The sequence below is a fragment of the Danio rerio genome, chromosome 1, assembly GCF_049306965.1.
Source record: "Danio rerio strain Tuebingen ecotype United States chromosome 1, GRCz12tu, whole genome shotgun sequence".
Lineage (NCBI taxonomy): Eukaryota > Metazoa > Chordata > Actinopteri > Cypriniformes > Danionidae > Danio > Danio rerio.
This window is the reverse complement of record NC_133176.1, coordinates 31,479,115-31,551,203: the sequence shown is the minus strand read 5'-3', so window position 1 is coordinate 31,551,203 and position 72,089 is coordinate 31,479,115. Positions and strand designations below refer to the sequence as shown.

Genomic DNA, 72,089 nt, shown 5'->3' with positions numbered 1-72,089 from the left:
TTGGACAATGAAAATGAGCTTTACTCAGCCAGCAGAGGTCAAAATAAGCAGTAATGCAAACTCAGTCAGAGACATAGATTTTTACTTGCAACTTGCTTTAACATGTTTAACAGTGCATGAAATGTTGTCTAAAACAAAAAGAATGATATATTTTAGTAGCTGGATCTGGTTTTTATCACATTCTGCATTGGACGTTGAAAATGAGCTTTACTCAGCCAGCAGAGGTCAAAATAAGCAGTTATGCAAACTCAGTCAGAGACATAGATTTTCACTTGCAACTTTCTTAAACATGTTTAACAGTGCATGAATTGTTGTCTAAAACAAAAAGAATGATGCATTTTTGTAGCTGGACCTGGTTTTATCACATTCTGAATAGAACGTTGAAAATGAGCTTTTCAGAGCCAGCAGAGGTCAAAATAAGCAGTAATGCAAACTCAGTCAGAGACATAGATTTTCACTTGCAACTTGCTTTAACATGTTTAACAGTGCATGAAATGTTGTCTAAAACAAAAAGAATAATGTACTTTAGTAGCTGGATCTGGTTTTATCACATTCTGTATTGGACGTTGAAAATGAGCTTTACTCAGCCAGCAGAGGTCAAAATAAGCAGTAATGCAAACTCAGTCAGAGACATAGATTTTTACTTGCAACTTGCTTTAACATGTTTAACAGTGCATGAAATGTTGTCTAAAACAAAAAGAATGATATATTTTAGTAGCTGGATCTGGTTTTTATCACATTCTGCATTGGACGTTGAAAATGAGCTTTACTCAGCCAGCAGAGGTCAAAATAAGCAGTTATGCAAACTCAGTCAGAGACATAGATTTTCACTTGCAACTTTCTTAAACATGTTTAACAGTGCATGAATTGTTGTCTAAAACAAAAAGAATGATGCATTTTTGTAGCTGGACCTGGTTTTATCACATTCTGAATAGAACGTTGAAAATGAGCTTTTCAGAGCCAGCAGAGGTCAAAATAAGCAGTAATGCAAACTCAGTCAGAGACATAGATTTTCACTTGCAACTTGCTTTAACTTGTTTAACAGTGCATGAAATGTTGTCTAAAACAAAAAGAATGATGCATTTTTGTGGCTGGATCTGGTTTTATCACATTCTGTCTTGAACGTTCAAAATGAGCTGTTCTCAGCCAGCAGAGGTCAAAATAAGCAGTAATGCAAACTCAGTCAGAGACATAGATTTTCACTTGTAACTTGCTTTAACATGTTTAACAGTGCATGAAATGTTGTCTAAAACAAAAAGAATGATGCATTTTTGTGGTTGGATCTGGTTTTATCACATTCTGAATTGAACGTTGAAAATGAGCTGTTCTCAGTCAAGAGGTCAAAATAAGCAGTAATGCAAACTCAGTCAGAGACATAGATTTTCACTTGCAACTTGCTTTAACATGTTTAACAGTGCATGAAATGTTGTCTAAAACAAAAAGAAAATGCTTTTTAGTGGCTGGATCTGGTTTTATCACATACTGAATTGAACGTTGAAAATGAGCTTTTCAGAGCCAGCAGAGGTCAAAATAAGCAGTAATGCAAACTCAGTCAAAGACATAGATTTTCACTTGCAACTTGCTTTAACATGTTTAACAGTGCATGAAATGTTGTCTAAAACAAAAAGAATTATGCATTTTTGTAGCTGGACCTGGTTTTATCACATTCTGAATTGAACGTTGAAAATGAGCTTTACTCAGCCAGCAGAGGTCAAAATAAGCAGTAATGCAAACTCAGTCAGAGACATAGATTTTCACTTGCAACTTTCTTTAACATAATTAACAGTGCATGAAATGTTGTCTAAAACAAAAAGAATGATGCATTTTAGTAGCTGGATCTGGTTTTATCACATTCTGCATTGGACGTTGAAAATGAGCTTTACTCAGCCAGCAGAGGTCAAAATAAGCAGTAATGCAAACTCAGTCAGAGACATAGATTTTCACTTGCAACTTTCTTAAACATATTTAACAGTGCATGAAATGTTGTCTAAAACAAAAAGAAAATGCTTTTTAGTGGCTGGATCTGGTTTTATCACATTCTGAATTGAACGTTGAAAATGAGCTTTTCAGAGCCAGCAGAGGTCAAAATAAGCAGTAATGCAAACTCAGTCATAGACATAGATTTTCACTTGCAACTTGCTTTAACATGTTTAACTGCATGAAATGTTGTCTAAAACAAAAAGAATGATGTATTTTAGTAGCTGGATCTGGTTTTATCACATTCTGTGTTGGACGTTGAAAATGAGCTTTACTCAGCCAGCAGAGGTCAAAATAAGCAGTAATGCAAACTCAGTCAGAGACATAGCTTTTCACTTGCAACTTGCTTTAACATGTTTAACAGTGCATGAAATGTTGTCTAAAACAAAAAGAATGATGCATTTTAGTAGCTGGATCTGAATTTATCACATTCTGCATTGGACGTTGAAAATGAGCTTTACTCAGCCATTAGAGCTCAAAATAAGAAGTAATGCAAACTCAGTCAGAGACATAGATTTTCACTTGCAACTTTCTTAAACATATTTAACAGTGCATGAAATGTTGTCTAAAACAAAAAGAAAATGCTTTTTAGTGGCTGGATCTGGTTTTATCACATTCTGAATTGAACGTTGAAAATGAGCTTTACTCAGCCAGCAGAGGTCAAAATAAGCAGTAATGCAAACTCAGTCATAGACATAGATTTTCACTTGCAACTTGCTTTAACATGTTTAACAGTGCATGAAATGTTGTCTAGAACAAAAAGAATGATGCATTTTAGTAGCTGGATCTGGTTTTATCACATTCTGCATTGGACGTTGAAAATGAGCTTTACTCAGCCAGCAGAGGTCAAAACAAGCAGTAATGCAAACTCAGTCAGAGACATAGATTTTCACTTGCAACTTTTTAAACATATTTAACAGTGCATGAAATGTTGTCTAAAACAAAAAGAAAATGCTTTTTAGTGGCTGGATCTGGTTTTATCACATTCTGAATTGAACGTTGAAAATGAGCTTTACTCAGCCAGCAGAGGTCAAAATAAGCAGTAATGCAAACTCAGTCAGAGACATAGATTTTCACTTGCAACTTGCTTTAACATGTTTAACAGTGCATGAAATGTTGTCTAAAACAAAAAGAAAATGCTTTTTAGTGGCTGGATCTGGTTTTATCACATTCTGAATTGAACGTTGAAAATGAGCTTTTCAGAGCCAGCAGAGGTCAAAATAAGCAGTAATGCAAACTCAGTCAGAGACATAGATTTTCACTTGCAACTTGCTTTAACATGTTTAGCAGTGCATGAAATGTTGTCTAAAACAAAAAGAAAATGCTTTTTAGTGGCTGGATCTGGTTTTATCACACTCTGAATTGAACGTTGAAAATGAGCTTTTCAGAGCCAGCAGAGGTCAAAATAAGCAGTAATGCAAACTCAGTCAGAGACATAGATTTTCACTTGCAACTTGCTTTAACTTGTTTAACAGTGCATGAAATGTTGTCTAAAACAAAAAGAATGATGCATTTTTGTGGCTGGATCTGGTTTTATCACATTCTGTCTTGAACGTTGAAAATGAGCTGTTCTCAGCCAGCAGAGGTCAAAATAAGCAGTAATGCAAACTCAGTCAGAGACATTGATTTTCACTTGTAACTTGCTTTAACATGTTTAACAGTGCATGAAATGTTGTCTAAAACAAAAAGAATGATGCATTTTTGTGGCTGGATCTGGTTTTATCACATTCTGAATTGAACGTTGAAAATGAGCTGTTCTCAGCCAGCAGAGGTCAAAATAAGCAGTCATGCAAACTCAGTCAGAGACATAGATTTTCACTTGCAACTTGCTTTAACATGTTTAACAGTGCATGAAATGTTGTCTAAAACAAAAAGAATGATGCATTTTTGTGGCTGGATCTGGTTTTATCACATTCTGAATTGAACGTTGAAAATGAGCTGTTCTCAGCCAGCAGAGGTCAAAATAAGCAATAATGCAAACTCAGTCAGAGACATAGATTTTCACTTGTAACTTGCTTTAACATGTTTAACAGTGCATGAAATGTTGTCTAAAACAAAAAGAATGATGCATTTTTGTGGCTGGATCTGGTTTTATCACATTCTGAATTGAACGTTGAAAATGAGCTTTTCAGAGCCAGCAGAGGTCAAAATAAGCAGTAATGCAAACTAGACATAGATTTTCACTTGCAACTTGCTTTAACATGTTTAACAGTGCATGAAATGTTGTCTAAAACAAAAACAATGATATATTTTAGTAGCTGGATCTGGTTTTATCACATTCTGCATTGGACGTTGAAAATGAGCTTTACTCAGCCAGCAGAGGTCAAAATAAGCAGTAATGCAAACTCAGTCAGAGACATAGATTTTCACTTGCAACTTTCTTAAACATATTTAACAGTGCATGAAATGTTGTCTAAAACAAAAAGAAAATGCTTTTTAGTGGCTGGATCTGGTTTTATCACATTCTGAATTGAACSTTGAAAATGAGCTTTTCAGAGCCAGCAGAGGTCAAAATAAGCAGTAATGCAAACTCAGTCAGAGACATAGATTTTCACTTGCAACTTGCTTTAACATGTTTAACAGTGCATGAAATGTTGTCTAAAACAAAAAGAAAATGCTTTTTAGTGGCTGGATCTGGTTTTATCACATWCTGAATTGAACGTTGAAAATGAGCTTTTCAGAGCCAGCAGAGGTCAAAATAAGCAGTAATGCAAACTCAGTCAGAGACATAGATTTTCACTTGCAACTTGCTTTAACATGTTTAACAGTGCATGAAATGTTGTCTAAAACAAAAAGAATGATGCATTTTTGTAGCTGGAYCTGGTTTTATCACATTCTGAATTGAACGTTGAAAATGAGCTTTACTCAGCCAGCAGAGGTCAAAATAAGCAGTAATGCAAACTCAGTCAGAGACATAGATTTTCACTTGCAACTTTCTTTAACATAATTAACAGTGCATGAAATGTTGTCTAAAACAAAAAGAATGATGCATTTTAGTAGCTGGATCTGGTTTTATCACATTCTGCATTGGATGTTGAAAATGAGCTTTTCAGAGCCAGCAGAGGTCAAAATAAGCAGTAATGCAAACTCAGTCAGAGACATAGATTTTCACTTGCAAMTTGCTTTAACTTGTTTAACAGTGCATGAAATGTTGTCTAAAACAAAAAGAATAATGTATTTTAGTAGCTGGATCTGGTTTTATCACATTCTGTATTGRACGTTGAAAATGAGCTTTACTCAGCCAGCAGAGGTCAAAATAAGCAGTAATGCAAACTCAGTCAGAGACATAGATTTTCACTTGCAACTTGCTTTAACATGTTTAACAGTGCATGAAATGTTGTCTAAAACAAAAMGAATGATGCATTTTAGTAGCTGGATCTGGTTTTATCACATTCTGAATAGAACGTTGAAAATGAGCTTTTCAGAGCCAGCAGAGGTCAAAATAAGCAGTAATGCAAACTCAGTCAGAGACATAGATTTTCACTTGCAACTTGCTTTAACATGTTTAACAGTGCATGAAATGTTGTCTAAAACAAAAAGAATAATTTACTTGTAGCTGGATCTGGTTTTATCACATTCTGWATTGGACGTTGAAAATGAGCTTTAGAGCCAGCAGAGGTCAAAATAAGCAGTAATGCAAACTCAGTCAGAGACATAGATTTTCACTTGCAACTTGCTTTAACATGTTTAACAGTGCATGAAATGTTGTCTAAAACAAAAAGAATGATGCATTTTTGTGGCTGGATCTGGTTTTWTCACATTCTGWMTTGAACGTTGAAAATGAGCTKTTCTCAGCCAGCAGAGGTCAAAATAAGCAGTAATGCAAACTCAGTCAGAGACATTGATTTTCACTTGTAACTTGCTTTAACATGTTTAACAGTGCATGAAATGTTGTCTAAAACAAAAAGAATGATGCATTTTTGTGGCTGGATCTGGTTTTATCACATTCTGAATTGAACGTTGAAAATGAGCTGTTCTCAGCCAGCAGAGGTCAAAATAAGCAGTCATGCAAACTCAGTCAGAGACATAGATTTTCACTTGCAACTTGCTTTAACRTGTTTAACAGTGCATGAAATGTTGTCTAAAACAAAAMGAATGATGCATTTTAGTGGCTGGATCTGGTTTTATCACATTCTGAATTGAACGTTGAAAATGAGCTTTTCAGAGCCAGCAGAGGTCAAAATAAGCAGTAATGCAAACTCAGTCATAGACATAGATTTTCACTTGCAACTTGCTTTAACATGTTTAACAGTGCATGAAATGTTGTCTAAAACAAAAAGAATRATGYAYTTTAGTAGCTGGATCTGGTTTTATCACATTCTGTATTGAACGTTGAAAATGAGCTGTTCTCAGCCAGCAGAGGTCAAAATAAGCAGTCATGCAAACTCAGTCAGAGACATAGATTTTCACTTGCAACTTGCTTTAACATGTTTAACAGTGCATGAAATGTTGTCTAAAACAAAAAGAATGATGCATTTTTGTGGCTGGATCTGGTTTTATCACATTCTGAATTGAACGTTGAAAATGAGCTTTTCAGAGCCAGCAGAGGTCAAAATAAGCAGTAATGCAAACTAGACATAGATTTTCACTTGCAACTTGCTTTAACATGTTTAACAGTGCATGAAATGTTGTCTAAAACAAAAACAATGATATATTTTAGTAGCTGGATCTGGTTTTATCACATTCTGCATTGGACGTTGAAAATGAGCTTTACTCAGCCAGCAGAGGTCAAAATAAGCAGTAATGCAAACTCAGTCAGAGACATAGATTTTCACTTGCAACTTTCTTAAACATRTTTAACAGTGCATGAAATGTTGTCTAAAACAAAAAGAAAATGCTTTTTAGTGGCTGGATCTGGTTTTATCACATTCTGAATTGAACGTTGAAAATGAGCTTTTCAGAGCCAGCAGAGGTCAAAATAAGCAGTAATGCAAACTCAGTCAGAGACATAGATTTTCACTTGCAACTTGCTTTAACATGTTTAACAGTGCATGAAATGTTGTCTAAAACAAAAAGAAAATGCATTTTAGTAGCTGGATCTGGTTTTATCACATTCTGWATTGGACGTTGAAAATGAGCTCTCAGCCAGCAGAGGTCAAAATAAGCAGTAATGCAAACTCAGTCAGAGACATAGATTTTCACTTGCAACTTGCTTTAACTTGTTTAACAGTGCATGAAATGTTGTCTAAAACAAAAAGAATGATGCATTTTTGTGGCTGGATCTGGTTTTATCACATTCTGYMTTGAACGTTGAAAATGAGCTGTTCTCAGCCAGCAGAGGTCAAAATAAGCAGTAATGCAAACTCAGTCAGAGACATAGATTTTCACTTGYAACTTGCTTTAACATGTTTAACAGTGCATGAAATGTTGTCTAAAACAAAAAGAATGATGCATTTTTGTGGCTGGATCTGGTTTTATCACATTCTGAATTGAACGTTGAAAATGAGCTGTTCTCAGCCAGCAGAGGTCAAAATAAGCAGTAATGCAAACTCAGTCAGAGACATAGATTTTCACTTGCAACTTGCTTTAACATGTTTAACAGTGCATGAAATGTTGTCTAAAACAAAAAGAATGATGCATTTTTGTGGCTGGATCTGGTTTTATCACATTCTGAATTGAACGTTGAAAATGAGCTGTTCTCAGCCAGCAGAGGTCAAAATAAGCAGTAATGCAAACTCAGTCAGAGACATAGATTTTCACTTGTAACTTGCTTTAACATGTTTAACAGTGCATGAAATGTTGTCTAAAACAAAAACAATGATRYATTTTAGTAGCTGGATCTGGTTTTATCACATTCTGCATTGGACGTTGAAAATGAGCTTTACTCAGCCAGCAGAGGTCAAAATAAGCAGTAATGCAAACTCAGTCAGAGACATAGATTTTCACTTGCAACTTTCTTAAACATATTTAACAGTGCATGAAATGTTGTCTAAAACAAAAAGAAAATGCTTTTTAGTGGCTGGATCTGGTTTTATCACATTCTGAATTGAACGTTGAAAATGAGCTTTTCAGAGCCAGCAGAGGTCAAAATAAGCAGTAATGCAAACTCAGTCAGAGACATAGATTTTCACTTGCAACTTGCTTTAACATGTTTAACAGTGCATGAAATGTTGTCTAAAACAAAAAGAAAATGCTTTTTAGTGGCTGGATCTGGTTTTATCACACTCTGAATTGAACGTTGAAAATGAGCTCTTCAGAGCCAGCAGAGGTCAAAATAAGCAGTAATGCAAACTCAGTCAGAGACATAGATTTTCACTTGCAACTTGCTTTAACTTGTTTAACAGTGCATGAAATGTTGTCTAAAACAAAAAGAATGATGCATTTTTGTGGCTGGATCTGGTTTTATCACATTCTGTCTTGAACGTTGAAAATGAGCTGTTCTCAGCCAGCAGAGGTCAAAATAAGCAGTAATGCAAACTCAGTCAGAGACATTGATTTTCACTTGYAACTTGCTTTAACATGTTTAACAGTGCATGAAATGTTGTCTAAAACAAAAAGAATGATGCATTTTTGTGGCTGGATCTGGTTTTATCACATTCTGAATTGAACGTTGAAAATGAGCTGTTCTCAGCCAGCAGAGGTCAAAATAAGCAGTCATGCAAACTCAGTCAGAGACATAGATTTTCACTTGCAACTTGCTTTAACATGTTTAACAGTGCATGAAATGTTGTCTAAAACAAAAAGAATGATGCATTTTTGTGGCTGGATCTGGTTTTATCACATTCTGAATTGAACGTTGAAAATGAGCTKTWCTCAGCCAGCAGAGGTCAAAATAAGCAGTAATGCAAACTCAGTCAGAGACATAGATTTTCACTTGCAACTTGCTTTAACATGTTTAAAAATGTTGTCTAAAACAAAAAGAATGATGCATTTTTGTGGCTGGATCTGGTTTTATCACATTCTGAATTGAACGTTGAAAATGAGCTGTTCTCAGCCAGCAGAGGTCAAAATAAGCAGTCATGCAAACTCAGTCAGAGACATAGATTTTCACTTGCAACTTGCTTTAACATGTTTAACAGTGCATGAAATGTTGTCTAAAACAAAAAGAATGATGCATTTTTGTGGCTGGATCTGGTTTTATCACATTCTGAATTGAACGTTGAAAATGAGCTTTTCAGAGCCAGCAGAGGTCAAAATAAGCAGTAATGCAAACTAGACATAGATTTTCACTTGCAACTTGCTTTAACATGTTTAACAGTGCATGAAATGTTGTCTAAAACAAAAACAATGATATATTTTAGTAGCTGGATCTGGTTTTATCACATTCTGCATTGGACGTTGAAAATGAGCTTTACTCAGCCAGCAGAGGTCAAAATAAGCAGTAATGCAAACTCAGTCAGAGACATAGATTTTCACTTGCAACTTTCTTAAACATATTTAACAGTGCATGAAATGTTGTCTAAAACAAAAAGAAAATGCTTTTTAGTGGCTGGATCTGGTTTTATCACATTCTGAATTGAACCTTGAAAATGAGCTTTTCAGAGCCAGCAGAGGTCAAAATAAGCAGTAATGCAAACTCAGTCAGAGACATAGATTTTCACTTGCAACTTGCTTTAACATGTTTAACAGTGCATGAAATGTTGTCTAAAACAAAAAGAAAATGCTTTTTAGTGGCTGGATCTGGTTTTATCACATACTGAATTGAACGTTGAAAATGAGCTTTTCAGAGCCAGCAGAGGTCAAAATAAGCAGTAATGCAAACTCAGTCAGAGACATAGATTTTCACTTGCAACTTGCTTTAACATGTTTAACAGTGCATGAAATGTTGTCTAAAACAAAAAGAATGATGCATTTTTGTAGCTGGACCTGGTTTTATCACATTCTGAATTGAACGTTGAAAATGAGCTTTACTCAGCCAGCAGAGGTCAAAATAAGCAGTAATGCAAACTCAGTCAGAGACATAGATTTTCACTTGCAACTTTCTTTAACATAATTAACAGTGCATGAAATGTTGTCTAAAACAAAAAGAATGATGCATTTTAGTAGCTGGATCTGGTTTTATCACATTCTGCATTGGATGTTGAAAATGAGCTTTTCAGAGCCAGCAGAGGTCAAAATAAGCAGTAATGCAAACTCAGTCAGAGACATATATTTTCACTTGCAAATTGCTTTAACTTGTTTAACAGTGCATGAAATGTTGTCTAAAACAAAAAGAATAATGTATTTTAGTAGCTGGATCTGGTTTTATCACATTCTGTATTGGACGTTGAAAATGAGCTTTACTCAGCCAGCAGAGGTCAAAATAAGCAGTAATGCAAACTCAGTCATAGACATAGATTTTCACTTGCAACTTGCTTTAACATGTTTAACAGTGCATGAAATGTTGTCTAAAACAAAACGAATGATGCATTTTAGTAGCTGGATCTGGTTTTATCACATTCTGAATAGAACGTTGAAAATGAGCTTTTCAGAGCCAGCAGAGGTCAAAATAAGCAGTAATGCAAACTAAGTCATAGACATAGATTTTCACTTGCAACTTGCTTTAACATGTTTAACAGTGCTTGAAATGTTGTCTAAAACAAAAAGAATAATGTACTTTAGTAGCTGGATCTGGTTTTATCACATTCTGTATTGGACGTTGAAAATGAGCTTTACTCAGCCAGCAGAGGTCAAAATAAGCAGTAATGCAAACTCAGTCAGAGACATAGATTTTCACTTGCAACTTGCTTTAACTTGTTTAACAGTGCATGAAATGTTGTCTAAAACAAAAAGAATGATGCATTTTTGTGGCTGGATCTGGTTTTATCACATTCTGTCTTGAACGTTGAAAATGAGCTGTTCTCAGCCAGCAGAGGTCAAAATAAGCAGTAATGCAAACTCAGTCAGAGACATTGATTTTCACTTGTAACTTGCTTTAACATGTTTAACAGTGCATGAAATGTTGTCTAAAACAAAAAGAATGATGCATTTTTGTGGCTGGATCTGGTTTTATCACATTCTGAATTGAACGTTGAAAATGAGCTGTTCTCAGCCAGCAGAGGTCAAAATAAGCAGTCATGCAAACTCAGTCAGAGACATAGATTTTCACTTGCAACTTGCTTTAACATGTTTAACAGTGCATGAAATGTTGTCTAAAACAAAAAGAATGATGCATTTTTGTGGCTGGATCTGGTTTTATCACATTCTGAATTGAACGTTGAAAATGAGTTGTTCTCAGCCAGCAGAGGTCAAAATAAGCAGTAATGCAAACTCAGTCAGAGACATAGATTTTCACTTGTAACTTGCTTTAACATGTTTAACAGTGCATGAAATGTTGTCTAAAACAAAAAGAATGATGCATTTTTGTGGCTGGATCTGGTTTTATCACATTCTGAATTGAACGTTGAAAATGAGCTGTTCTCAGCCAGCAGAGGTCAAAATAAGCAGTCATGCAAACTCAGTCAGAGACATAGATTTTCACTTGCAACTTGCTTTAACATGTTTAACAGTGCATGAAATGTTGTCTAAAACAAAAAGAATGATGCATTTTTGTGGCTGGATCTGGTTTTATCACATTCTGAATTGAACGTTGAAAATGAGCTTTTCAGAGCCAGCAGAGGTCAAAATAAGCAGTAATGCAAACTAGACATAGATTTTCACTTGCAACTTGCTTTAACATGTTTAACAGTGCATGAAATGTTGTCTAAAACAAAACGAATGATGCATTTTAGTAGCTGGATCTGGTTTTATCACATTCTGAATAGAACGTTGAAAATGAGCTTTTCAGAGCCAGCAGAGGTCAAAATAAGCAGTAATGCAAACTAAGTCATAGACATAGATTTTCACTTGCAACTTGCTTTAACATGTTTAACAGTGCATGAAATGTTGTCTAAAACAAAACGAATGATGCATTTTAGTAGCTGGATCTGGTTTTATCACATTCTGAATAGAACGTTGAAAATGAGCTTTTCAGAGCCAGCAGAGGTCAAAATAAGCAGTAATGCAAACTAAGTCATAGACATAGATTTTCACTTGCAACTTGCTTTAACATGTTTAACAGTGCTTGAAATGTTGTCTAAAACAAAAAGAATAATGTACTTTAGTAGCTGGATCTGGTTTTATCACATTCTGTATTGGACGTTGAAAATGAGCTTTACTCAGCCAGCAGAGGTCAAAATAAGCAGTAATGCAAACTCAGTCAGAGACATAGATTTTCACTTGCAACTTGCTTTAACTTGTTTAACAGTGCATGAAATGTTGTCTAAAACAAAAAGAATGATGCATTTTTGTGGCTGGATCTGGTTTTATCACATTCTGTCTTGAACGTTGAAAATGAGCTGTTCTCAGCCAGCAGAGGTCAAAATAAGCAGTAATGCAAACTCAGTCAGAGACATTGATTTTCACTTGTAACTTGCTTTAACATGTTTAACAGTGCATGAAATGTTGTCTAAAACAAAAAGAATGATGCATTTTTGTGGCTGGATCTGGTTTTATCACATTCTGAATTGAACGTTGAAAATGAGCTGTTCTCAGCCAGCAGAGGTCAAAATAAGCAGTCATGCAAACTCAGTCAGAGACATAGATTTTCACTTGCAACTTGCTTTAACATGTTTAACAGTGCATGAAATGTTGTCTAAAACAAAAAGAATGATGCATTTTTGTGGCTGGATCTGGTTTTATCACATTCTGAATTGAACGTTGAAAATGAGCTGTTCTCAGCCAGCAGAGGTCAAAATAAGCAGTAATGCAAACTCAGTCAGAGACATAGATTTTCACTTGTAACTTGCTTTAACATGTTTAACAGTGCATGAAATGTTGTCTAAAACAAAAAGAATGATGCATTTTTGTGGCTGGATCTGGTTTTATCACATTCTGAATTGAACGTTGAAAATGAGCTGTTCTCAGCCAGCAGAGGTCAAAATAAGCAGTCATGCAAACTCAGTCAGAGACATAGATTTTCACTTGCAACTTGCTTTAACATGTTTAACAGTGCATGAAATGTTGTCTAAAACAAAAAGAATGATGCATTTTTGTGGCTGGATCTGGTTTTATCACATTCTGAGTTGAACGTTGAAAATGAGCTGTTCTCAGCCAGCAGAGGTCAAAATAAGCAGTAATGCAAACTCAGTCAGAGACATAGATTTTCACTTGTAACTTGCTTTAACATGTTTAACAGTGCATGAAATGTTGTCTAAAACAAAAAGAATGATGCATTTTTGTGGCTGGATCTGGTTTTATCACATTCTGAATTGAACGTTGAAAATGAGCTGTTCTCAGCCAGCAGAGGTCAAAATAAGCAGTCATGCAAACTCAGTCAGAGACATAGATTTTCACTTGCAACTTGCTTTAACATGTTTAACAGTGCATGAAATGTTGTCTAAAACAAAAAGAATGATGCATTTTTGTGGCTGGATCTGGTTTTATCACATTCTGAATTGAACGTTGAAAATGAGCTTTTCAGAGCCAGCAGAGGTCAAAATAAGCAGTAATGCAAACTAGACATAGATTTTCACTTGCAACTTGCTTTAACATGTTTAACAGTGCATGAAATGTTGTCTAAAACAAAAACAATGATATATTTTAGTAGCTTGATCTGGTTTTATCACATTCTGCATTGGACGTTGAAAATGAGCTTTACTCAGCCAGCAGAGGTCAAAATAAGCAGTAATGCAAACTCAGTCAGAGACATAGATTTTCACTTGCAACTTTCTTAAACATATTTAACAGTGCATGAAATGTTGTCTAAAACAAAAAGAAAATGCTTTTTAGTGGCTGGATCTGGTTTTATCACATTCTGAATTGAACGTTGAAAATGAGCTTTTCAGAGCCAGCAGAGGTCAAAATAAGCAGTAATGCAAACTCAGTCAGAGACATAGATTTTCACTTGCAACTTGCTTTAACATGTTTAACAGTGCATGAAATGTTGTCTAAAACAAAAAGAAAATGCTTTTTAGTGGCTGGATCTGGTTTTATCACATACTGAATTGAACGTTGAAAATGAGCTTTTCAGAGCCAGCAGAGGTCAAAATAAGCAGTAATGCAAACTCAGTCAGAGACATAGATTTTCACTTGCAACTTGCTTTAACATGTTTAACAGTGCATGAAATGTTGTCTAAAACAAAAAGAATGATGCATTTTTGTAGCTGGACCTGGTTTTATCACATTCTGAATTGAACGTTGAAAATGAGCTGTTCTCAGCCAGCAGAGGTCAAAATAAGCAGTAATGCAAACTCAGTCACAGACATAGATTTTCACTTGCAACTTGCTTTAACATGTTTAACAGTGCATGAAATGTTGTCTAAAACAAAAAGAATAATGTACTTTAGTAGCTGGATCTGGTTTTATCACATTCTGTATTGGACGTTGAAAATGAGCTTTACTCAGCCAGCAGAGGTCAAAATAAGCAGTAATGCAAACTCAGTCAGAGACATAGATTTTTACTTGCAACTTGCTTTAACATGTTTAACAGTGCATGAAATGTTGTCTAAAACAAAAAGAATGATATATTTTAGTAGCTGGATCTGGTTTTTATCACATTCTGCATTGGACGTTGAAAATGAGCTTTACTCAGCCAGCAGAGGTCAAAATAAGCAGTTATGCAAACTCAGTCAGAGACATAGATTTTCACTTGCAACTTTCTTAAACATGTTTAACAGTGCATGAATTGTTGTCTAAAACAAAAAGAATGATGCATTTTTGTAGCTGGACCTGGTTTTATCACATTCTGAATAGAACGTTGAAAATGAGCTTTTCAGAGCCAGCAGAGGTCAAAATAAGCAGTAATGCAAACTCAGTCAGAGACATAGATTTTCACTTGCAACTTGCTTTAACTTGTTTAACAGTGCATGAAATGTTGTCTAAAACAAAAAGAATGATGCATTTTTGTGGCTGGATCTGGTTTTATCACATTCTGTCTTGAACGTTCAAAATGAGCTGTTCTCAGCCAGCAGAGGTCAAAATAAGCAGTAATGCAAACTCAGTCAGAGACATAGATTTTCACTTGTAACTTGCTTTAACATGTTTAACAGTGCATGAAATGTTGTCTAAAACAAAAAGAATGATGCATTTTTGTGGTTGGATCTGGTTTTATCACATTCTGAATTGAACGTTGAAAATGAGCTGTTCTCAGTCAAGAGGTCAAAATAAGCAGTAATGCAAACTCAGTCAGAGACATAGATTTTCACTTGCAACTTGCTTTAACATGTTTAACAGTGCATGAAATGTTGTCTAAAACAAAAAGAAAATGCTTTTTAGTGGCTGGATCTGGTTTTATCACATACTGAATTGAACGTTGAAAATGAGCTTTTCAGAGCCAGCAGAGGTCAAAATAAGCAGTAATGCAAACTCAGTCAAAGACATAGATTTTCACTTGCAACTTGCTTTAACATGTTTAACAGTGCATGAAATGTTGTCTAAAACAAAAAGAATTATGCATTTTTGTAGCTGGACCTGGTTTTATCACATTCTGAATTGAACGTTGAAAATGAGCTTTACTCAGCCAGCAGAGGTCAAAATAAGCAGTAATGCAAACTCAGTCAGAGACATAGATTTTCACTTGCAACTTTCTTTAACATAATTAACAGTGCATGAAATGTTGTCTAAAACAAAAAGAATGATGCATTTTAGTAGCTGGATCTGGTTTTATCACATTCTGCATTGGACGTTGAAAATGAGCTTTACTCAGCCAGCAGAGGTCAAAATAAGCAGTAATGCAAACTCAGTCAGAGACATAGATTTTCACTTGCAACTTTCTTAAACATATTTAACAGTGCATGAAATGTTGTCTAAAACAAAAAGAAAATGCTTTTTAGTGGCTGGATCTGGTTTTATCACATTCTGAATTGAACGTTGAAAATGAGCTTTTCAGAGCCAGCAGAGGTCAAAATAAGCAGTAATGCAAACTCAGTCATAGACATAGATTTTCACTTGCAACTTGCTTTAACATGTTTAACTGCATGAAATGTTGTCTAAAACAAAAAGAATGATGTATTTTAGTAGCTGGATCTGGTTTTATCACATTCTGTGTTGGACGTTGAAAATGAGCTTTACTCAGCCAGCAGAGGTCAAAATAAGCAGTAATGCAAACTCAGTCAGAGACATAGCTTTTCACTTGCAACTTGCTTTAACATGTTTAACAGTGCATGAAATGTTGTCTAAAACAAAAAGAATGATGCATTTTAGTAGCTGGATCTGAATTTATCACATTCTGCATTGGACGTTGAAAATGAGCTTTACTCAGCCATTAGAGCTCAAAATAAGAAGTAATGCAAACTCAGTCAGAGACATAGATTTTCACTTGCAACTTTCTTAAACATATTTAACAGTGCATGAAATGTTGTCTAAAACAAAAAGAAAATGCTTTTTAGTGGCTGGATCTGGTTTTATCACATTCTGAATTGAACGTTGAAAATGAGCTTTACTCAGCCAGCAGAGGTCAAAATAAGCAGTAATGCAAACTCAGTCATAGACATAGATTTTCACTTGCAACTTGCTTTAACATGTTTAACAGTGCATGAAATGTTGTCTAGAACAAAAAGAATGATGCATTTTAGTAGCTGGATCTGGTTTTATCACATTCTGCATTGGACGTTGAAAATGAGCTTTACTCAGCCAGCAGAGGTCAAAACAAGCAGTAATGCAAACTCAGTCAGAGACATAGATTTTCACTTGCAACTTTTTTAAACATATTTAACAGTGCATGAAATGTTGTCTAAAACAAAAAGAAAATGCTTTTTAGTGGCTGGATCTGGTTTTATCACATTCTGAATTGAACGTTGAAAATGAGCTTTACTCAGCCAGCAGAGGTCAAAATAAGCAGTAATGCAAACTCAGTCAGAGACATAGATTTTCACTTGCAACTTGCTTTAACATGTTTAACAGTGCATGAAATGTTGTCTAAAACAAAAAGAAAATGCTTTTTAGTGGCTGGATCTGGTTTTATCACATTCTGAATTGAACGTTGAAAATGAGCTTTTCAGAGCCAGCAGAGGTCAAAATAAGCAGTAATGCAAACTCAGTCAGAGACATAGATTTTCACTTGCAACTTGCTTTAACATGTTTAGCAGTGCATGAAATGTTGTCTAAAACAAAAAGAAAATGCTTTTTAGTGGCTGGATCTGGTTTTATCACACTCTGAATTGAACGTTGAAAATGAGCTTTTCAGAGCCAGCAGAGGTCAAAATAAGCAGTAATGCAAACTCAGTCAGAGACATAGATTTTCACTTGCAACTTGCTTTAACTTGTTTAACAGTGCATGAAATGTTGTCTAAAACAAAAAGAATGATGCATTTTTGTGGCTGGATCTGGTTTTATCACATTCTGTCTTGAACGTTGAAAATGAGCTGTTCTCAGCCAGCAGAGGTCAAAATAAGCAGTAATGCAAACTCAGTCAGAGACATTGATTTTCACTTGTAACTTGCTTTAACATGTTTAACAGTGCATGAAATGTTGTCTAAAACAAAAAGAATGATGCATTTTTGTGGCTGGATCTGGTTTTATCACATTCTGAATTGAACGTTGAAAATGAGCTGTTCTCAGCCAGCAGAGGTCAAAATAAGCAGTCATGCAAACTCAGTCAGAGACATAGATTTTCACTTGCAACTTGCTTTAACATGTTTAACAGTGCATGAAATGTTGTCTAAAACAAAAAGAATGATGCATTTTTGTGGCTGGATCTGGTTTTATCACATTCTGAATTGAACGTTGAAAATGAGCTGTTCTCAGCCAGCAGAGGTCAAAATAAGCAGTAATGCAAACTCAGTCAGAGACATAGATTTTCACTTGTAACTTGCTTTAACATGTTTAACAGTGCATGAAATGTTGTCTAAAACAAAAAGAATGATGCATTTTTGTGGCTGGATCTGGTTTTATCACATTCTGAATTGAACGTTGAAAATGAGCTTTTCAGAGCCAGCAGAGGTCAAAATAAGCAGTAATGCAAACTAGACATAGATTTTCACTTGCAACTTGCTTTAACATGTTTAACAGTGCATGAAATGTTGTCTAAAACAAAAACAATGATATATTTTAGTAGCTGGATCTGGTTTTATCACATTCTGCATTGGACGTTGAAAATGAGCTTTACTCAGCCAGCAGAGGTCAAAATAAGCAGTAATGCAAACTCAGTCAGAGACATAGATTTTCACTTGCAACTTTCTTAAACATATTTAACAGTGCATGAAATGTTGTCTAAAACAAAAAGAAAATGCTTTTTAGTGGCTGGATCTGGTTTTATCACATTCTGAATTGAACCTTGAAAATGAGCTTTTCAGAGCCAGCAGAGGTCAAAATAAGCAGTAATGCAAACTCAGTCAGAGACATAGATTTTCACTTGCAACTTGCTTTAACATGTTTAACAGTGCATGAAATGTTGTCTAAAACAAAAAGAAAATGCTTTTTAGTGGCTGGATCTGGTTTTATCACATACTGAATTGAACGTTGAAAATGAGCTTTTCAGAGCCAGCAGAGGTCAAAATAAGCAGTAATGCAAACTCAGTCAGAGACATAGATTTTCACTTGCAACTTGCTTTAACATGTTTAACAGTGCATGAAATGTTGTCTAAAACAAAAAGAATGATGCATTTTTGTAGCTGGACCTGGTTTTATCACATTCTGAATTGAACGTTGAAAATGAGCTTTACTCAGCCAGCAGAGGTCAAAATAAGCAGTAATGCAAACTCAGTCAGAGACATAGATTTTCACTTGCAACTTTCTTTAACATAATTAACAGTGCATGAAATGTTGTCTAAAACAAAAAGAATGATGCATTTTAGTAGCTGGATCTGGTTTTATCACATTCTGCATTGGATGTTGAAAATGAGCTTTTCAGAGCCAGCAGAGGTCAAAATAAGCAGTAATGCAAACTCAGTCAGAGACATATATTTTCACTTGCAAATTGCTTTAACTTGTTTAACAGTGCATGAAATGTTGTCTAAAACAAAAAGAATAATGTATTTTAGTAGCTGGATCTGGTTTTATCACATTCTGTATTGGACGTTGAAAATGAGCTTTACTCAGCCAGCAGAGGTCAAAATAAGCAGTAATGCAAACTCAGTCATAGACATAGATTTTCACTTGCAACTTGCTTTAACATGTTTAACAGTGCATGAAATGTTGTCTAAAACAAAACGAATGATGCATTTTAGTAGCTGGATCTGGTTTTATCACATTCTGAATAGAATGTTGAAAATGAGCTTTTCAGAGCCAGCAGAGGTCAAAATAAGCAGTAATGCAAACTAAGTCATAGACATAGATTTTCACTTGCAACTTGCTTTAACATGTTTAACAGTGCATGAAATGTTGTCTAAAACAAAAAGAATAATGTACTTTAGTAGCTGGATCTGGTTTTATCACATTCTGTATTGGACGTTGAAAATGAGCTTTACTCAGCCAGCAGAGGTCAAAATAAGCAGTAATGCAAACTCAGTCAGAGACATAGATTTTCACTTGCAACTTGCTTTAACTTGTTTAACAGTGCATGAAATGTTGTCTAAAACAAAAAGAATGATGCATTTTTGTGGCTGGATCTGGTTTTTTCACATTCTGTCTTGAACGTTGAAAATGAGCTGTTCTCAGCCAGCAGAGGTCAAAATAAGCAGTAATGCAAACTCAGTCAGAGACATTGATTTTCACTTGTAACTTGCTTTAACATGTTTAACAGTGCATGAAATGTTGTCTAAAACAAAAAGAATGATGCATTTTTGTGGCTGGATCTGGTTTTATCACATTCTGAATTGAACGTTGAAAATGAGCTGTTCTCAGCCAGCAGAGGTCAAAATAAGCAGTCATGCAAACTCAGTCAGAGACATAGATTTTCACTTGCAACTTGCTTTAACGTGTTTAACAGTGCATGAAATGTTGTCTAAAACAAAACGAATGATGCATTTTAGTAGCTGGATCTGGTTTTATCACATTCTGAATAGAACGTTGAAAATGAGCTTTTCAGAGCCAGCAGAGGTCAAAATAAGCAGTAATGCAAACTAAGTCATAGACATAGATTTTCACTTGCAACTTGCTTTAACATGTTTAACAGTGCATGAAATGTTGTCTAAAACAAAAAGAATAATGTACTTTAGTAGCTGGATCTGGTTTTATCACATTCTGTATTGAACGTTGAAAATGAGCTGTTCTCAGCCAGCAGAGGTCAAAATAAGCAGTCATGCAAACTCAGTCAGAGACATAGATTTTCACTTGCAACTTGCTTTAACATGTTTAACAGTGCATGAAATGTTGTCTAAAACAAAAAGAATGATGCATTTTTGTGGCTGGATCTGGTTTTATCACATTCTGAATTGAACGTTGAAAATGAGCTTTTCAGAGCCAGCAGAGGTCAAAATAAGCAGTAATGCAAACTAGACATAGATTTTCACTTGCAACTTGCTTTAACATGTTTAACAGTGCATGAAATGTTGTCTAAAACAAAAACAATGATATATTTTAGTAGCTGGATCTGGTTTTATCACATTCTGCATTGGACGTTGAAAATGAGCTTTACTCAGCCAGCAGAGGTCAAAATAAGCAGTAATGCAAACTCAGTCAGAGACATAGATTTTCACTTGCAACTTTCTTAAACATATTTAACAGTGCATGAAATGTTGTCTAAAACAAAAAGAAAATGCTTTTTAGTGGCTGGATCTGGTTTTATCACATTCTGAATTGAACGTTGAAAATGAGCTTTTCAGAGCCAGCAGAGGTCAAAATAAGCAGTAATGCAAACTCAGTCAGAGACATAGATTTTCACTTGCAACTTGCTTTAACATGTTTAACAGTGCATGAAATGTTGTCTAAAACAAAAAGAAAATGCTTTTTAGTGGCTGGATCTGGTTTTATCACACTCTGAATTGAACGTTGAAAATGAGCTCTTCAGAGCCAGCAGAGGTCAAAATAAGCAGTAATGCAAACTCAGTCAGAGACATAGATTTTCACTTGCAACTTGCTTTAACTTGTTTAACAGTGCATGAAATGTTGTCTAAAACAAAAAGAATGATGCATTTTTGTGGCTGGATCTGGTTTTATCACATTCTGTCTTGAACGTTGAAAATGAGCTGTTCTAAGCCAGCAGAGGTCAAAATAAGCAGTAATGCAAACTCAGTCAGAGACATTGATTTTCACTTGTAACTTGCTTTAACATGTTTAACAGTGCATGAAATGTTGTCTAAAACAAAAAGAATGATGCATTTTTGTGGCTGGATCTGGTTTTATCACATTCTGAATTGAACGTTGAAAATGAGCTGTTCTCAGCCAGCAGAGGTCAAAATAAGCAGTCATGCAAACTCAGTCAGAGACATAGATTTTCACTTGCAACTTGCTTTAACATGTTTAACAGTGCATGAAATGTTGTCTAAAACAAAAAGAATGATGCATTTTTGTGGCTGGATCTGGTTTTATCACATTCTGAATTGAACGTTGAAAATGAGCTGTTCTCAGCCAGCAGAGGTCAAAATAAGCAGTAATGCAAACTCAGTCAGAGACATAGATTTTCACTTGTAACTTGCTTTAACATGTTTAACAGTGCATGAAATGTTGTCTAAAACAAAAACAATGATATATTTTAGTAGCTGGATCTGGTTTTATCACATTCTGCATTGGACGTTGAAAATGAGCTTTACTCAGCCAGCAGAGGTCAAAATAAGCAGTAATGCAAACTCAGTCAGAGACATAGATTTTCACTTGCAACTTTCTTAAACATATTTAACAGTGCATGAAATGTTGTCTAAAACAAAAAGAAAATGCTTTTTAGTGGCTGGATCTGGTTTTATCACATTCTGAATTGAACGTTGAAAATGAGCTTTTCAGAGCCAGCAGAGGTCAAAATAAGCAGTAATGCAAACTCAGTCAGAGACATAGATTTTCACTTGCAACTTGCTTTAACATGTTTAACAGTGCATGAAATGTTGTCTAAAACAAAAAGAAAATGCTTTTTAGTGGCTGGATCTGGTTTTATCACACTCTGAATTGAACGTTGAAAATGAGCTCTTCAGAGCCAGCAGAGGTCAAAATAAGCAGTAATGCAAACTCAGTCAGAGACATAGATTTTCACTTGCAACTTGCTTTAACTTGTTTAACAGTGCATGAAATGTTGTCTAAAACAAAAAGAATGATGCATTTTTGTGGCTGGATCTGGTTTTATCACATTCTGTCTTGAACGTTGAAAATGAGCTGTTCTCAGCCAGCAGAGGTCAAAATAAGCAGTAATGCAAACTCAGTCAGAGACATTGATTTTCACTTGTAACTTGCTTTAACATGTTTAACAGTGCATGAAATGTTGTCTAAAACAAAAAGAATGATGCATTTTTGTGGCTGGATCTGGTTTTATCACATTCTGAATTGAACGTTGAAAATGAGCTGTTCTCAGCCAGCAGAGGTCAAAATAAGCAGTCATGCAAACTCAGTCAGAGACATAGATTTTCACTTGCAACTTGCTTTAACATGTTTAACAGTGCATGAAATGTTGTCTAAAACAAAAAGAATGATGCATTTTTGTGGCTGGATCTGGTTTTATCACATTCTGAATTGAACGTTGAAAATGAGCTGTTCTCAGCCAGCAGAGGTCAAAATAAGCAGTAATGCAAACTCAGTCAGAGACATAGATTTTCACTTGTAACTTGCTTTAACATGTTTAAAAATGTTGTCTAAAACAAAAAGAATGATGCATTTTTGTGGCTGGATCTGGTTTTATCACATTCTGAATTGAACGTTGAAAATGAGCTGTTCTCAGCCAGCAGAGGTCAAAATAAGCAGTCATGCAAACTCAGTCAGAGACATAGATTTTCACTTGCAACTTGCTTTAACATGTTTAACAGTGCATGAAATGTTGTCTAAAACAAAAAGAATGATGCATTTTTGTGGCTGGATCTGGTTTTATCACATTCTGAATTGAACGTTGAAAATGAGCTTTTCAGAGCCAGCAGAGGTCAAAATAAGCAGTAATGCAAACTAGACATAGATTTTCACTTGCAACTTGCTTTAACATGTTTAACAGTGCATGAAATGTTGTCTAAAACAAAAACAATGATATATTTTAGTAGCTGGATCTGGTTTTATCACATTCTGCATTGGACGTTGAAAATGAGCTTTACTCAGCCAGCAGAGGTCAAAATAAGCAGTAATGCAAACTCAGTCAGAGACATAGATTTTCACTTGCAACTTTCTTAAACATATTTAACAGTGCATGAAATGTTGTCTAAAACAAAAAGAAAATGCTTTTTAGTGGCTGGATCTGGTTTTATCACATTCTGAATTGAACCTTGAAAATGAGCTTTTCAGAGCCAGCAGAGGTCAAAATAAGCAGTAATGCAAACTCAGTCAGAGACATAGATTTTCACTTGCAACTTGCTTTAACATGTTTAACAGTGCATGAAATGTTGTCTAAAACAAAAAGAAAATGCTTTTTAGTGGCTGGATCTGGTTTTATCACATACTGAATTGAACGTTGAAAATGAGCTTTTCAGAGCCAGCAGAGGTCAAAATAAGCAGTAATGCAAACTCAGTCAGAGACATAGATTTTCACTTGCAACTTGCTTTAACATGTTTAACAGTGCATGAAATGTTGTCTAAAACAAAAAGAATGATGCATTTTTGTAGCTGGACCTGGTTTTATCACATTCTGAATTGAACGTTGAAAATGAGCTTTACTCAGCCAGCAGAGGTCAAAATAAGCAGTAATGCAAACTCAGTCAGAGACATAGATTTTCACTTGCAACTTTCTTTAACATAATTAACAGTGCATGAAATGTTGTCTAAAACAAAAAGAATGATGCATTTTAGTAGCTGGATCTGGTTTTATCACATTCTGCATTGGATGTTGAAAATGAGCTTTTCAGAGCCAGCAGAGGTCAAAATAAGCAGTAATGCAAACTCAGTCAGAGACATATATTTTCACTTGCAAATTGCTTTAACTTGTTTAACAGTGCATGAAATGTTGTCTAAAACAAAAAGAATAATGTATTTTAGTAGCTGGATCTGGTTTTATCACATTCTGTATTGGACGTTGAAAATGAGCTTTACTCAGCCAGCAGAGGTCAAAATAAGCAGTAATGCAAACTCAGTCATAGACATAGATTTTCACTTGCAACTTGCTTTAACATGTTTAACAGTGCATGAAATGTTGTCTAAAACAAAACGAATGATGCATTTTAGTAGCTGGATCTGGTTTTATCACATTCTGAATAGAACGTTGAAAATGAGCTTTTCAGAGCCAGCAGAGGTCAAAATAAGCAGTAATGCAAACTAAGTCATAGACATAGATTTTCACTTGCAACTTGCTTTAACATGTTTAACAGTGCTTGAAATGTTGTCTAAAACAAAAAGAATAATGTACTTTAGTAGCTGGATCTGGTTTTATCACATTCTGTATTGGACGTTGAAAATGAGCTTTACTCAGCCAGCAGAGGTCAAAATAAGCAGTAATGCAAACTCAGTCAGAGACATAGATTTTCACTTGCAACTTGCTTTAACTTGTTTAACAGTGCATGAAATGTTGTCTAAAACAAAAAGAATGATGCATTTTTGTGGCTGGATCTGGTTTTATCACATTCTGTCTTGAACGTTGAAAATGAGCTGTTCTCAGCCAGCAGAGGTCAAAATAAGCAGTAATGCAAACTCAGTCAGAGACATTGATTTTCACTTGTAACTTGCTTTAACATGTTTAACAGTGCATGAAATGTTGTCTAAAACAAAAAGAATGATGCATTTTTGTGGCTGGATCTGGTTTTATCACATTCTGAATTGAACGTTGAAAATGAGCTGTTCTCAGCCAGCAGAGGTCAAAATAAGCAGTCATGCAAACTCAGTCAGAGACATAGATTTTCACTTGCAACTTGCTTTAACATGTTTAACAGTGCATGAAATGTTGTCTAAAACAAAAAGAATGATGCATTTTTGTGGCTGGATCTGGTTTTATCACATTCTGAATTGAACGTTGAAAATGAGTTGTTCTCAGCCAGCAGAGGTCAAAATAAGCAGTAATGCAAACTCAGTCAGAGACATAGATTTTCACTTGTAACTTGCTTTAACATGTTTAACAGTGCATGAAATGTTGTCTAAAACAAAAAGAATGATGCATTTTTGTGGCTGGATCTGGTTTTATCACATTCTGAATTGAACGTTGAAAATGAGCTGTTCTCAGCCAGCAGAGGTCAAAATAAGCAGTCATGCAAACTCAGTCAGAGACATAGATTTTCACTTGCAACTTGCTTTAACATGTTTAACAGTGCATGAAATGTTGTCTAAAACAAAAAGAATGATGCATTTTTGTGGCTGGATCTGGTTTTATCACATTCTGAATTGAACGTTGAAAATGAGCTTTTCAGAGCCAGCAGAGGTCAAAATAAGCAGTAATGCAAACTAGACATAGATTTTCACTTGCAACTTGCTTTAACATGTTTAACAGTGCATGAAATGTTGTCTAAAACAAAACGAATGATGCATTTTAGTAGCTGGATCTGGTTTTATCACATTCTGAATAGAACGTTGAAAATGAGCTTTTCAGAGCCAGCAGAGGTCAAAATAAGCAGTAATGCAAACTAAGTCATAGACATAGATTTTCACTTGCAACTTGCTTTAACATGTTTAACAGTGCATGAAATGTTGTCTAAAACAAAACGAATGATGCATTTTAGTAGCTGGATCTGGTTTTATCACATTCTGAATAGAACGTTGAAAATGAGCTTTTCAGAGCCAGCAGAGGTCAAAATAAGCAGTAATGCAAACTAAGTCATAGACATAGATTTTCACTTGCAACTTGCTTTAACATGTTTAACAGTGCTTGAAATGTTGTCTAAAACAAAAAGAATAATGTACTTTAGTAGCTGGATCTGGTTTTATCACATTCTGTATTGGACGTTGAAAATGAGCTTTACTCAGCCAGCAGAGGTCAAAATAAGCAGTAATGCAAACTCAGTCAGAGACATAGATTTTCACTTGCAACTTGCTTTAACTTGTTTAACAGTGCATGAAATGTTGTCTAAAACAAAAAGAATGATGCATTTTTGTGGCTGGATCTGGTTTTATCACATTCTGTCTTGAACGTTGAAAATGAGCTGTTCTCAGCCAGCAGAGGTCAAAATAAGCAGTAATGCAAACTCAGTCAGAGACATTGATTTTCACTTGTAACTTGCTTTAACATGTTTAACAGTGCATGAAATGTTGTCTAAAACAAAAAGAATGATGCATTTTTGTGGCTGGATCTGGTTTTATCACATTCTGAATTGAACGTTGAAAATGAGCTGTTCTCAGCCAGCAGAGGTCAAAATAAGCAGTCATGCAAACTCAGTCAGAGACATAGATTTTCACTTGCAACTTGCTTTAACATGTTTAACAGTGCATGAAATGTTGTCTAAAACAAAAAGAATGATGCATTTTTGTGGCTGGATCTGAGAGAGAGACTTATGATGCGGCACCTGTCAAAAAGTTTGATGGATTGTAGCCCCGCCCCTAAGGCGGGACTTCCGGTCTAAGCCCCGCCCCTTTTATATAAACTTTATAGTTCCGGTAATTAGATTCTTATCGTTTTTATATAAAATAATAATTCCGGTAATTAGATTCTTATCGGTTTAATATAAAATAATAGTTCCGGTAATTAGATTCTTATCAGACTAATTAAATTAATAGTTTATTACCGGTAATTAAATTCTAATCAAACTGAAATAAAATTAATATTATAATAATAACGGTAATTCAATTACTGTTATTAGAAGTATTATTTAATATTTAATTAGTGATGTAAATTATATTTATTATATTACATCAAATTATATTATATTATATTAAGTTGTATAAAATTAATATTTTATTAAATAAAATTATGTATTATATTATATCATATTAAATTATATAAAATTAAAATGTTATTAACTTATATTATAATATATTATTATATTATTATTTATATTACATTTAATTATTTTATATTATATATCATTATTATTCTATTATACTATAGTATTACATTATTATATTATATTATATTATATCATTATATTATTATATTATTATATTATATTATATTATATCATATTATATTATATTATAATTAATAAACTATTAACATGCAGTCAACTGTATTCATATGTGTGTGTGTGTGTGTGTGTGTGTGTGTGTGTGTGTCCGTGTGCGTGCGTGTGTGTGTGTGTGTCTGTGTGTGCATACGTGCCTGTGTGCGTGCGTGCGTGCGTGTGTGTGTGTGTGTGTGTGTGTGTGTCTGTGTCTGTGTGTGTGTGTGTGCGTGCGTGTGTGTGTGTGTGTGTGTGTGTGTGTGTGTGTGTGATAATAAGCCTGCAGGGAGAAGAGTGAGAGGGGCCTCATGATCATTTTTCATTAAGGCTTAAAGCACACAATAAATAAAATATACATCAGCTAATTTATTATTAATAGTATTAATATTAGTATTAATATTATTATTATTACTTTATAGTGTAGCGTTTCACCATGATGTTCAATAGAAAGTAAGATAATTAACATGTGTTTTTATGTTTAACATATGTATAACATTAATATTATTGATTATTATATAATACAAACAATATAATATAACATTCAATCTGTAATAAGATAATTAACATGTGGTTTTATGCTTAACATACGTATATCATTAATATTATTGTTTATTATATAATAAAAACAATAAAATATATAATATAATAAACAATCAATAAGTAATAAGATGTTTAACATACGGTTTTGTGTTTATTAGGTATAACCCTATTATTACTGAATACAATATAACATAAAGATCAAACGGTAATAAGATTAAAATTTGTTTTTGTTTAACATTTATATAACATATTTACACAAATAAATGTATGTGTATGTGTATGTGTGTGTGTGTGTGTGTGTGTGTGTGTGTGTGTGTGTGTATACATATATATATATATATATATATATATATATATATATATATATATATTTATATACACAACTATTTTTGTTTTTATAAAACTAAAATATGATATTCGATTTTAGTTGTATTACATATCAATGCACTTATAAATTTAAGGTCAAGAGTAATTTTCAATCATATTTGACAGTTCACTTAATAACCACTATCAATCTTTATATGTTTAAACATTAATTAAAATCATTTAAATCGTACTGAACAGTAATAGATACATTCCTAAAGTGTAATGTATAGTTTTAAAGCGTTAAATTTTATACATGAAAAGATTCATATTTTGTTTCAATAACGTCTTATATTACAGGAATATTAAACTTTTTAAAGAGTCTTGTAATTTTGATGCTAATATGAAATGTCACAAGTCACAACCCATGTATGGTTTACTCGATAAGAAAAAAGCGCGTTCGACTGTTGACTCGTCGCATATTGTTGTTTATGATAAATGACTAGTATTTTTCCACGAAACAGGGTGTGTAGCATATTACGAAAACATACAGAGTTCATACAAGGCTATCTAGCACCATCTATTGGTCACACTATGAAATATGTACTAGACATACTTTATTATATTTTATTGTCGAAAATAATATATTTGTTGGTTAAGGCGGTAACTTTGAAAGAAAAGTTGTAAATACAACGTTTTATTGTATTAACTTTTAACAAACAATTGTATACTAATTTAATGTTATTTATTATAAGTATTTTTAATATTGGTAATAACAGAGACTATGTTAATTATATATTATAAACGAAAATGTTAAAATATGAGATGTAAATATTCTATCACATCAACGAATTATTATTTTTTATCATTCATACATTTATATAGAATATGAATACAAATGTAATACAACAATATTTATAATTTTTAAATTTTCATTCACACACACATATCTAAATAAAATATATGTTTTATTATAGTCTATCAAAACGATAGTTATCCTGAGTATGAAATAATGTATGGTATAAATTTTAAACAGTCAAAATATTGAAAGAGTTTTGTTTTTTATAATTATATCAAATATCTACACTAAAGCATTACACCAAGTTCATTTGTGTTTTTCACCAAGATTAAAGACATTACATGAATATTTTGTGTCGTTACGTTTTATCACTATCTATTAGATTGTATATAGTTTCATATAATAAAGTATAATATTGACGTGCTCAGGTTATTTAATTTTTTGGGTGACCCCCTTATCGTTCCGAACCAGCTTTTAAACATACGACAACGCCTCTCGACATTTGACATAAAAAGGCCCCCTATACAGACCTTATTCACAGTAAACTTGAATCCGCAGTTACACTGTCATAACAAGTCGAACTTCTGAAGAGGGTCAACTCTGTCACTTTTGAAGAAGATATGGAATTGCGTGAGTAGAAATTGATATATTTTCATCTGCCTAGCGTTTTTTATACTGCCTCATTAACCAGTGTTTGATATATTTTCATTCTATCAGCTTATGTCTTACAGAAATAAATCCTTCCGAAAGTGAGGCATTTGATGCCATCAATCGTATTTGTAAGTATTATTCCATAATTATATTTATTGTTTTGAACATATTTAGACAATAGTTTTTTATTTTATCATTATTGTTACTTACGTCTCTCTTTTTCTTTTAGCCTCTTCGACTCACATGTTTGATAATCAAACGCAAAAAGGTATGCTTTTTATTTAAAATAAATTAAATTTTTTATTGTTTAGTGGATTCGAACCGCCTGTTGCGACAAGGCTCGGTTACCGGTCGAATGCGCTATGCATAGGCCACAGCACTGACGGATGTGGAGTAACTATTGTTTACTGTAGGAATGAGTAATAACTTGTATTATTTATTTTTGTCATTCTCCTATTTTAGCGAAAATTGAAGTTATCGACTTGACGGTGGAAGAAGAAGAAGAAAAGATTGCGGGGCAACAAGAATCATTGCGAGAAGAAAAGTTTGATGCAGCGCCGGGGACTTCTGCCCCTAAGAGACCAAGAATTGTTTACACACCATATGTAAATAAAAGGCAAAAAATTTCTGAAACACCTGTGCAAGAAGAATACGATACCGATGAGGATGATGATGAAGACGCAGAATCAGGTAATAACCTATTTTTGTTTGTTTGTTTCAATCACTTAATAACAGGCGTAACGCTATTATTTTCATATTTTCACACACACAGATCCATGGACACCTCTTGCTAGCCCACTAAGTCCTTATGCCAGTCCATCAGAACCAAATCCTTCTGCTATTAATTTTAATTTATCTGAAGGTTAGTGTTCCATTTATTTAATTGATTATGACAATATAATGAGAATATAATAAACATAATTACTGTTGAATGAAAACAAATGAATATTATTTTATTGTTAAGTATTATTTATCGTTCAATACTAAACAATATTTTGATTTCATTTTATTACAGATCCATGGTGCGAACAAGGTGCTTCCAACAGCGGTCATCATGAATCAACTCAGGGAGGTGCACATCAGCCGATTTATCCCTTTCAAGCACCCGTAGAAGAAGAAGAAGAAGAAGAAGAAGAAGAAGAAGAAGAAGAAGACGCGGAAGACGTCGAAAGACCACAGCGCCCCCAGCAGAATCAGGAGGCCGGTAGCGTCAGCAAACAGAGGAATATCAAAGACTTTTACGAGTCGCCTGCTTATTGTCTGATTCGTGAATATCTAGACAGATATGAGGTAAAAATTAATGCTCTAGCGGATTCTATAGGCCAGCAGCAGCGTGTGATAGAAAATGTCAAGGATTTCTTGTCTGAGCAACAGCGACGTATGGATGAAAAAATTGGGGAGCTTCAACAATTGATGGGTAAAAGTGAACGGGGGCATCGGTTAATAACGAAACTACTCATTTTTATTAGGCATTCATTGATGGATGAATAATTCCTAAAATAAATATTCTCATCATCTGTACGATCATTCATCATTGTACTACTTAAAAGTCCATATTTTATACTCTGATAAATGCTATAATTGTCTTACGTTTCTAATTTTAATCGACTTTAGTTGTTTAGTGTTTTAACTTTAGATGTTGTACTCCTTTGCCTTTCTTTTTATTACGAACTTAGTCATTTGTTTAGTGTTTGAGCTTTTAAAATTGATGTAATACAAATGTATTTTGATTCAACTTAACATTTTGATGTACTTTAAATTGATTTAACTGGTAGTGTTTTAACTTTTGATGTAATACAAAACCATTTTCAAGTTTTATTCTGCTTAACATTTTGATGTACTCCAAATTGCCTTAAATGTTTAACTGTTGATCTATATTAAATGTTTATTCAATTGTGATTGTTTTATTGTGAACTTACTCATTTGTTTAGTGTATGAGTTTAAATTTGATGTAATACCGATGTATTTTAATTCAGTTTAACATTTTGATGAACTTTAAATTGACTCAACTGTTTAGTTTTTTAACTTTTGCTGTTGATTTATATTAAATTTGTATTCCTTGGAGTTTGTTTTTATTGTGAACTTAGTGTTTGAACTTTTAAAATTGATGTAATAAAATATTTCATTGTGTTTTATTCTAGCTAATCATATACATTACTTCATAATTGTATTCCTATTATTGACACACATCCATTTCTAATAACATGGTTAAATATGTATAAATAAAGATTGAATTGTATAAACACATCAAATATTAATCCTAAAATAAACAACAAATATAAATAAAATGAAAACTTAAGCAATCAAATAAACGATAAATGTAAATAAAACAATAAATAAAATACAGAAGAAAAAAGTTAAACAATAAAATAAATCTAATAACAAAACAAAATAATTCTAAAAAAACCAATAAAACTAATTTAAACATAAAAGTCTGAAATAAAATAAACATTAACAAAAATATTTGTAAAATAATAATAAAATAAATCAAAAATTACAATGGATGATGAAAATCGTACAGATGATACATACAATATTCAACCAGACCAAACTCTATCTGTTAGACTGCAAAGAGGTGTCGAAATGGATGCAGACAGAGATGAAGACATATTTGCATCTCTTCAGCATATGATTGATATGTATCCAAATTCTAGAGACATAACATTTAACAATATTCCTATTTCACAAATTACAAATCTGGATGATTTGGAAATGTATATAGAACAGGAATTGAATTTAAATTTGCCTGAAGATGTTGAATCTTTTTTAAACAGTGAACAGAGCGGTGGTGCAGTCACTCAGGAAACTAGTGCTTCTGCTACTGTTAACAGCCAACTGACAGATGATGGTTTTGATGATGATGATGATGATGACGACGACAGTCATTCAACTAGCCATGCAACACACGGTAGGACTGATATTGAATCAACACACCAGTCAAATGTCGATGATGAACAACCATCAACCTCAAATGTTGCGGAGCCTTTAAGGCATAGGCCAACAAGACAGATAGACATTGAAACATTGTTGAGAGATGGCGGTAATGTAAACGAATATCATGTTTTACCAAGGCCTCGTTTCAATAGTGTATCGTTGCGTAGGACATTGAATATGAGTGAAATAAGATCTCAGGATTTAGCATCGTACCACATACGTTTACACGATACCATGGATGACATTGTGTCATTCGCTAGACAGATTGGCGGTGATGGTAGCGTCATCAATTTATGCCTTCGAACACCCACCCTGAAATCGGATGTAAATGCAGTTTTAACACCGGGTAATAATTACGACGTTAATCTTTTTACAGATCAAATTGCAAAAATTTTACAGAGCGATGATAAGTTATCAGATAATGAAACTGTTGAGATTGAAGCAGAGGTTGTAATGAACAGACTAGGAGGAGGTGGCGTTCGTCGTAAACTTACGGATTTGGCGTTTGATCAGGTAATCAAAAGAAAAAAGACGAGTTTGTTTATACCTACAAATATTTCAAACAAATTATGTTTCTCTATCTGTATAGCTCATTTTCTAGACCCTCAATTACCAGAGTGTGAATTAGAAAACCGTGCATCAATCATACACAATAAAGTGGGTCTTGCTATCCAAGACAAGGTCGGTTTTCACGACATAGCAAAATTTGAAAACATGCTAGACATCAAAATTGTTGTTTTTTATAGGACAAACAACGGTGTGTTACAAACATACGTAAATAACAACGAACCTCATGACAAAACGGTGTACCTTTATTTACAAGACGAACATTACTACATGATTCTCAATTTGAAATCATTCATAGGTGCTAGTTATGTATGTGAATTCTGCTATAAGGGCTACACATCAGTGCGAAATCATCAATGTAAACACGTCTGTAACGTCTGCTTCGACGGCGAATGTTACAAGCATCCTAAAAAAATCATTCATTGTAGCGATTGTCTGCGCTACTGCAAATCTTCTTACTGCTACGATGCACATAAGAAACCTGTGCTTGAAGGAGAAAAAGTACCTTGCGACGTTATAAAATACTGCAAGAAATGTAATAGACGGTACGATAAGAAAAAGTCTAAACACATATGTGCACCAAACCGTTGTGATGCATGTCGTGAAGAACTTGTGCCGGGTGGAGAACATGAGTGTTTCATTAAGACAGTACCACTCAAAGACCCTCAGAATAAATACATCTTTTACGATTTCGAGACTCGTTATGAAAATGCGAGACACGTAGCAAATTTTGTCTGCGCAATAACGTTTTGTGGTGAAAGATTTGTAGCCGGGGGGTCTGACTGTGTGAAAAAAATGATTGATCATTTCAGAAAACCCAAATACGAAGGTTATTGTTTCATAGCTCATAACGCATCCGGATTTGACTCCTTTCTAATTCTTGAATATTTTTGTAAAGCAGGGCTTCAAATGGACATCATCATGAAAGGTTGTAAATTAATCTTCATGTTCGATGTTTCATTTAAGCAACGCTATATAGATAGCATATCCTTCATACCGATGGCTCTGTCTAAGATGCCGGCAGCATTAAACCTCAACACAACAGAAAAAGGCTACTTTCCGCATCATTTCAATAGATTAGAAAATGAGAACTACGTAGGACCTTATCCTGACAAAAAGTATTATGGTTACGAAAACCTATCGGAAAAAGATCAGGCAAAGTTCGATGCGTGGTACGCTACTACTTCAGGGGAGGTTTTCGACTTCAAGGAACAGCTGTGTCAATATGGTGTAAATGATGTTGTCTTGCTCCGTGAAGCATGCATGACATACAGAGAATCGTTCATAGAGTGTACACAAATCGATCCATTTAGTTACACAACTCTTCCTAGTTGTTGTATGGGAATTTTCAAGACACACTATCTGAAAGACCACACTATTGCTCTAACCCATGATAATGCCTACATTCGGCAAAATAAGACATTCTCGAGTGTCTCGATTGAATGGTTGGAGTATTTAAAAAAGACTAGAAACGTTGACATTCATCATGCTCTGAATCATGGTGAAATGCAAATTGGTAAATACTTTTTAGACGGCTACTACGAACAGGGCGATTCAAGGTATGGACTTGATTTTTTGGGGTGTCTATTTCACGCCCACCAATGCCGTTATGAGCCTCACAAACTCCACCCCATGTCGGGTGTACCCTTTGGTGTTCTCAGACGTCAAGTTGACGAAAAAATTGAAATTCTACAAAACGCTTATGGCTTGAAAGTAGAGATTATCTGGGAATGCGAATGGTCTAAAATGAAACAAACAGACCCTTCAGTGATAGAATTTATGAGCACTTATTCGGCGCCTGAAAGACTGAAACCCAGAGATGCGCTTTTCGGAGGTCGTACCAATGCTTATAAGTTGTATCACAAAGTGGGGGAGGGGGAGACCATTTCTTATTTGGATTTTACGTCGCTCTATCCCTTTATTATGAGTACAAAGACGTATCCAATAGGTCATCCCGAAATAATTTTCAACGACTTTCAGCCGATCGAAAATTATTACGGTCTTATTAAGGCAACTGTGTATCCGCCCCGAAAATTACTACATCCGGTCCTCCCTTACAGATGCGCCGGTAAACTCATGTTCCCGTTATGCAGAACATGCGCACACGCTGAAAACCAAACATCAAGATGTAATCATACGGATGATGAGAGGGCACTTAGTGGGTGTTGGGTCAGTGTTGAACTTTTAAAAGCGATTGAGAAAGGGTATGTCGTGGTCAAAGTCGACGAAGTTTGGCATTTTCCTGAAAGGTCGGACAAGTTGTTTAGCGAATACGTTAAAACGTTTTTACGTTTAAAACAACAAGCATCGGGATACCCTTCAAACGTTACCACTGATTCTGAAAAAGAGACATACATCCGCAAATACTATGAGAGAGAGGGGATTCAACTTGACCCTTCACAGATCACTCATAACCCGGCCCAAAGGGCTATAATCAAGCTAATCTTAAATGCGATTTGGGGACGTTTCGCAATGCAGTCTCAGCATTCTGTTACGCAACTTGTACGAGACCCTGAAGAATTCACAACGATTGTTTTCGGTAAAACTGATGCATTGAAATATTTTACCTTCATCTCAGATGATGTAGCGCTAGTGCAATTTCACCCTACCGAAGATAGTCATCGCATTATTCGTGACATTAACGTATTCGTAGCGGCGTACACAACTTCGTGGGCGAGGTTAGAATTGTACAAATTGATGGACAAACTTGGCGATCGTTTATTATACTCTGACACAGATAGTGTTATTTTTGTATCCAAGGCCGGTGACTGGATGCCACCTCTGGGTGATTATTTGGGGGACTTGACAGATGAAATAGGCGATGGTGATTATATTACCGAGTTTTGTTCCAGCGGACCAAAGTCGTATGGTTACCGTACCGCTTCCGGTAAAGTCTGCATGAAAGCTAAGGGTATAACTCTGAATGCTAAAAATTCCCAAACGATAAGATTAGACACATTGATTGGTCTGGTTGATGGGTATGTTACATCAGGCGATGACTCTCGATACATTTTAGCTCAAGCTGACAACATTGTCAGGAATAAAAAACACCTCACACTCCACAACAAATCAGTCGTTAAAAAGTTCAAGGTGGTGTATAACAAGCGAAGACTTTTACCCGACTACACAACTCTGCCTTATGGCTTTTAATTCAGTGTATAGAGGAATGCGTGAAATGGTTGATTTTGATTTCAGACTTCAACATCCGTTTTCATGTGTCATAAGTGGACCATCCAATTCAGGGAAGTCCTTTTTTGTAAAAATGCTATTGGAAAATGCTGTAAATATGATTTCTAAAAAAATTGATAATGTTGTTTTCCTGTATGACTGTTGGCAACCTTTGTATGACGAATTGCTTAAATTGTATGACATTAAATTCATTGAAGGTATACCTCAGAGTCTGAATGATGATCATCTACTACCCCGTGATAAAACAAACTTGTTGATTATTGACGATATGATGAAAGAAGCAAGCGGTAATTCCGAAATTGAAAAAGTCTTCACGCAGTACGTTCATCATCGTAATCTCTCTGCAATTCTTATCGTACAAAATTTGTTTGTTCAAGGTAAATCCAGCAGAACCATCAGTTTGAACACAAATTATTTAATATTGTTTAAAAACCCCCGCGATGCTAATCAAGTAGCGGTGTTGGGGCGTCAAATGTATCCTGGTAACACAAAATATTTTATGGAATGTTATCAAGATGCCGTCAAGAGTCCTTTCGGGTATCTCATGATCGACTATAAAGCTAAAACACCTGAACAATTTCGACTCAGAACAGGATTGTTTTCAGATCGTCAGGTGGTCTATCTCCAGAAAAAAAGAAGATCGTGATAACGAACCATGTCCGCGAGACTATGTAAACATTTGCCTGTATTAAAAATGTTACATAAATCTACTGCTAAACAAAGACGACTTATTCTCCAGTCAGCATCTGACGATCTCATTTTAGCTCTCTGCGAACTCGCTCTCAACATCCTACACAGAGTTATACCGATCAACAACCAACAATACAGAAAATTGAAAAAGAAGAGGGCGGCGATAAAATTCCTCGCTAATAAAAAAATCAATATTGCGGCTAAGAAAAAAGTCTTTAATCAGACTGGCGGATTTCTTTTACCGCTCCTAAGCGTCGCTATACCATTTATTTCAAGTTTGATCGGTTCTAGACAGGGTTGAAGGATGGAGTATGCAGAGAAAATGTATCTCGTACCACAGAATCAGCTGGACAAAATACAATCAACAAGCGCTCGTGAAAATATTCAACAGGTGGTAGAGAACGATCTTGATACGGCTATAAGAAATATTTTACTCAGGACTGATTTGGATCAACGTGAAAAAGTTAAACTTTACTCAAACATCTTAACCAGATATTTAACAATTGTTAAACTAGGCGATCGTGAGAGTAGTGTTTTAACGCTATCGCTACCAACCCCTGAAGACGATCATAAAGTTAACTCTGACGAAACACATGCTGAAGACAAGTCAAAAGATGATGTGACGTCTGAAGTTCTAAAGAACGTTCCGACAAAACGTGTGAAAAACAGCAAGTATATATTAGACAAAATGTCTAAAGCTAAAGATCTCAGCTCCTGGTCCGAGTCTGGTGAGTTTGTGTTTAAGGGTAAAACCATACCTGGTTCACACATGCTCGATTTAATAAACAACGTTACAGCTCCGCAACAAGTACGAGATGACCGAAGACCTAAAGGCTGGACTGAGTTTCTTCAAGCATGCGCGGAATTAAACATACCTTTTTCGACTGTACCAAACCAACAAGTCCGGAGTAAGATTATTAGTTTAAAAAACAACCCTATTGAGGATGATCAGGAGATTCTGTCTACTAAAAAAACTACTCGTAAAAAGAGAAAAAATCAGCAAAGGACACAACTACTAGATGAGGACATGTTTGTTTCACCTACTCGTGATAAGAGTCGATGGATGCATTTTTAATGTCAACATGTTTCATGTTTTTTATGTTTTGTGTATCACTATCTTTAAATAAAATTCAACAAAACAGATGATGATTGTAAGGTTTTTTTATTTCTCATTAAATTCATTTATACATCATGGAAGAATTACAGGTCTGAACACAATGGCTACACAAATACATGTTATCACTGCAAACATTAGCTTTTAGTTTTTTCACAAAAAGTTCTACCATTTTATCATTTTTAACATAATTTTCACTATACAGATTCATCACATAGTTATAGTCATGACCCCTAGACATATGATACAAGAAAAAAACACAGTGCTGACCACACACATTTGACATAAAGTCCTGGACACGTTTTGTAGAATATCTTGTCACTGTACTATTTCTCATTAAAAAGTTTTTAATAGCTATTGGAAATCCATCACTGTCCGGTTTGTTACCGAAACTGTCAAAGAAACATCCGACACCATCTTCCGATAAATAAACGGCTAGCCAGTGTTCCCCAGGTAGTTCTGAAGGGTGTGTGTTAATAATCAGCATCGATGGTAAGTTTGTTAACGGTCTTTCAGGTAGTTGATCAGATGCCAGAGTTCCGAGAAAATGGGTGTTACATGTAATTTTATCCATGATTGCGTTTATCTGAATGGTGTTCATTTCCGATTAATAGTAATCAACCAGAATCTGTCTTCGGTTAGACACCTCGATGATACTGTCAAACACTGAGTAGATGATGAGGTTTATGGTATTTGGCAATGGCTGTCTGAAACGGGCTTCGAGTCTGATATTTCCAGACTTTATGAGCGAAACGTGTTGACCGCAGTCTTCGTCCGGTGTAAGGTTGAATGCATAAAGAGAATAACCCCTGGCAAATTCAGATCTGCTGATAGACAGTGCATGATTTTTAAGATGTCTGCCGGTAGCTGTTATGAGTTGATAAAATTCTCGTACCACTGAGCCGTCTGTAAAATTTGGCTGTAGAGGTTTAGCCGGAATTTGTTGCCCGTCGACGTAGATGGCTAGGAACTCCAAATCGTAATGTTTGAACGCAAATGGGTTTTTATCATAAGAACCGGTAAATGCATCGTTATCGGTCATCCCCAAGACGATTGATTTCGGTAAAGTCCCCAAAAATAGATTTTCCTGATTTGAAACTCGTGCTCCTTCTGGTATGGAGAAATTTTTCAGACATACCCTGTCAATCGGGTACTTTGCGTTGGTGGATAGCAAAGCCTGAGCATGGGCCAGTCGAACGTTCGGTGCGACTGATACTTTCTTGACAAATAGCGATGCAGACACAATTTTTAATTTATATGCTACATCATCACTCCTCATCAGACAGAACTCGTCTTTACCTCTGATCATACGAATTTTTATATCGACGCCATTGAGCATTAATTTTTCTTGAAAGAAAATATCGCTGTGAATAGGCCCCATCAGATCAACAATCTTACTCCTGCTTGTGTATGTTGACCTTTTCAGGAGACCCTGATTATTACCTAAGGGGTCTTTGACATCCATATGACCAGCCGTGTCTTTGAAGAAGAGACCGGCGCTGAATGTTGATTCCAGCGTGTCTTTGTCGTAGTTGATGAGACTCTCGATGATACATCGGTACGGGTGGGTGCTTGAGCTTTGAGAGATTAGTCGATCTCCGAGACTCACGTCGACTTGTGAGAAAATGGTGGCGGCGGGGTAATTGATTAAAGCGACTTTTGCAGGATCTGCTATTTCACCACCATTAGGTTTTGTGATTTTAAGTCTCAGATGCAACAATGTGTTATTTAGATCGATGTATTCCTCACCGGAGCCTGCTATAAAAAACTCCAAAGGCGACGAATCCGAGATGGCCGATAGAGGTGGCACCTCAACATACGTATTTTTTTCTATAGCCGTCTGTGTTAAAGGTACTGTAAATAAGTCAAGCTCTGACTTAATACACTCTCCGGACATACGATGGAGAAGAGCCATGTTAGAAAATGGTGTTTATGTTTCTCTTAGCGAAGGTATTTCGTCTTACAGTCTTCTTACGCTTCCTGCATGTGAGTGAAGTTTTCTTGACGGTGCGCTTTTTCTTTATAGTACGACCACGCCTCCTGACCCCTGGTGGTTTAGACATTCTCTTACGGGCCATGACCATAAGACCTGAACCGTCTTGTTGTCTCTCGTCACGATTTCTTGAAATCACGTTTGAAATTACCTCCGATGCTATGTTTTTTGCAGCCGTTTTCAAGTGAGGCTTGGCGATGTTGAACCCTTTTTTTAACAAGGGTACAGCCATTCTAAACAGACCTCTAAATAACCCTCCCAGGCCTGATCCGTACATGACCCCACCGCCTGCATAGCCCGGGAGGCCACCCCCAGCTTGATTTTGGTAGTAGTTGACATAATCGCTGATTTCCCCGTGATGTGTATTGTAATAAGGCATTTTTAAAGAGACGTCTGTTTCACCGGTCTAAAATGTAGCTTCACAATAACTTTACCGTACGCAAATCTCACCTCTCGGTTTTGATCGTCTTTTATTTCTATGTTTATGTCCGTGATGATCGATTTGTTGACCGATGCGTAATGCGGTTTGTCGTATCTGACACTGACGATATCGTTGTTTTCACCGGTTATATGTACGCATCTTAAAAGTGGTACGTATGAATCACCGACTGATTGGTAGTCGATGATATCGGTGTAGACATATAATGTGTAGAATCCACCTTTGATGTCGGCTTGATGAGGTGCATATGTGCTGACGGTCCTGGTAAAATCAGCTTTTTCATGGTAGGCCGTTTGACCTAGTCCCTCTTCAGGTCTCACTCCTAATATAGCTCCTAGTTTCTCATAGAAACCTATAAAAATGTTAGGTTTTGCAATCAGATTAATTTTATTTTTTAATTCATCGTAAAACAATATCCCTGATGGTTTGATTGCATCGTTTATCATTTTGATCACAGACGGTATATCCTTATAGTATCCTCCGGGTATTTGATAACGCCTGGAAACATAGAAACCATGTAGATCTGATAGTACATTTTCTTCTAGTTTTTTTTTCTCTTCATTATCATGGTCAGGGTACATGTTTAGGTTGAAGATACCATCATCGTCTGTAATATTATACCAACTTCTAGGATATTCAATTTCAGCGAGCGCTACTTCCCAGTCCCCTTTCAGGTGTATAGTTTTAGACAAATTAGTCTTATAACTAGATATACGATTTTCTGGATAAACGGTTAAAGAAGCGTTACACGGGAGCGTAACGTAGAACCCGTTGTTGTCCATAGCTTGATTTGTATAATAATAAATAACCATGAAAAGAAATGTGGAATTTAAGGTTTTTGCAAGTCTACCAGGGTTTTTTTGTCGATATAACTATTAAATTTCGATGGCCATCCTAACCATTTCACTAAAACAAGTGTAGACCTCCCTTGCTTTTTCTCGCCTAAAATCTTTTCCACTTTGAACGATTTGTTTTTATTTACAAATATTTTCTGTATCTCTTGCTCATAAAAAACTCCTTCGATAACATCGCCGTCATAATCTTTGAGTCTGTAGACGGGTGGTTGGCGTGGAATACATTCAGAAACGGTAAAAAATTCTTCGGTATAGTTTTGTTCGTAACCTTTGGCAAAGGGGCCTCTCACTTTAGAAATCCTAACCACGTCACCGACTTTAAATTTGAACACTGGTTTCTGAATCTTTATGTTACCGTAAGAGTTTTGAAACACTGTAGCTTCATTTTCTTTACAGACGTCAACGGGTCTCATCTTAATAGTCTTGTGATAACTGTTGTTGTATCCTGTCATAATGTCTTGTAAGACATCGATGTAACGGCGTGAATTAGTGGCCGTTAGAAATCGCCACATTCTACTTTTTAATGTTCTATTAAATCGCTCCACAACGCTTGCCTTTAAATCAGTAGCCGTAGCAAAATGATTAATATCATATTTTTTCATAAGATCTTGAAAATGTTTGTTGAAAAATTCCTTTCCCTGATCAGTCTGTAATTTCCGTGGGACACGACCCTCTTCGAGTATAGACTCGAACGCTTTAGTAACTTCGACTCCACTCTTATTCTTCAACACCCGACTCCATGCATACTTGCTGAATACATCGATACAAGTTAGCATAAATTTATTACCGTCGTTTTCTGTAGAATAGGCCGTCATATCGACGAGATCGGCTTGAAATTGGGTATCCATACCATATACCACAACTCTATTTCGTTTGTATTTTATGGGTGCTGTTTTATGTAAAGTGTAAGCGTCTTCCCCGGCCAACCATCCCGATACCTGTTTATCGCTTAGATGGACTCCAGTTTCCTTAAACACAGCATCTTTTAAACGTTTTTTACCACCTAAAGCACCGGGGCTTGATGGGTCGTAATAAACTTTCTTCATTATATCAGACATGGTCCTGTTTCGATGGTTGTCAAAGAATAATGCAAAACATTGTTTGTACGAATCTTTTTTTATTTAAAGCGAGAAAACATACATGACATCAAATCAGAAATGGTTACATACGGTCAAGGTAAGAAAGAAATTGGACACACGATGACATGTTTTTATCTAAAATGTAAGTGACCAAAGATTCAACAATTTCAGATATATCATCATCATCATTTTTTGCAATCAACGAAATGCATACATCTGCTACATAGGTAGACATACAGAGAACATCACCGACTCTAAACTGATCAGATACTTCAGACATAGCATCTAAAACTCTTTTAATCATAATACAACATGGTTCGGTACCATTAACACAAACATCAATCATATTGTCCCATGAGTTATTCATACTTCTAATAACATTCATTTCTTTTTTAAAATTCTTCACACGTTTGGATTGTGATAAACGATCATCATTCGTGGAATCATTAATGACTTTACATAAAAGACCATTTAACTGATTTTTATAGTACTCTAATAAAAAGTTTTCAAGTATCTTACTAGGTTTACATGTGTTTCCCATTGTGGTGTTTTCAGCTGGTTTGAGGTCTAGCCACTACGGTGCCAGAAATCGACAGCGTCACTGACGATTTTCTCACAGGAGTCGTCCAGAATCTTGGTTCTGATGTCTTCCAGTTTTGCAACGATGAATGGTTCGCTCCTCAATTCGTGTAGAATACCCAGGGCTGTTCCGTGGATCGTCTGAGGCTGTGACTTTAAACCAACACGCATCATAGCCTGTGACACAGCAGTGTGAAACTCAGGTTTGATCAGTTTATTGACGAGTGTTGCAAAGTGAGAGTCGAAGTAGTATGCTGAGGGTTCAAACAGACAGGAGTGTTGCAGCTGACTAGGGTGGTCGATAGCACAACCCTCACATTCCTTTTTCAGCTGTGCGTTGATGATGTGTTGCATGAGCACAGCGATCAGCGCTTTTATGATCTTGAAACCGGAACTGCAGAAACATCCATCTGTGACGTCAAACTTTGTATCGTCATCTTTTTTGTACTTGTTGGTCAGGTATGTCAGGTTACGGTATCCTAGTTCGGTGCAAAATTTATCCAGCCAGTTTTTTTCATCGTTGTCCGGTTCAGAAGAATTGAATAGCTCAAAGCATGGTAAGTCGCGATCTAATGCAGAAGTTCCGAATTTCGGAAAGCATGGCAAAGCGTTTTCATCAGGAGGAATTGCTTTGATATCCTCAGGCTTGAAGATATCAAATTCTGAAGAGAGTTGTTGAGACATGTTGTAGTACTGTGGTGATCACTTGTTGATTATGGGTTTTTATGTTCGTAGTAGATGGGCGGAGACAGTTGTGAGTGTTCCCTCCCTCGGCGCACAGATCTCTGGGGGTGAAACAGCTGAACTTTAATATCCTTGTATCGATCATTCATGTCACACCATTTGAACAATTGATTTATGGTGCCAAAAATTTCAGACAGCTTGTCGACGTCTTGCCAGAGGATGGGGAGCAACATTTCATATCGCTCGTTATGCTCATCAGCATGTATTATACCAGAACGCTCACGAAGCTTTGTCTTGTCATCGCACAAGAATATGAAAATACAGTCTTTAGGATTCTTTTCACAGTTGTTTCCAACCACTCGAAATCGATTGTTCGGTTTTTCAGAATCCCACTCGGCGATAAACAACGGCTCCTGTTTAGAATTCTGGATATCCGGCCAGACATGATTGTAGAATAAGAACCAGTCTTTAACTGGTAAGATCAGACAGGGGTCATCCAGACTGTGCGGCTCTCCAGATTCCGTTGTGTACAAGGTAACAACCCGCTGTTTTTTGTCAAATAGGTAATGACAAATGCGTTCGCTAGGCATAGCAAACTCTTTTTTCATGTAACGTTTATTCTCATGAAGAAAATTTGTTAGCTTCAGGTTGGTGATCCTTTTTCTAGGAGCCATCGTCAGCCTTCTCAGCATATGGTCTTCCCAATTTTCCTCCATAGTTATAGGATTACCGTTTAAGTCGGTATTGAGATCGTCGGTCCAAATCTGACCCGGAGTGCTAGTGTTTACTTGAAAGCCAGCCATGACTTTGACATAACACTCAAACTATTTCTAGCTCTATATATACATATACATATGTATGTTGATACCATCTGTAGTGACACACCCATACTCTATCAGTTATATGTTGCGTCAATGCTTTCTTATCAATATTTAACATTAGTTCAAATAACAACTTATCATTCTATCGGCCTGATGTATCTGCCAGGGCGTTGTCTAACGGTCAACATTTTTCCTTATCACCTAACAAAATATAGTATTTAGTGGGTGACACCCAACATATACAATCAGATATACATATTCTACATCTGATATAAATCTATCTTTCACAAGCAGTTGATGGGTGTTGTCTAACGTTTTCCTTATCACATACAGTCAGTATGTTCATACCGTCATGGAGACAACATCATATGGGTAAGTGATGGTTTTAGTATAATTTATTAATTATATTATAATATAATAATTAAATAAGGATTTTAATACCTTCAATTTAATTTCTGTTATTATTATAATAATAATTTTATTTCAGTTTGATTAGAATTTAATTACCGGAACTATTAATTTAATTAGTCTGATAAAAATCTAATTACCGGAACTATTATTTTATATTAAACCGATAAGAATCTAATTACCGGAATTATTATTTTATATTAAAACGATAAGAATCTAATTACCGGAACTATAAAGTTTATATAAAAGGGGCGGGGCTTAGACCGGAAGTCCCGCCTTAGGGGCGGGGCTACAATCCATCAAACTTTTTGACAGGTGCCGCATCATAAATCTCTCTGATCTGGTTTTATCACATTCTGAATTGAACGTTGAAAATGAGCTGTTCTCAGCCAGCAGAGGTCAAAATAAGCAGTAATGCAAACTCAGTCAGAGACATAGATTTTCACTTGTAACTTGCTTTAACATGTTTAACAGTGCATGAAATGTTGTCTAAAACAAAAAGAATGATGCATTTTTGTGGCTGGATCTGGTTTTATCACATTCTGAATTGAACGTTGAAAATGAGCTGTTCTCAGCCAGCAGAGGTCAAAATAAGCAGTCATGCAAACTCAGTCAGAGACATAGATTTTCACTTGCAACTTGCTTTAACATGTTTAACAGTGCATGAAATGTTGTCTAAAACAAAAAGAATGATGCATTTTTGTGGCTGGATCTGGTTTTATCACATTCTGAGTTGAACGTTGAAAATGAGCTGTTCTCAGCCAGCAGAGGTCAAAATAAGCAGTAATGCAAACTCAGTCAGAGACATAGATTTTCACTTGTAACTTGCTTTAACATGTTTAACAGTGCATGAAATGTTGTCTAAAACAAAAAGAATGATGCATTTTTGTGGCTGGATCTGGTTTTATCACATTCTGAATTGAACGTTGAAAATGAGCTGTTCTCAGCCAGCAGAGGTCAAAATAAGCAGTCATGCAAACTCAGTCAGAGACATAGATTTTCACTTGCAACTTGCTTTAACATGTTTAACAGTGCATGAAATGTTGTCTAAAACAAAAAGAATGATGCATTTTTGTGGCTGGATCTGGTTTTATCACATTCTGAATTGAACGTTGAAAATGAGCTTTTCAGAGCCAGCAGAGGTCAAAATAAGCAGTAATGCAAACTAGACATAGATTTTCACTTGCAACTTGCTTTAACATGTTTAACAGTGCATGAAATGTTGTCTAAAACAAAAACAATGATATATTTTAGTAGCTTGATCTGGTTTTATCACATTCTGCATTGGACGTTGAAAATGAGCTTTACTCAGCCAGCAGAGGTCAAAATAAGCAGTAATGCAAACTCAGTCAGAGACATAGATTTTCACTTGCAACTTTCTTAAACATATTTAACAGTGCATGAAATGTTGTCTAAAACAAAAAGAAAATGCTTTTTAGTGGCTGGATCTGGTTTTATCACATTCTGAATTGAACGTTGAAAATGAGCTTTTCAGAGCCAGCAGAGGTCAAAATAAGCAGTAATGCAAACTCAGTCAGAGACATAGATTTTCACTTGCAACTTGCTTTAACATGTTTAACAGTGCATGAAATGTTGTCTAAAACAAAAAGAAAATGCTTTTTAGTGGCTGGATCTGGTTTTATCACATACTGAATTGAACGTTGAAAATGAGCTTTTCAGAGCCAGCAGAGGTCAAAATAAGCAGTAATGCAAACTCAGTCAGAGACATAGATTTTCACTTGCAACTTGCTTTAACATGTTTAACAGTGCATGAAATGTTGTCTAAAACAAAAAGAATGATGCATTTTTGTAGCTGGACCTGGTTTTATCACATTCTGAATTGAACGTTGAAAATGAGCTTTACTCAGCCAGCAGAGGTCAAAATAAGCAGTAATGCAAACTCAGTCAGAGACATAGATTTTCACTTGCAACTTTCTTTAACATAATTAACAGTGCATGAAATGTTGTCTAAAACAAAAAGAATGATGCATTTTAGTAGCTGGGTCTGGTTTTATCACATTCTGCATTGGACGTTGAAAATGAGCTTTACTCAGCCAGCAGAGCTCAAAATAAGCAGTAATGCAAACTCAGTCAGAGACATAGATTTTCACTTGCAACTTTCTTAAACATATTTAACAGTGCATGAAATGTTGTCTAAAACAAAAAGAAAATGCTTTTTAGTGGCTCGATCTGGTTTTATCACATTCTGAATTGAACGTTGAAAATGAGCTTTTCAGAGCCAGCAGAGCTCAAAACAAGCAGTAATGCAAACTCAGTCAGAGACATAGATTTTCACTTGCAACTTGCTTTAACATGTTTAACAGTGCATGAAATGTTGTCTAAAACAAAAAGAAAATGCTTTTTAGTGGCTGGATCTGGTTTTATCACATTCTGAATTGAACGTTGAAAATGAGCTTTTCAGAGCCAGCAGAGGTCAAAATAAGCAGTAATGCAAACTCAGTCAGAGACATAGATTTTCACTTGCAACTTGCTTTAACATGTTTAACAGTGCATGAAATGTTGTCTAAAACAAAAAGAAAATGCTTTTTAGTGGCTGGATCTGGTTTTATCACACTCTGAATTGAACGTTGAAAATGAGCTTTTCAGAGCCAGCAGAGGTCAAAATAAGCAGTAATGCAAACTCAGTCAGAGACATAGATTTTCACTTGCAACTTGCTTTAACTTGTTTAACAGTGCATGAAATGTTGTCTAAAACAAAAAGAATGATGCATTTTTGTGGCTGGATCTGGTTTTATCACATTCTGTCTTGAACGTTGAAAATGAGCTGTTCTCAGCCAGCAGAGGTCAAAATAAGCAGTAATGCAAACTCAGTCAGAGACATTGATTTTCACTTGTAACTTGCTTTAACATGTTTAACAGTGCATGAAATGTTGTCTAAAACAAAAAGAATGATGCATTTTTGTGGCTGGATCTGGTTTTATCACATTCTGAATTGAACGTTGAAAATGAGCTGTTCTCAGCCAGCAGAGGTCAAAATAAGCAGTCATGCAAACTCAGTCAGATACATAGATTTTCACTTGCAACTTGCTTTAACATGTTTAACAGTGCATGAAATGTTGTCTAAAACAAAAAGAATGATGCATTTTTGTGGCTGGATCTGGTTTTATCACATTCTGAATTGAACGTTGAAAATGAGCTGTTCTCAGCCAGCAGAGGTCAAAATAAGCAGTAATGCAAACTCAGTCAGAGACATAGATTTTCACTTGTAACTTGCTTTAACATGTTTAACAGTGCATGAAATGTTGTCTAAAACAAAAAGAATGATGCATTTTTGTGGCTGGATCTGGTTTTATTACATTCTGAATTGAACGTTGAAAATGAGCTGTTCTCAGCCAGCAGAGGTCAAAATAAGCAGTAATGCAAACTCAGTCAGAGACATAGATTTTCACTTGCAACTTTCTTAAACATATTTAACAGTGCATGAAATGTTGTCTAAAACAAAAAGAAAATGCTTTTTAGTGGCTGGATCTGGTTTTATCACATTCTGAATTGAACGTTGAAAATGAGCTTTTCAGAGCCAGCAGAGGTCAAAATAAGCAGTAATGCAAACTCAGTCAGAGACATAGATTTTCACTTGCAACTTGCTTTAACATATTTAACAGTGCATGAAATGTTGTCTAAAACAAAAAGAAAATGCTTTTTAGTGGCTGGATCTGGTTTTATCACATTCTGAATTGAACGTTGAAAATGAGCTTTTCAGAGCCAGCAGAGCTCAAAATAAGCAGTAATGCAAACTCAGTCAGAGACAAAGATTTTCACTTGCAACTTGCTTTAACATGTTTAACAGTGCATGAAATGTTGTCTAAAACAAAAAGAAAATGCTTTTTAGTGGCTGGATCTGGTTTTATCACATTCTGAATTGAACGTTGAAAATGAGCTTTTCAGAGCCAGCAGAGGTCAAAATAAGCAGTAATGCAAACTCAGTCAGAGACATAGATTTTCACTTGCAACTTGCTTTAACTTGTTTAACAGTGCATGAAATGTTGTCTAAAACAAAAAGAATGATGCATTTTTGTGGCTGGATCTGGTTTTATCACATTCTGTCTTGAACGTTGAAAATGAGCTGTTCTCAGCCAGCAGAGGTCAAAATAAGCAGTAATGCAAACTCAGTCAGAGACATTGATTTTCACTTGTAACTTGCTTTAACATGTTTAACAGTGCATGAAATGTTGTCTAAAACAAAAAGAATGATGCATTTTTGTGGCTGGATCTGGTTTTATCACATTCTGAATTGAACGTTGAAAATGAGCTGTTCTCAACCAGCAGAGGTCAAAATAAGCAGTCATGCAAACTCAGTCAGAGACATAGATTTTCACTTGCAACTTGCTTTAACATGTTTAACAGTGCATGAAATGTTGTCTAAAACAAAAAGAATGATGCATTTTTGTGGCTGGATCTGGTTTTATCACATTCTGAATTGAACGTTGAAAATGAGCTGTTCTCAGCCAGCAGAGGTCAAAATAAGCAGTAATGCAAACTCAGTCAGAGACATAGATTTTCACTTGTAACTTGCTTTAACATGTTTAACAGTGCATGAAATGTTGTCTAAAACAAAAAGAAAATGCTTTTTAGTGGCTGGATCTGGTTTTATCACATTCTGAATTGAACGTTGAAAATGAGCTTTTCAGAGCCAGCAGAGCTCAAAATAAGCAGTAATGCAAACTCAGTCAGAGACATAGATTTTCACTTGCAACTTGCTTTAACATGTTTAACAGTGCATGAAATGTTGTCTAAAACAAAAAGAAAATGCTTTTTAGTGGCTGGATCTGGTTTTATCACATTCTGAATTGAACGTTGAAAATGAGCTTTTCAGAGCCAGCAGAGGTCAAAATAAGCAGTAATGCAAACTCAGTCAGAGACATAGATTTTCACTTGCAACTTGCTTTAACATGTTTAACAGTGCATGAAATGTTGTCTAAAACAAAAAGAAAATGCTTTTTAGTGGCTGGATCTGGTTTTATCACACTCTGAATTGAACGTTGAAAATGAGCTTTTCAGAGCCAGCAGAGGTCAAAATAAGCAGTAATGCAAACTCAGTCAGAGACATAGATTTTCACTTGCAACTTGCTTTAACTTGTTTAACAGTGCATGAAATGTTGTCTAAAACAAAAAGAATGATGCATTTTTGTGGCTGGATCTGGTTTTATCACATTCTGTCTTGAACGTTGAAAATGAGCTGTTCTCAGCCAGCAGAGGTCAAAATAAGCAGTAATGCAAACTCAGTCAGAGACATTGATTTTCACTTGTAACTTGCTTTAACATGTTTAACAGTGCATGAAATGTTGTCTAAAACAAAAAGAATGATGCATTTTTGTGGCTGGATCTGGTTTTATCACATTCTGAATTGAACGTTGAAAATGAGCTGTTCTCAGCCAGCAGAGGTCAAAATAAGCAGTAATGCAAACTCAGTCACAGACATAGATTTTCACTTGTAACTTGCTTTAACATGTTTAACAGTGCATGAAATGTTGTCTAAAACAAAAAGAATGATGCATTTTTGTGGCTGGATCTGGTTTTATCACATTCTGAATTGAACGTTGAAAATGAGCTGTTCTCAGCCAGCAGAGGTCAAAATAAGTAGTAATGCAAACTCAGTCACAGACATAGATTTTCACTTGTAACTTGCTTTAACATGTTTAACAGTGCATGAAATGTTGTCTAAAACAAAAAGAATGATGCATTTTTGTGGCTGGATCTGGTTTTATCACATTCTGAATTGAACGTTGAAAATGAGCTTTTCAGAGCCAGCAGAGGTCAAAATAAGCAGTAATGCAAACTCAGTCATAGACATAGATTTTCACTTGCAACTTGCTTTAACATGTTTAACAGTGCATGAAATGTTGTCTAAAACAAAAACAATGATATATTTTAGTAGCTGGATCTGGTTTTATCACATTCTGCATTGGACGTTGAAAATGAGCTTTACTCAGCCAGCAGAGGTCAAAATAAGCAGTAATGCAAACTCAGTCAGAGACATAGATTTTCACTTGCAACTTTCTTAAACATATTTAACAGTGCATGAAATGTTGTCTAAAACAAAAAGAAAATGCTTTTTAGTGGCTGGATCTGGTTTTATCACATTCTGAATTGAACGTTGAAAATGAGCTTTTCAGAGCCAGCAGAGGTCAAAATAAGCAGTAATGCAAACTCAGTCAGAGACATAGATTTTCACTTGCAACTTACTTTAACATGTTTAACAGTGCATGAAATGTTGTCTAAAACAAAAAGAAAATGCTTTTTAGTGGCTGGATCTGGTTTTATCACATACTGAATTGAACGTTGAAAATGAGCTTTTCAGAGCCAGCAGAGGTCAAAATAAGCAGTAATGCAAACTCAGTCAGAGACATAGATTTTCACTTGCAACTTGCTTTAACATGTTTAACAGTGCATGAAATGTTGTCTAAAACAAAAAGAATGATGCATTTTTGTAGCTGGACCTGGTTTTATCACATTCTGAATTGAACGTTGAAAATGAGCTTTACTCAGCCAGCAGAGGTCAAAATAAGCAGTAATGCAAACTCAGTCAGAGACATAGATTTTCACTTGCAACTTTCTTTAACATAATTAACAGTGCATGAAATGTTGTCTAAAACAAAAAGAATGATGCATTTTAGTAGCTGGATCTGGTTTTATCACATTCTGCATTGGATGTTGAAAATGAGCTTTTCAGAGCCAGCAGAGGTCAAAATAAGCAGTAATGCAAACTCAGTCAGAGACATATATTTTCACTTGCAAATTGCTTTAACTTGTTTAACAGTGCATGAAATGTTGTCTAAAACAAAAAGAATAATGTATTTTAGTAGCTGGATCTGGTTTTATCACATTCTCTATTGGACGTTGAAAATGAGCTTTACTCAGCCAGCAGAGGTCAAAATAAGCAGTAATGCAAACTCAGTCATAGACATAGATTTTCACTTGCAACTTGCTTTAACATGTTTAACAGTGCATGAAATGTTGTCTAAAACAAAACGAATGATGCATTTTAGTAGCTGGATCTGGTTTTATCACATTCTGAATAGAACGTTGAAAATGAGCTTTTCAGAGCCAGCAGAGGTCAAAATAAGCAGTAATGCAAACTAAGTCATAGACATAGATTTTCACTTGCAACTTGCTTTAACATGTTTAACAGTGCATGAAATGTTGTCTAAAACAAAAAGAATAATGTACTTTAGTAGCTGGATCTGGTTTTATCACATTCTGTATTGGACGTTGAAAATGAGCTTTACTCAGCCAGCAGAGGTCAAAATAAGCAGTAATGCAAACTCAGTCAGAGACATAGATTTTTACTTGCAACTTGCTTTAACATGTTTAACAGTGCATGAAATGTTGTCTAAAACAAAAAGAATGATATATTTTAGTTGCTGGATCTGGTTTTTATCACATTCTGCATTGGACGTTGAAAATGAGCTTTACTCAGCCAGCAGAGGTCAAAATAAGCAGTTATGCAAACTCAGTCAGAGACATAGATTTTCACTTGCAACTTTCTTAAACATGTTTAACAGTGCATGAATTGTTGTCTAAAACAAAAAGAATGATGCATTTTTGTAGCTGGACCTGGTTTTATCACATTCTGAATTGAACGTTGAAAATGAGCTTTACTCAGCCAGCAGAGGTCAAAATAAGCAGTAATGCAAACTCAGTCAGAGACATAGATTTTCACTTGCAACTTTCTTTAACATAATTAACAGTGCATGAAATGTTGTCTAAAACAAAAAGAAAATGCTTTTTAGTGGCTGGATCTGGTTTTATCACACTCTGAATTGAACGTTGAAAATGAGCTTTTCAGAGCCAGCAGAGGTCAAAATAAGCAGTAATGCAAACTCAGTCAGAGACATAGATTTTCACTTGCAACTTGCTTTAACTTGTTTAACAGTGCATGAAATGTTGTCTAAAACAAAAAGAATGATGCATTTTTGTGGCTGGATCTGGTTTTATCACATTCTGTCTTGAACGTTGAAAATGAGCTGTTCTCAGCCAGCAGAGGTCAAAATAAGCAGTAATGCAAACTCAGTCAGAGACATTGATTTTCACTTGTAACTTGCTTTAACATGTTTAACAGTGCATGAAATGTTGTCTAAAACAAAAAGAATGATGCATTTTTGTGGCTGGATCTGGTTTTATCACATTCTGAATTGAACGTTGAAAATGAGCTGTTCTCAGCCAGCAGAGGTCAAAATAAGCAGTCATGCAAACTCAGTCAGAGACATAGATTTTCACTTGCAACTTGCTTTAACATGTTTAACAGTGCATGAAATGTTGTCTAAAACAAAAAGAATGATGCATTTTTGTGGCTGGATCTGGTTTTATCACATTCTGAATTGAACGTTGAAAATGAGCTGTTCTCAGCCAGCAGAGGTCAAAATAAGCAGTCATGCAAACTCAGTCAGAGACATAGATTTTCACTTGCAACTTGCTTTAACATGTTTAACAGTGCATGAAATGTTGTCTAAAACAAAAAGAATGATGCATTTTTGTGGCTGGATCTGGTTTTATCACATTCTGAATTGAACGTTGAAAATGAGCTTTTCAGAGCCAGCAGAGGTCAAAATAAGCAGTAATGCAAACTCAGTCATAGACATAGATTTTCACTTGCAACTTGCTTTAACATGTTTAACAGTGCATGAAATGTTGTCTAAAACAAAAACAATGATATATTTTAGTAGCTGGATCTGGTTTTATCACATTCTGCATTGGACGTTGAAAATGAGCTTTACTCAGCCAGCAGAGGTCAAAATAAGCAGTAATGCAAACTCAGTCAGAGACATAGATTTTCACTTGCAACTTTCTTAAACATATTTAACAGTGCATGAAATGTTGTCTAAAACAAAAAGAAAATGCTTTTTAGTGGCTGGATCTGGTTTTATCACATTCTGAATTGAACGTTGAAAATGAGCTTTTCAGAGCCAGCAGAGGTCAAAATAAGCAGTAATGCAAACTCAGTCAGAGACATAGATTTTCACTTGCAACTTGCTTTAACATGTTTAACAGTGCATGAAATGTTGTCTAAAACAAAAAGAAAATGCTTTTTAGTGGCTGGATCTGGTTTTATCACATACTGAATTGAACGTTGAAAATGAGCTTTTCAGAGCCAGCAGAGGTCAAAATAAGCAGTAATGCAAACTCAGTCAGAGACATAGATTTTCACTTGCAACTTACTTTAACATGTTTAACAGTGCATGAAATGTTGTCTAAAACAAAAAGAATGATGCATTTTTGTAGCTGGACCTGGTTTTATCACATTCTGAATTGAACGTTGAAAATGAGCTTTACTCAGCCAGCAGAGGTCAAAATAAGCAGTAATGCAAACTCAGTCAGAGACATAGATTTTCACTTGCAACTTTCTTTAACATAATTAACAGTGCATGAAATGTTGTCTAAAACAAAAAGAATGATGCATTTTAGTAGCTGGATCTGGTTTTATCACATTCTGCATTGGATGTTGAAAATGAGCTTTTCAGAGCCAGCAGAGGTCAAAATAATCAGTAATGCAAACTCAGTCAGAGACATATATTTTCACTTGCAAATTGCTTTAACTTGTTTAACAGTGCATGAAATGTTGTCTAAAACAAAAAGAATGATGCCTTTTTGTGGCTGGATCTGGTTTTATCACATTCTGAATTGAACGTTGAAAATGAGCTTTTCAGAGCCAGCAGAGGTCAAAATAAGCAGTAATGCAAACTCAGTCATAGACATAGATTTTCACTTGCAACTTGCTTTAACATGTTTAACAGTGCATGAAATGTTGTCTAAAACAAAAAGAATAATGTATTTTAGTAGCTGGATCTGGTTTTATCACATTCTGTATTGGACGTTGAAAATGAGCTTTACTCAGCCAGCAGAGGTCAAAATAAGCAGTAATGCAAACTCAGTCATAGACATAGATTTTCACTTGCAACTTGCTTTAACATGTTTAACAGTGCATGAAATGTTGTCTAAAACAAAACGAATGATGCATTTTAGTAGCTGGATCTGGTTTTATCACATTCTGAATAGAACGTTGAAAATGAGCTTTTCAGAGCCAGCAGAGGTCAAAATAAGCAGTAATGCAAACTAAGTCATAGACATAGATTTTCACTTGCAACTTGCTTTAACATGTTTAACAGTGCATGAAATGTTGTCTAAAACAAAAAGAATAATGTACTTTAGTAGCTGGATCTGGTTTTATCACATTCTGTATTGGACGTTGAAAATGAGCTTTACTCAGCCAGCAGAGGTCAAAATAAGCAGTAATGCAAACTCAGTCAGAGACATAGATTTTTACTTGCAACTTGCTTTAACATGTTTAACAGTGCATGAAATGTTGTCTAAAACAAAAAGAATGATATATTTTAGTAGCTGGATCTGGTTTTTATCACATTCTGCATTGGACGTTGAAAATGAGCTTTACTCAGCCAGCAGAGGTCAAAATAAGCAGTAATGCAAACTCAGTCAGAGACATAGATTTTCACTTGCAACTTTCTTAAACATGTTTAACAGTGCATGAATTGTTGTCTAAAACAAAAAGAATGATGCATTTTTGTAGCTGGACCTGGTTTTATCACATTCTGAATTGAACGTTGAAAATGAGCTTTACTCAGCCAGCAGAGGTCAAAATAAGCAGTAATGCAAACTCAGTCAGAGACATAGATTTTCACTTGCAACTTTCTTAAACATATTTAACAGTGCATGAAATGTTGTCTAAAACAAAAAGAAAATGCTTTTTAGTGGCTGGATCTGGTTTTATCACATTCTGAATTGAACGTTGAAAATGAGCTTTTCAGAGCCAGCAGAGGTCAAAATAAGCAGTAATGCAAACTCAGTCATAGACATAGATTTTCACTTGCAACTTGCTTTAACATGTTTAACTGCATGAAATGTTGTCTAAAACAAAAAGAATGATGTATTTTAGTAGCTGGATCTGGTTTTATCACATTCTGTATTGGACGTTGAAAATGAGCTTTACTCAGCCAGCAGAGGTCAAAATAAGCAGTAATGCAAACTCAGTCAGAGACATAGCTTTTCACTTGCAACTTGCTTTAACATGTTTAACAGTGCATGAATTCAGCTCTAATGGCTGAATTCTAAAAGGGCTAAAAAATGGCTAAAAGGGAAAAAAAACTTCACCTGATGGGAGTGAAGAAAAAAAACCTTGAGAGAACCAGACTCAGTTGGGCACGACCATTTTAATTTCTCCGCTGGCCAAAACTTTCTTAAACATGTTTAACAGTGCATGAATTGTTGTCTAAAACAAAAAGAATGATGCATTTTTGTAGCTGGACCTGGTTTTATCACATTCTGAATTGAACGTTGAAAATGAGCTTTACTCAGCCAGCAGAGGTCAAAATAAGCAGTAATGCAAACTCAGTCAGAGACATAGATTTTCACTTGCAACTTTCTTAAACATATTTAACAGTGCATGAAATGTTGTCTAAAACAAAAAGAAAATGCTTTTTAGTGGCTGGATCTGGTTTTATCACATTCTGAATTGAACGTTGAAAATGAGCTTTTCAGAGCCAGCAGAGGTCAAAATAAGCAGTAATGCAAACTCAGTCAGAGACATAGATTTTCACTTGCAACTTGCTTTAACTTGTTTAACAGTGCATGAAATGTTGTCTAAAACAAAAAGAATGATGCAGTTTTGTGGCTGGATCTGGTTTTATCACATTCTGTCTTGAACGTTGAAAATGAGCTGTTCTCAGCCAGCAGAGGTCAAAATAAGCAGTAATGCAAACTCAGTCAGAGACATAGATTTTCGCTTGTAACTTGCTTTAACATGTTTAACAGTGCATGAAATGTTGTCTAAAACAAAAAGAATGATGCATTTTTGTGGCTGGATCTGGTTTTATCACATTCTGAATTGAACGTTGAAAATGAGCTGTTCTCAGCCAGCAGAGGTCAAAATAAGCAGTCATGCAAACTCAGTCAGAGACATAGATTTTCACTTGCAACTTGCTTTAACATGTTTAACAGTGCATGAAATGTTGTCTAAAAAAAAAGAATGATGCATTTTTGTGGCTGGATCTGGTTTTATCACATTCTGAATTGAACGTTGAAAATGAGCTTTTCAGAGCCAGCAGAGGTCAAAATAAGCAGTAATGCAAACTCAGTCATAGACATAGATTTTCACTTGCAACTTGCTTTAACATGTTTAACAGTGCATGAAATGTTGTCTAAAACAAAAAGAATGATATATTTTAGTAGCTGGATCTGGTTTTTATCACATTCTGCATTGGACGTTGAAAATGAGCTTTACTCAGCCAGCAGAGGTCAAAATAAGCAGTAATGCAAACTCAGTCAGAGACATAGATTTTCACTTGCAACTTGCTTTAACATGTTTAACAGTGCATGAAATGTTGTCTAAAACAAAAAGAATGATGCATTTTAGTAGCTGGATCTGGTTTTATCACATTCTGCATTGGACGTTGAAAACGTTCGAGGTTACTAAAGTAACCCTTCGTTCCCCGAGGAGGGGAACGGAAGCACTATAAGTGGATTTGATTGTAAAATCCACGCATTGGGAGGTTCGGTTCAGAAGCTACTCGTCTGAAAGAGTATTGAACGGGCCAATTAAGAATGAATTGGCAGCGCAAGCCTGCGCAGGTGAGCGGCATAAGCAATCAACTGAGTATATAAGCTCACCTGGCGCAGCAGACGCTATCCTTTTTAAGCTGAAGAGACTTTCAACAGCTAAGGGACAGTCATTATGGCGACGGAGTATAGTGCTTCCGTTCCCCTCCTCGGGGAACGAAGGGTTACTTTAGTAACCTCGAACGTTCCCCTTCGGGGGGAACTTCAGCACTATAAGTGGATTTGATTGTAAAATCCACGCATTGGGAGCCCATTGAAAGCGCCATAATGACTGCACCTTACCAACACCCCCGATGAGGAGATAGTCAAGCAAGCGTGACGCACCCACATCATGGGGGGCGCGGTCCTCCAACGTGTCCCTGGCCCTAATTTATCCTACTTCAACAGAAGTTTTACGGATTTATATATATTTTTTGGGAAGTCGTGAGCATCTAGATAATTCTAGGAAAATACGACAGTACGTTGGGAAGCGTGCAATCCCGATAGGGAGGACGCTGCGGAGGCCATCCGTTACCCAAGGGGGGATAGATGGCAGAATTTACATATGGACTAGCCCTAAAAAGGGGGAGTACGCATAGCAAAAGAGTGGTTAGCGGGGAGGGAAGACACGGGTCCGCCCAGGGGGGGGGGGACTTAACCGTGGCTGAATAAGCATATGGGATCGCCTAGTGGGGACCACGCATAGCAGGCACCTTTACCCAAAACGCGGGCTGACCAGCGGGCAGACCTACAACGTAGTGGGCCAGCAAGTGACTCCTCCGCTGAGTCAGTGCTGGGGGCCACGGAGGAATCTGCAGGGCTCACCTGACGGGGAACTTTACTGACAGATAAAAAGGCGCACGTATCTCCGTGTTAGGGAAAATGGCGCAGCAAGCGTGTTTCAACACCCTACCGAATTGTTTCCTCAATCACCAAGGGTTACCTAATACCCTTGAGGAAACCGGCTCCACTCGCAGATTGTAAAACCTTGCAAATGTGTTGGGTGTCACCCAGCCCGCAGCTCTACAGATGTCTGTTAGAGGGGCGCCGCGTGCGCGCGCTCGAGAGGATGCGAAGCTCCGAGTGGAGTGCGCACGCGCTCTCGGGGGACGCGGCTCATCTCGGCTCTGATAGTGAAAGAAAGGCATCCACAATCTAGTGGGAACTTATTTCGGTACGGCACTTCCCTGCTGCCGACCGCTATAACAGACGAAGAGCTGCTCAGATGATCTAAACTCTGAGTGCGGTCCGGATAATACGCAAAACGCGAACTGGACAATAAATAAGGGCTGGGTCTGCCTCCTCCGAGGGCAGCGCTTGCAGGCTCACTACCTCGTATTAAAACGGAGTGGTAGGAACCTTGGGCACATATCGCGGGCGGGGTCTCATACGTGAGAGAAGCCAGCCCAATTACAGGCACGAGTCACTGACCGAAAAATGCCTCCGGGTCCCCGACCCTCTAATCGATATCAACGCGACCAGCAGAGCTGTCTTCAGGGACAGAAAATACTGAGTCGAGGATCGAAGGGATCTGACGCGGCTTGTGTAGCGAGGGCGAGATCCTAAGAGGGCATGAGAGGGGGCGGGGTGGATTAATTCGCTTAACGCCCCTGAGGAACCGGATGATGAGGTTATGCGTTCCCACGGTGCTGCCAGCCACCGCGTTATGAGAGCGGAGATGGCAGCCACGTAACCTTGAGTGTGGAGGGCGACAGCCTGCTCTCCAACTTCTCTCGGCGTAAAGAAAGCACAACGCTGATCTGGCAAATTACGGGGGTCTTCTCAGCGAGAGACACACCATTCAGTGAATAGACTTCACGTCAGGGCATAGGCGCGCTCGGGGAGGGGGCTCTAGCCCGAGTGACGGTATTAGCCACCGCAATCGGAGGTTACCTAAGTCTTCCTCGCGTCTAAAAATCTCTTCAAAGATCGGCGAGGGTGCCAGGTGGTGCCCTGTCCCTGAGAGAGTAGGTGCTCTCTCGAAGGGACTGCCAGGGGAGGGCTATCGCGAGGGAGAGCTCTGACATCCAGGTCCGGTTGAGCCAGAGGGGCGCAACCAGCAACCTGTTCCTCGTCCTCCCTGACCATGCACAGTAACTGCGCGAGCAGGCTCACTGGGGGAAACGCGTATTGCGCGTGCCCCGAGGCCAGCTGTAAGCCAGTGCATCCGTGCCGAGAGCACTCGGTCAGGGAAAGAACAACTGGCAATGAGCGATCTCGGGGGAAGCAACAGATCGATCTGGGCTTCCCCGAATCGCGCCCATATCAGCTGAACAGACTCGGGGTGGAGTCTCCATTCTCCAGGACGCAAGGCTGCCGTGAGAGCGCATCGGCTGCACGGTTGAGCTTGCCTGAATATGAATGGCGTGCAGCGATTTCAGCCGCGGATGACTCCAGAGGAGCAGACGGCGGGCGAGCTGAGACATGCGGCGAGAGCGCATACCCCCTATACGGCTGATATACGCCACCGCCGCCGTACTGTCCGTCCTGACCAGCACGTGTTGCCGCTCCAACACCGGAAAAAAACGGTGGAGAGCGGGGAACACTGCCAACAGCTCCAGGCGATATGCCAATGCAACTGGGTACCTTTCCACAGGTCCGCAGCCGCATGCCCGCAACGCACAGCCCCCCAGCCCGTGTTGGAAGCGTCTGCTGAAACGACAACAAGACTGGACGCCTGTTCTAGAGACACCCAGGCCTGTAGGAACGAGGGGTCGCTCCAAACGCTGAGGGCGCGGCGACACAGCGCAGTAACAGAGACTCGGTGTGCGCGCGCGTGCCATGCGCGTCTGGGGACTCGATCGTGAAGCCAGTGCTGAAGTGGTCTCATATAGAATAATCCGAGCGGCATGAAGCGGCTGCGGATGTCATATGCCCCAGGAGCCTCTGAAATTGTTTCAGTGGGACCACTATTTTACTGTCGAGCTCTCTCAGACAGTACAGCATCAGCTGAGCGCGCTCTCCGGAGAGGCGCGCTGCCATGGTGACCGAGTCCAGCTCCAGCCCGAGAGAAGAGATCCTCTGCACGGGGGCGAGTTTGCTCTTTTCTCGGTTGACCTGAAACCCCCACAGGTGGAAGTGCCAGAGCACTTTGTCTCTGTGCATAATCAACTCTGTGCATAATCAAAAGAGAGGGCAATTCAGCCAGTCGTAAAGAAATTGAGTATGCAGATGCCCGCGAGCCGAAGGGGCGCTGAGGCACCCTCCGCGGGCTTGGTGAGGACCCGCGGAGACAGAGAGAGCCCGAAGGGGAGGGCTTTGTATTGCCAAGCTCGACCTTCAAACGCAAACCGCAGAAACTGTCGGTGGCGAGGAAGAGTGGAGACATGGAAATACGCGTCCATCAGGTCTAATGCTGCAGACCAACCCAGAGGACGAATGCACCGGAGGATGCGCTTCTGCGTGAGCATTCTGAACGGCAGCTTGTGCAGGCAGCGGTTCAAAACGCGCAGATCTAGGATTGGCCGTGACCCACCGCTCTTTTTGGGCACGATGAAGCGTGGGCTGTAAAACCCGCTCTCCATCTCGGCTGGAGGGAGCGGCTCGATTGCATCCTTCGCCAGGAGGACAGCAATCTCCTCTCGCAAGACAGGGGCGGACAGGGGGCTGACCCTGGTGAATACACACCCGTGACTTGGGGGGCCGTTTCGCGAACTGAATCGCATAGCCGAGTCTGATTGTGCGTATGAGCCACCGCGAAGAGCTGGCCCGCGCTAACCAGGCAGGCAGAGCTCTCGCTAATGGACTCATCGCTACAATCGCTGACGTACCAGCAGTGGGGCAGCGCGGAGTGGGTGTGCTGATCCGGGAAGCTCGCGGGTCCCACGGAAAAGCTGGAGGTGAGATATTTGCTCTCACTCCAAACCCGAGCTCCGGAGGGGAGGCTCGAGGGGTGGGAGAAAGGAGACCGTCCTCCCAGCGCTCGTGAGCCACTGGCGAAACGCACCGAATCTGCAAGCTAGAAAGCATAGCGTCCCAGACTGGCAGATTTCGGGCTGTCACATCTGGGGAAATGAAAAGTGCCCTTTCATAGTGTTTTCATGGCAGTAAAAAGTGCCGTTGGAAATGGGGCCCCGCCCTCCAGCGGGGAAAGAGCAAGTTCCCTCTTCTCCAGATGGCCTGTCCCAGGGGCGCTTCGCGGTCCGTTGCCGGACTTAGCGGCGTTCTGGGCAGGGGGGCTGCCTGCTTCCGAGGTGCCCGACGCGCTCGCTTCGCCTTAGGCGTGTGCGGGGGCGGAGCAGCTCTCGTAGGCGGGCGCCTTCGGCGAGGAGCAGGTATGAATGGCACGGCGGGCGGAGCGGGCTACGGACCGCCGATAAGACATCACCCACCAACTGCTCTCTCACCGCCTTGAATTCCTGGGTGAATTCACAGACAGTGTCGCCGAACCTGGCTGGGGATATGGGGAAGTCAAGAAAGCGGACTTTGTCGACTTTGCGCATATCAGCCAGGGGTGGCGCTCCTGGACCACTAATGTGGACATCGTCCTCCCCAACGCACACGCAGCGGACTCAGTAGTCCGAAGAGCTAAGTCGGCGGCGGTGCGAAGCTCGTAAGCCTGGGTTGGACCCACCCTCGTGCAGCTCGGCCAGCGCCTGCGCTTGGTAGCGCTGGTAGGTGGCTATCGCATGCAAGGCGGAAGCAGCCTGGCCCGCAGCTATGTAAGCTCTAGCTCCGAGGGAGGTAGATAACTTACAGGCTTTGGATGGGAGACGAGGCGGACCCCGCCAAGAAGAGGCGCCGCGCGGATTTACCGCCATCGCGCACTCAACCTGAGGAATCGCCACATACCCCCTGGCTGTTTCACCGTCAAGAGTGGTTAGGGTGGAGGAACACGCAGCACGAGCAGAAAAAAGTGCTTTACAAGACCGCGTGAGCCTACTGTGCACCTCCGGGAAGAAGGGAACGCCCCTCTAGTCGGTCCGGCCGCGGAGCTGGGGGATAAACCATCTCCAACCCACGGCCGAAGCAGCCCGGGAAAGCACGGCTAACATGTCCGTTTCAGGATCCGTAGTGACAGCGCTCACCAGCCCGAAGGGGGCGAGCGGGTCTGGATCATCATCGGACAATGAAAGCCCACCCTCCGATGCCGCGGTGGACATCTGGTCTCCGGTGTCATCGGGCGTAAGGGCTACCATCTGTTAGACGGATCGCTTCCCCCGCCCGAAGCTTGGATGGAGCGCTTAGAGGAGCGGGAGGTCCGCGGGCCCGTGGGCGACGGATTATCTCTCGCTGAAACCCTCAGATCTGCCCGAGTGCCCGCTGCAGAGCAGGGGACAACTGGGGTGGTTCGCCCTTTTGCAAAGGCTAACCGCGATCTTGCGCAACAGTCATGGCATCGCAATGACGACATGAACTGCCCGCGAGCAGCGCATTAACATGCTGGACCCCCAGACATGTAACACAGTGCCCGCGCCCATCATCCGAGGACAGGAAACCACCGCATCCAGAAACGCACAGTCGGAGCGCCGTCCTGATAAGGACGTGCTGCACGACTGTGTTGCTCTTTCTGTGAAGTTTGCAACTTTATACGCACCGCTCTGGAGGACCGGACCCAAAGAACGCCAGGCAAGGGAGAAACCCAGCTCGACCGTCTGCCACTGCGTGTACACACTCTGGACCGGGAGAATGCTCTCGTTCGCTCAGAATCGCTGGTCACAGCAGGAGGAACCCTCATCGACTCGATCAGAAAGTCTCTGAAGCGAAAAGGATAGCGTCTGCTGCGCCAGGTGAGCTTATATACTCAGTTGATTGCTTATGCCGCTCACCTGCGCAGGCTTGCGCTGCCAATTCATTCTTAATTGGCCCGTTCAATACTCTTTCAGACGAGTAGCTTCTGAACCGAACCTCCCAATGCGTGGATTTTATAATCAAATCCACTTATAGTGCTGAAGTTCCCCCCGAAGGGGAATGAGCTTTACTCAGCCAGCAGAGGTCAAAATAAGCAGTAATGCAAACTCAGTCAGAGACATAGATTTTCACTTGCAACTTTCTTAAACATATTTAACAGTGCATGAAATGTTGTCTAAAACAAAAAGAAAATGCTTTTTAGTGGCTGGATCTGGTTTTATCACATTCTGAATTGAACGTTGAAAATGAGCTTTTCAGAGCCAGCAGAGGTCAAAATAAGCAGTAATGCAAACTCAGTCAGAGACATAGATTTTCACTTGCAACTTGCTTTAACTTGTTTAACAGTGCATGAAATGTTGTCTAAAACAAAAAGAATAATGTATTTTAGTGGCTGGATCTGGTTTTATCACATTCTGTATTGGACGTTGAAAATGAGCTTTACTCAGCCAGCAGAGGTCAAAATAAGCAGTAATGCAAACTCAGTCATAGACATAGATTTTCACTTGCAACTTGCTTTAACATGTTTAACAGTGCATGAAATGTTGTCTAAAACAAAAAGAATGATGCATTTTAGTAGCTGGATCTGGTTTTATCACATTCTGCATTGGACGTTGAAAATGAGCTTTACTCAGCCAGCAGAGGTCAAAATAAGCAGTAATGCAAACTCAGTCAGAGACATAGATTTTCACTTGCAACTTTCTTAAACATATTTAACAGTGCATGAAATGTTGTCTAAAACAAAAAGAAAATGCTTTTTAGTGGCTGGATCTGGTTTAATCACATTCTGAATTGAACGTTGAAAATGAGCTGTTCTCAGCCAGCAGAGGTCAAAATAAGCATTAATGCAATTTTAGTCAGAGACATAGATTTTCACTTGCAACTTGCTTTAACATGTTTAACAGTGCATGAAATGTTGTCTAAAACAAAAAGAATGATGCATTTTAGTAGCTGGGTCTGGTTTTATCACATTCTGCATTGGACGTTGAAAATGAGCTTTACTCAGCCAGCAGAGCTCAAAATAAGCAGTAATGCAAACTCAGTCAGAGACATAGATTTTCACTTGCAACTTTCTTAAACATATTTAACAGTGCATGAAATGTTGTCTAAAACAAAAAGAAAATGCTTTTTAGTGGCTGGATCTGGTTTTATCACATTCTGAATTGAACGTTGAAAATGAGCTTTTCAGAGCCAGCAGAGGTCAAAATAAGCAGTAATGCAAACTCAGTCAGAGACATAGATTTTCACTTGCAACTTGCTTTAACATGTTTAACAGTGCATGAAATGTTGTCTAAAACAAAAAGAAAATGCTTTTTAGTGGCTGGATCTGGTTTTATCACATTCTGAATTGAACGTTGAAAATGAGCTTTTCAGAGCCAGCAGAGGTCAAAATAAGCAGTAATGCAAACTCAGTCAGAGACATAGATTTTCACTTGCAACTTGCTTTAACATGTTTAACAGTGCATGAAATGTTGTCTAAAACAAAAAGAAAATGCTTTTTAGTGGCTGGATCTGGTTTTATCACACTCTGAATTGAACGTTGAAAATGAGCTGTTCTCAGCCAGCAGAGGTCAAAATAAGCAGTAATGCAAACTCAGTCAGAGACATTGATTTTCACTTGTAACTTGCTTTAACATGTTTAACAGTGCATGAAATGTTGTCTAAAACAAAAAGAATGATGCATTTTTGTGGCTGGATCTGGTTTTATCACATTCTGAATTGAACGTTGAAAATGAGCTGTTCTCAGCCAGCAGAGGTCAAAATAAGCAGTCATGCAAACTCAGTCAGAGACATAGATTTTCACTTGCAACTTGCTTTAACATGTTTAACAGTGCATGAAATGTTGTCTAAAACAAAAAGAATGATGCATTTTTGTGGCTGGATCTGGTTTTATCACATTCTAAATTGAACGTTGAAAATGAGCTGTTCTCAGCCAGCAGAGGTCAAAATAAGCAGTAATGCAAACTCAGTCAGAGACATAGATTTTCACTTGTAACTTGCTTTAACATGTTTAACAGTGCATGAAATGTTGTCTAAAACAAAAAGAATGATGCATTTTTGTGGCTGGATCTGGTTTTATCACATTCTGAATTGAACGTTGAAAATGAGCTGTTCTCAGCCAGCAGAGGTCAAAATAAGCAGTCATGCAAACTCAGTCAGAGACATAGATTTTCACTTGCAACTTGCTTTAACATGTTTAACAGTGCATGAAATGTTGTCTAAAACAAAAAGAATGATGCATTTTTGTGGCTGGATCTGGTTTTATCACATTCTGAATTGAACGTTGAAAATGAGCTTTTCAGAGCCAGCAGAGGTCAAAATAAGCAGTAATGCAAACTCAGTCATAGACATAGATTTTCACTTGCAACTTGCTTTAACATGTTTAACAGTGCATGAAATGTTGTCTAAAACAAAAACAATGATATATTTTAGTAGCTGGATCTGGTTTTATCACATTCTGCATTGGACGTTGAAAATGAGCTTTACTCAGCCAGCAGAGGTCAAAATAAGCAGTAATGCAAACTCAGTCAGAGACATAGATTTTCACTTGCAACTTTCTTAAACATATTTAACAGTGCATGAAATGTTGTCTAAAACAAAAAGAAAATGCTTTTTAGTGGCTGGATCTGGTTTTATCACATTCTGAATTGAACGTTGAAAATGAGCTTTTCAGAGCCAGCAGAGGTCAAAATAAGCAGTAATGCAAACTCAGTCAGAGACATAGATTTTCACTTGCAACTTTCTTAAACATATTTAACAGTGCATGAAATGTTGTCTAAAACAAAAAGAAAATGCTTTTTAGTGGCTGGATCTGGTTTTATCACATTCTGAATTGAACGTTGAAAATGAGCTTTTCAGAGCCAGCAGAGGTCAAAATAAGCAGTAATGCAAACTCAGTCAGAGACATATATTTTCACTTGCAAATTGCTTTAACTTGTTTAACAGTGCATGAAATGTTGTCTAAAACAAAAAGAATGATGCCTTTTTGTGGCTGGATCTGGTTTTATCACATTCTGAATTGAACGTTGAAAATGAGCTTTTCAGAGCCAGCAGAGGTCAAAATAAGCAGTAATGCAAACTCAGTCATAGACATAGATTTTCACTTGCAACTTGCTTTAACATGTTTAACAGTGCATGAAATGTTGTCTAAAACAAAAAGAATAATGTATTTTAGTAGCTGGATCTGGTTTTATCACATTCTGTATTGGACGTTGAAAATGAGCTTTACTCAGCCAGCAGAGGTCAAAATAAGCAGTTATGCAAACTCAGTCATAGACATAGATTTTCACTTGCAACTTGCTTTAACATGTTTAACAGTGCATGAAATGTTGTCTAAAACAAAACGAATGATGCATTTTAGTAGCTGGATCTGGTTTTATCACATTCTGAATAGAACGTTGAAAATGAGCTTTTCAGAGCCAGCAGAGGTCAAAATAAGCAGTAATGCAAACTAAGTCATAGACATAGATTTTCACTTGCAACTTGCTTTAACATGTTTAACAGTGCAAGAAATGTTGTCTAAAACAAAAAGAATAATGTACTTTAGTAGCTGGATCTGGTTTTATCACATTCTGTATTGGACGTTGAAAATGAGCTTTACTCAGCCAGCAGAGGTCAAAATAAGCAGTAATGCAAACTCAGTCAGAGACATAGATTTTTACTTGCAACTTGCTTTAACATGTTTAACAGTGCATGAAATGTTGTCTAAAACAAAAAGAATGGTATATTTTAGTAGCTGGATCTGGTTTTTATCACATTCTGCATTGGACGTTGAAAATGAGCTTTACTCAGCCAGCAGAGGTCAAAATAAGCAGTAATGCAAACTCAGTCAGAGACATAGATTTTCACTTGCAACTTTCTTAAATATGTTTAACAGTGCATGAATTGTTGTCTAAAACAAAAAGAATGATGCATTTTTGTAGCTGGACCTGGTTTTATCACATTCTGAATTGAACGTTGAAAATGAGCTTTACTCAGCCAGCAGAGGTCAAAATAAGCAGTAATGCAAACTCAGTCAGAGACATAGATTTTCACTTGCAACTTTCTTTAACATAATTAACAGTGCATGAAATGTTGTCTAAAACAAAAGAATGATGCATTTTAGTAGCTGGATCTGGTTTTATCACATTCTGCAATGGACGTTGAAAATGAGCTTTACTCAGCCAGCAGAGGTCAAAATAAGCAGTAATGCAAACTCAGTCAGAGACATAGATTTTCACTTGCAACTTTCTTAAACATATTTAACAGTGCATGAAATGTTGTCTAAAACAAAAAGAAAATGCTTTTTAGTGGCTGGATCTGGTTTTATCACATTCTGAATTGAACGTTGAAAATGAGCTTTTCAGAGCCAGCAGAGGTCAAAATAAGCAGTAATGCAAACTCAGTCATAGACATAGATTTTCACTTGCAACTTGCTTTAACATGTTTAACTGCATGAAATGTTGTCTAAAACAAAAAGAATGATGTATTTTAGTAGCTGGATCTGGTTTTATCACATTCTGTATTGGACGTTGAAAATGAGCTTTACTCAGCCAGCAGAGGTCAAAATAAGCAGTAATGCAAACTCAGTCAGAGACATAGCTTTTCACTTGCAACTTGCTTTAACATGTTTAACAGTGCATGAAATGTTGTCTAAAACAAAAAGAATGATGCATTTTAGTAGCTGGATCTGAATTTATCACATTCTGCATTGGACGTTGAAAATGAGCTTTACTCAGCCATTAGAGCTCAAAATAAGAAGTAATGCAAACTCAGTCAGAGACATAGATTTTCACTTGCAACTTTCTTAAACATATTTAACAGTGCATGAAATGTTGTCTAAAACAAAAAGAAAATGCTTTTTAGTGGCTGGATCTGGTTTTATCACATTCTGAATTGAACGTTGAAAATGAGCTTTTCACAGCCAGCAGAGGTCAAAATAAGCAGTAATGCAAACTCAGTCATAGACATAGATTTTCACTTGCAACTTGCTTTAACATGTTTAACAGTGCATGAAATGTTGTCTAAAACAAAAAGAATGATGCATTTTTGTGGCTGGATCTGGTTTAATCACATTCTGAATTGAACGTTGAAAATGAGCTGTTCTCAGCCAGCAGAGGTCAAAATAAGCATTAATGCAATTTTAGTCAGAGACATAGATTTTCACTTGCAACTTTCTTTAACATGTTTAACAGTGCATGAAATGTTGTCTAAAACAAAAAGAATGATGCATTTAAGTAGCTGGATCTGGTTTTATCACATTCTGCATTGGACGTTGAAAATGAGCTTTACTCAGCCAGCAGAGGTCAAAATAAGCATTAATGCAAACTCAGTCAGAGACATAGATTTTCACTTGCAACTTTCTTAAACATATTTACCAGTGCATGAAATGTTGTCTAAAACAAAAAGAAAATGCTTTTTAGTGGCTGGATCTGGTTTTATCACATTCTGAATTGAACGTTGAAAATGAGCTTTTCAGAGCCAGCAGAGGTCAAAATAAGCAGTAATGCAAACTCAGTCAGAGACATAGATTTTCGCTTGCAACTTGCTTTAACATGTTTAACAGTGCATGAAATGTTGTCTAAAACAAAAAGAAAATGCTTTTTAGTGGCTGGATCTGGTTTTATCACATTCTGAATTGAACGTTGAAAATGAGCTTTACTCAGCCAGCAGAGGTCAAAATAAGCATTAATGCAAACTCAGTCAGAGACATAGATTTTCACTTGCAACTTTCTTAAACATATTTACCAGTGCATGAAATGTTGTCTAAAACAAAAAGAAAATGCTTTTTAGTGGCTGGATCTGGTTTTATCACATTCTGTCTTGAACGTTGAAAATGAGCTGTTCTCAGCCAGCAGAGGTCAAAATAAGCAGTAATGCAAACTCAGTCAGAGACATAGATTTTCACTTGTAACTTGCTTTAACATGTTTAACAGTGCATGAAATGTTGTCTAAAACAAAAAGAATGATGCATTTTTGTGGCTGGATCTGGTTTTATCACATTCTGAATTGAACGTTGAAAATGAGCTTTACTCAGCCAGCAGAGGTCAAAATAAGCAGTAATGCAAACTCAGTCAGAGACATAGATTTTCACTTGCAACTTTCTTAAACATATTTAACAGTGCATGAAATGTTGTCTAAAACAAAAAGAAAATGCTTTTTAGTGGCTGGATCTGGTTTTATCACATTCTGAATTGAACGTTGAAAATGAGCTTTTCAGAGCTAGCAGAGGTCAAAATAAGCAGTAATGCAAACTCAGTCAGAGACATAGATTTTCACTTGCAACTTGCTTTAACTTGTTTAACAGTGCATGAAATGTTGTCTAAAACAAAAAGAATGATGCATTTTTGTGGCTGGATCTGGTTTTATCACATTCTGTCTTGAACGTTGAAAATGAGCTGTTCTCAGCCAGCAGAGGTCAAAATAAGCAGTATGCAAACTCAGTCAGAGACATAGATTTTCGCTTGTAACTTGCTTTAACATGTTTAACAGCGCATGAAATGTTGTCTAAAACAAAAAGAATGATGCATTTTTGTGGCTGGATCTGGTTTTATCACATTCTGAATTGAACGTTGAAAATGAGCTGTTCTCAGCCAGCAGAGGTCAAAATAAGCAGTCATGCAAACTCAGTCAGAGACATAGATTTTCACTTGCAACTTGCTTTAACATGTTTAACAGTGCATGAAATGTTGTCTAAAACAAAAAGAATGATGCATTTTTGTGGCTGGATCTGGTTTTATCACATTCTGAATTGAACGTTGAAAATGAGCTTTTCAGAGCCAGCAGAGGTCAAAATAAGCAGTAATGCAAACTCAGTCAGAGACATAGATTTTCACTTGCAACTTGCTTCAACATGTTTAACAGTGCATGAAATGTTGTCTAAAACAAAAAGAATTATATATTTTAGTAGCTGGATATGGTTTTTATCACATTCTGCATTGGACGTTGAAAATGAGCTTTACTCAGCCAGCAGAGGTCAAAATAAGCAGTAATGCAAACTCAGTCAGAGACGTAGATTTTCACTTGCAACTTTCTTAAACATATTTAACAGTGCATGAAATGTTGTCTAAAACAAAAAGAGAATGCTTTTTAGTGGCTGGATCTGGTTTTATCACATTCTGAAATGAACGTTGAAAAATGAGCTTTTCAGAGCTAGCAGAGGTCAAAATAAGCAGTAATGCAAACTCAGTCAGAGACATAGATTTTCACTTGCAACTTGCTTTAACATGTTTAACAGTGCATGAAATGTTGTCTAAAACAAAAAGAATGATGCATTTTAGTAGCTGGATCTGGTTTTATCACATTCTGCATTGGACGTTGAAAATGAGCTTTACTCAGCCAGCAGAGGTCAAAATAAGCAGTAATGCAAACTCAGTCAGAGACATAGATTTTCACTTGCAACTTTCTTAAACATATTTAACAGTGCATGAAATGTTGTCTAAAACAAAAAGAAAATGCTTTTTAGTGGCTGGATCTGGTTTTATCACATTCTGAATTGAACGTTGAAAATGAGCTTTTCAGAGCCAGCAGAGGTCAAAATAAGCAGTAATGCAAACTCAGTCAGAGACATAGATTTTCACTTGCAACTTGCTTTAACTTGTTTAACAGTGCATGAAATGTTGTCTAAAACAAAAAGAATAATGTATTTTAGTGGCTGGATCTGGTTTTATCACATTCTGTATTGGACGTTGAAAATGAGCTTTACTCAGCCAGCAGAGGTCAAAATAAGCAGTAATGCAAACTCAGTCATAGACATAGATTTTCACTTGCAACTTGCTTTAACATGTTTAACAGTGCATGAAATGTTGTCTAAAACAAAAAGAATGATGCATTTTAGTAGCTGGATCTGGTTTTATCACATTCTGCATTGGACGTTGAAAATGAGCTTTACTCAGCCAGCAGAGGTCAAAATAAGCAGTAATGCAAACTCAGTCAGAGACATAGATTTTCACTTGCAACTTTCTTAAACATATTTAACAGTGCATGAAATGTTATCTAAAACAAAAAGAATAATGCATTTTAGTGGCTGGATCTGGTTTTATCACTTTCTGAATTCAACGTTGAAAATGAGCTGTTCTCAGCCAGCAGAGGTCAAAATAAGCAGTAATGCAAACTCAGTCAGAGACATAGATTTTCACTTGCAACTTGCTTTAACATGTTTAACAGTGCATGAATTGTTGTCTAAAACAAAAAGAAAATGCTTTTTAGTGGCTGGAACTGGTTTTATCACATTCTGAATTGAACGTTGAAAATGAGCTTTTCAGAGCCAGCAGAGGTCAAAATAAGCAGTGATGCAAACTCAGTCATAGACATAGATTTTCACTTGCAACTTTCTTAAACATATTTAACAGTGCATGAAATGTTGTCTAAAACAAAAAGAAAATGCTTTTTAGTGGCTGGATCTGGTTTTATCACATTCTGAATTGAACGTTGAAAATGAGCTTTTCACAGCCAGCAGAGGTCAAAATAAGCAGTAATGCAAACTCAGTCATAGACATAGATTTTCACTTGCAACTTGCTTTAACATGTTTAACAGTGCATGAAATGTTGTCTAAAACAAAAAGAATGATGCATTTTTGTGGCTGGATCTGGTTTAATCACATTCTGAATTGAACGTTGAAAATGAGCTGTTCTCAGCCAGCAGAGGTCAAAATAAGCATTAATGCAATTTTAGTCAGAGACATAGATTTTCACTTGCAACTTTCTTTAACATGTTTAACAGTGCATGAAATGTTGTCTAAAACAAAAAGAATGATGCATTTTAGTAGCTGGATCTGGTTTTATCACATTCTGCATTGGACGTTGAAAATGAGCTTTACTCAGCCAGCAGAGGTCAAAATAAGCATTAATGCAAACTCAGTCAGAGACATAGATTTTCACTTGCAACTTTCTTAAACATATTTACCAGTGCATGAAATGTTGTCTAAAACAAAAAGAAAATGCTTTTTAGTGGCTGGATCTGGTTTTATCACATTCTGAATTGAACGTTGAAAATGAGCTTTTCAGAGCCAGCAGAGGTCAAAATAAGCAGTAATGCAAACTCAGTCAGAGACATAGATTTTCGCTTGCAACTTGCTTTAACTTGTTTAACAGTGCATGAAATGTTGTCTAAAACAAAAAGAATGATGCATTTTTGTGGCTGGATCTGGTTTTATCACATTCTG

General features: G+C 37.1%; 2 protein-coding genes across 4 annotated transcripts; one reads left to right on the top strand and one right to left on the bottom strand.

Annotated features, from left to right (window-relative positions):
- The first annotated feature begins 28,987 nt into the window (after positions 1 to 28,987).
- Positions 28,988 to 37,475, top strand: LOC137489105 (uncharacterized). Of its 3 annotated transcripts, none has more exons than XM_073909297.1 (7): positions 28,988 to 29,160; positions 29,262 to 29,309; positions 29,411 to 29,449; positions 29,644 to 29,871; positions 29,954 to 30,043; positions 30,197 to 30,471; positions 31,956 to 37,475. In XM_073909297.1, exons 1-7 carry the CDS (start codon positions 29,151 to 29,153, stop codon positions 31,956 to 31,958), a joined length of 693 nt encoding a protein of 230 aa, XP_073765398.1. In that variant the 5' UTR covers positions 28,988 to 29,150; the 3' UTR covers positions 31,959 to 37,475. The 3 variants fall into 3 exon arrangements, with proteins under 3 accessions (XP_073765398.1, XP_073765396.1, XP_073765391.1); XM_073909295.1 differs by having other exon boundaries at positions 30,197 to 30,598; XM_073909290.1 differs by lacking the exon at positions 31,956 to 37,475 and having other exon boundaries at positions 30,197 to 30,784.
- An 807-nt stretch (positions 37,476 to 38,282) lies between these two features.
- Positions 38,283 to 41,776, bottom strand: LOC141375502 (uncharacterized protein F54H12.2-like). The gene is made up of 4 exons (XM_073909010.1): positions 41,749 to 41,776; positions 40,274 to 40,459; positions 39,640 to 39,875; positions 38,283 to 39,515 (listed from the first exon to the last, which is right to left on the bottom strand). The coding sequence occupies exons 1-4, from the start codon at positions 41,774 to 41,776 to the stop codon at positions 38,283 to 38,285; spliced, it is 1,683 nt and encodes a 560-aa protein (XP_073765111.1).
- Positions 41,777 to 72,089: the final 30,313 nt, after the last annotated feature.

Coding starts and splice junctions, on each gene's coding strand:
- LOC137489105 (XM_073909290.1), top strand. Junction 29,310..29,410: donor TGATGCCATCAATCGTATTT/GTAAGTATTATT, acceptor TTTTTCTTTTAG/CCTCTTCGACTCACATGTTT. Junction 30,044..30,196: donor TAATTTTAATTTATCTGAAG/GTTAGTGTTCCA, acceptor ATTTTATTACAG/ATCCATGGTGCGAACAAGGT.
- LOC141375502 (XM_073909010.1), bottom strand. CDS start 41,776: ATGACGGCCTATTCTACAGAAAACGACG. Junction 40,460..41,748: donor CTATTCTACAGAAAACGACG/GTAATAAATTTA, acceptor ACATTTTTATAG/GTTTCTATGAGAAACTAGGA. Junction 39,876..40,273: donor CATCGACTACCAATCAGTCG/GTGATTCATACG, acceptor TGTTAAAAAAAG/GGTTCAACATCGCCAAGCCT.